At 33.1% G+C, this 62,682-nt stretch overlaps 3 protein-coding genes, 1 long non-coding RNA gene and 2 pseudogenes across 4 annotated transcripts; 4 read left to right on the forward strand and 2 right to left on the reverse strand.

Moving 5' to 3' along the window:
• The first annotated feature begins 1,183 nt into the window (after positions 1–1,183).
• LOC128180684 (uncharacterized) lies at positions 1,184–4,002 on the forward strand (annotated as a pseudogene).
• A 3,853-nt stretch (positions 4,003–7,855) lies between these two features.
• LOC128179498 (uncharacterized) lies at positions 7,856–13,018 on the reverse strand (annotated as a pseudogene).
• Positions 13,019–21,982: 8,964 nt separating this feature from the next.
• On the forward strand, positions 21,983–24,152 carry LOC128181935 (uncharacterized). Its single transcript, XR_008243379.1, has 2 exons — positions 21,983–22,101; positions 23,985–24,152. It is a non-coding gene; the product is annotated as an uncharacterized LOC128181935 (long non-coding RNA).
• A 7,255-nt stretch (positions 24,153–31,407) lies between these two features.
• Positions 31,408–32,490, forward strand: LOC128181934 (uncharacterized). The gene is made up of 2 exons (XM_052850517.1): positions 31,408–31,891; positions 32,368–32,490. Exons 1-2 carry the CDS (start codon positions 31,517–31,519, stop codon positions 32,473–32,475), a joined length of 483 nt encoding a protein of 160 aa, XP_052706477.1. The 5' UTR covers positions 31,408–31,516; the 3' UTR covers positions 32,476–32,490.
• A 5,577-nt stretch (positions 32,491–38,067) lies between these two features.
• On the forward strand, positions 38,068–54,773 carry LOC128179641 (DNA-directed RNA polymerase II subunit RPB2). The gene is made up of 23 exons (XM_052847143.1): positions 38,068–38,212; positions 40,397–40,626; positions 41,029–41,141; positions 43,935–44,191; positions 44,754–44,875; positions 45,098–45,262; positions 45,647–45,843; positions 46,133–46,252; positions 46,652–46,838; positions 47,303–47,446; positions 47,994–48,133; positions 48,247–48,358; positions 48,447–48,601; positions 49,865–50,063; positions 50,423–50,591; positions 50,920–51,016; positions 51,176–51,270; positions 51,590–51,711; positions 52,067–52,285; positions 52,594–52,815; positions 53,182–53,342; positions 53,643–53,838; positions 54,060–54,773. Exons 1-23 carry the CDS (start codon positions 38,194–38,196, stop codon positions 54,150–54,152), a joined length of 3,534 nt encoding a protein of 1,177 aa, XP_052703103.1. The 5' UTR covers positions 38,068–38,193; the 3' UTR covers positions 54,153–54,773.
• Positions 54,774–57,814: 3,041 nt separating this feature from the next.
• Positions 57,815–61,990, reverse strand: LOC128179642 (uncharacterized). Its single transcript, XM_052847144.1, has 3 exons — positions 61,855–61,990; positions 58,567–60,262; positions 57,815–58,000 (listed from the first exon to the last, which is right to left on the reverse strand). The coding sequence occupies exons 2-3, from the start codon at positions 60,215–60,217 to the stop codon at positions 57,903–57,905; spliced, it is 1,749 nt and encodes a 582-aa protein (XP_052703104.1). The 5' UTR covers positions 60,218–60,262; positions 61,855–61,990; the 3' UTR covers positions 57,815–57,902.
• Positions 61,991–62,682: the final 692 nt, after the last annotated feature.

Consider the following 62,682-nt stretch of genomic DNA (forward strand, 5'->3'; position numbering starts at 1 on the left):
CCTCCACATAACTTTCTACCCAGCTAAGAATTAAGCAAAATTTTATTATTCTGGGAGAGATCGTTCTACTGAAATAATGACAGAAATAAGTTGTGTTTATACATGTATGTTGCTTTCGGGATATGATTCTTATGAAAATTATATAAATCAGTTGCTTATAAGCTTATTGAAGACTACATTTTCGTCCAAGAATGATAGGTAGAATTCGTGTAATTTTCTGTGGGGAACATGTAAACGGAAATTTAAAAGTCTCTTTTATTAAATCTGAAGGGTTCTGCATAAACGAATACGCATTCAGCAATTTATATAAAAGATCGATCCGTTTTGGGTTTCTGGGTTTTGGTACATGTAAAGACCAACCCGTATAGGAAAATTAGGGATAATTGATGGTATTGACATTCCCCGTTTTCAATGTATCTAACCCCCCCCCCCCCTTCCCCCCCCCCCAAAAAAAATATAAATAAAAAATGATAATAAAATATCCAGGAATAGATATTTGTGGAATTGGGAATTGAGAAATCAGATGGTTTTGTGAATGTGGAGAAAGGGACTGGGAAACATTGGCTCACCGATCTGCGCCTGCACTGAGAACCTTAGATTAAACTCCTCGGATACCGTAACGCTTCAGTGTATTATAATCAGTTGAAATGCGAGAACAATATTATTGTATCGAATTGAATAATAAGAATTAAAATAAAATATGTAAGTATCAATATTCCTTACTTATTGGTAATAAAACTGTCATAATAAATTCCGATAGATCATGCACACTCTACAGTCACTTTTGATGGAAATATTTTAGGAACACCTTGGATGTCTTGCAAGCTCAATGTGCGATACGTCCGAGGTGTTCCGAATAAGCGCATTAGCTTAAAGATGTAAATGCATGTAGATTCTAGGCCTATTTGAGTTTTGTTGTTTTTTTTGCGCCAAACGGAACATCACCGATTGGTGCAAAAATGTGTTACTTCCTATACAATCTCAAGTCGAGTCAGAGGACTTAAACCGAAAGTTAGTCGGGCGTATTTTGCATTTCAGAAAGCGGCGTAAGGTGTCATGATAGGTCACGCAAGCCGTTTGACTCACTTAAACTTTGTGTAACTTTTTATCGTAGAATGCTACTAGACGTTTGTCGTAGAGCAAAGTATTGACAAACGTCTAGGTGACCTAGACTAGGGAAAATATGGCATTACCTGGCGGATCAAGAATATCACCAATGGTTCTACCGCTGGTTTCATATAAAGATTTGGCATTTTATGGGTTCTAACTCTTTAGAATCTCTTTATGCGGGAACAATAGATGGCTTTATTGTTATAGATAGTCCTAAATTCTCTTAATTTTAAATATTTAATATAACACGTTTAATCTTTACATGCAATGGACTCTTGACTTTAACAATAGCGAATTATTTTCACGTAAGAGAATTCATTCAAAATTTTGATTCTTCCCAAACACATTGCTATGCATTTATTTATTTCTTCCATCTGTGCAATCATTATTTGTTATGTATCAAATATAGAACATAATATTGTGCAATAGTAATCGATGTTAACATATAATTTTTTCTCAGTATACTAGATTTTTGATAGCATCAGTGTTCATAGCAGTTTTGTGTTGATGGCTGCGGTGACTTTTATGTATCAGAAAGATCCAGGTCCAAAAGCAGGTAAAAGATGGAGATAGAAAGACAGAGAAAATAAAAGTTTAGAACGATGAAATTATTCTTAAGTCTTTCATGTGAATAATACTATTTCTTTTTCAGAAAAATTTTCAAAAGAGTTCCATAAGTATGCCTTGCAGTCCCTTTAAAATAATATTTTTTTTTCTTTCTAAAATATTTAGAATTCAATTGCAACGTTCATAAACAGTATATGTATTTAATTTAAATGTTGTAGAATGTTTTCTGAGCTCAGATGACAGCACCACGACACACTGGAAATTGAGATTGAATTCAGTAATGGCCGGTCGCGTATCTCGGGTTTAAACCCCCGATCAATGAATCCGAGTTTTTTCATACCCAAGCACAACATTTTCCCGAGATTAATCAAACGCTACAGTCCGGAGCGATTTCGGCTGGACGATGGATTATCCGTTCTTCGCCAATCATAGAAATTCGTGGGGCCCCAGTAAATTGTGGTGATGAAGGACAGCTTGTAATAACATTACAGACGCCAATAAGAAGTTATAAACACCAGGTAGACGTTCAAATCGAAAGTAAGTCGGCTTGATTTGTGTTATCATTAGAATTCCTTGTGGCTAGAATTTGTGAAATGCAGACAACTACAACTATATACTATTATATCTATAAAACATATTTTTATTTTTTGTTACATTGAAGAAAACTGATTGTAAAGAAAGTTACAGTCACCAGTCATTATTAATTATCTGAAATAAATTCAAATAATATTTTTAAACCTATAATGTAAAAACAAATCTTTTGTCTAAACCATTATCTTACAATGTTGAATATATCATCATGACTGACAAATAAAAATGTAATAAATAATAAATTCAATTTATTATTTAAATATCAGCAAATTTCTTTGCTTTAGTAACATGCATTTGAAAAGGAAAAAGATCTGATTTGAAAAATAAACCTGTAACTGATTACTTTGTAGGCGATCTTCCGAATGGAAGTTGGTAAGTCAGCGGTGGACAAACAATTTGAGATCAGGTGCTCGTCAACAAGTGGATGTACACCTGCTTCAATTAATTGGATTGGAACTCTGGGAAATACAACTTTTCCTCTACATGGAATGAATTTTACTTGTATCACAACATATAACGGCGATGATGGTTGGTCTGTAGGTTGTACTGGAAGTATTCCCAAAAGTGTGGTGAGTTCCATTGACGAGATCACGTGCCGCCCTGTTCTTCAAAACCAGACAGAGGCTGACGAAGCGGAAGCTAAAATTTCAAAAGAAGTTTTAGTTTGTAACGACAGTTTAAGTATGTTTTAATAGTATTTCAATAACTTGGCCGATATTCGATACAATATTTGCATTTACAGCTAAAAATTACCAGATTTGAATATCAATCCTACTTCACGTTGTACAATATTGTAGAGTTACTATTTACTCTTAAATTAATTAGTATGCATATGCCATTATTTTCTAACTCTTACATGTAAATATTTATTGAAAAATCCCTCACATTATGATGTCAGTTTTCTTTATACTATAAATTTTTGTTATTCTAAAATTGTTTTTTTTTAATTCGTTCCAGATTTGATTTAATACTACCAAAATATAAAAAACCATACAACAAATGAAACGTCTGACCATTTCTAGATCAAGATGATTTATTTATATATTACCTTTTTAGTTCGTATTGCAATTATTAAGGGTCCATTATCAACGTTTTGATACAAGTTGTCTCGAATTGATTGTATTGTAGTATTTTTAAATTTTTCCTTCTGTTATCATATTAGGTTTTTTTCGTGCCGTCATATTGTTTACTGCGTGTTATGATATTGTTAAATTAACAAATACACCTATTAAAAACATAACATTTGCTAAACAGTAATGAAAAACACACATTAGCTAAATTTAAATTAATCACATTGCTATCAAACTTTCAGAGAAAAAAAGTAATGTTAACTGTGAATCTTGCTTGTTTTTAAAAAAGAAATTAGTATATATTGAAATCGATTTTAGATACTAGTTATATTGTTATATCATATGTTACGAACGTTTTTTGTAATATTTCTGTCGTTTATCTTTTCGTTTGTTTTTTTTTTTTTGTACAGATTGTAGTTTTGACTGATCTGGAGATAATCAGGACAGGTATTATTCAGATCCGAAATTTTGCAACATTTTCCACCGCTGTGAGGACGATAGACTCTACACAGCTCCCTGTGGTAAAGGTGCATACTTCTCTACTCAAGCCTGCGTCTGCAGCCATATTGATGACGTCATAAAGGAAATGGGCTGCGATAGGGATGGGATGCGACTTAACGTAGAAAACGTAAAAACGCTATGCACGGATGCTACTGGAAGTTAGCGCACGGGTGTATTTGCACGGTGTATATCTTGCAATTATAAGCTAAGATGTATGTATAAACACATTGACGAATTTTCGTGACAATGAATGTTTAGCGCTGAATTTTTATCGAAAAATATCCTATAAACCTGACTTTCAAGATAGGAAATACATGTAATTTAATATTCAAAGGGCGGGTTTTTAATGTACAAGAAGCAATTTTACAAGATCTTGGTTCAATTCTTTACTATTAAAGTTATAAATGTTTCTTCTTAGGAAACATTCACAGTCAATTTAAATGTCGTGTAGGAGTTGCACAAAAAATAAAAGTCACCTGTGTAATAAACCAGTAAATAAATATCATCAATCTGTTTTCACCCGTTACCCCCCCCCCCCCCCCCCCCCGTTTTAACCCGTCTAGGGCTATACTAGGTACAAATGCTTATATCAACACACATCTTACATTTTACTAGTAGAAACGTTTTCTACTTCAGTTTTTAATCAATGAAAGTATTTGAAATACAGCTTTTTATACAGCGTTCAAAAGTATGATGAACAATCGGACGCAGCAGTTTTGGCGAAAAGTATTAAATAAATGACGATGAGCACAAGTTGTGTTTGTTTGTACATGTATGTGACTTGATAATATGTTTATTATTTAAAATTATAAATACAAATAAAGATATAGGTGAAACAAAAATTGAATCGAATCAAATAAATGATAGAAATACAATCCTTAATGATGGAAAGAAAATATTTGTATATCTTTTAAGCGGGATTAATAAATCATTTTTATAAATCGATATTTGTTATATCTTCGTTAAAAATAGTCGGTTTGTTTTCAAAGGTTTTTAACGAACCTTTAATTTTATGTAAAAAAAATGCCTTCCTTTTATTATTAAGATACTTTATCTAAATAACTTGTTGATGTGTGGTTATGCTGAGGATTTTTGTTAGCTAAAAAAAAATGAAAATTTAAACTCAGATATTCATTTCATACCACGGTTTTAACATGTGCGGTCTTATATATCAGCGATATCAACTTACAATATCAAGTTTTACGTGTGGAATTGGATTACAAACTTCAATATTGTTTGAAACGCACTATTTCATTGTCTAAACGAGAGAAAAACAATCAATGTGACTGCAAACCAAGTTTTCTTTTGTGTGAATAGTATTTATAATCCATTTGTCAACCCTAAATTGATTAACACAATCCATCCATAGAAATCTTGAAAACTTTAGGAGGCGTTATCCGTACAATAGGGGTACCCTATATGCAATAATCTGCGAGAGAATGAGAAGGTTCATTAGCTCGTATTTAAAAAAAAATCAAAATCCAAGAAATATGCACAGCTCTGATATGTGTACAATTGATCTGCAAAAGAACAACTTCCTATCTTGAAAACTGTAGGAGGAGTTATCCGTACAATAGGGTATCCTTTTGGCAGCCGCCTGCTCTTAATGATAGGACATATTATGAAAAATAATACATTTAATAATTAGATATCTAAAATCGTTTACATGTATACACGTTTAAAAAAGTTCACGATTATATAAAACGTTTTGTAGTTTCTTAAGCGTAAACTGTCTCACCCAGTTTAATCTGGTATTATATTTATGCAGCAATTTAATTTATTTCTTTATTGTATTTGAATAGATACAGCCTTTTTATATCGGAAAATATTACCTTTAAAAAGACTGATGAAAATAAGAATATATCTAACCATCTGTCCTCGATTGATATGCTTTAACCAGGTGTATAAAGATTGATATTTATCATATCAAAAACTATTATCGTATACAAATATCATATTATGTTAAATTAGTTCTGTTTTTGTTCTTGATGCTTTTTGTCAGTACTCTATATGCCGCTTACAATAATTTGTATTATGTTTAAGTATCTAAAAAACATAAAAGAGGGAAAAAATTCTACAATATATAAATAAGTGACATAGAAAAGAATTGTGAAGTTTTAAGAGAGACTATCACATGTCTATTTATTTACAGGCATTTTAATGTACTTACAATTTTTTTTCAGATAAGCATAATTCAGTTGTTATATCAATTTAAGGAGGCTGAGTGATCACCATGTTAATATCATACCTTTTTTTTATTTTCAGATATGCTAAATATGTTGTTTAGTTATGAACTGTCAATTGATAAAGTTAAATCATATACTAAAGCTTTAACATTTTAACATTTTGCTATATCTTTATGCAGAACTCTTTTATCTTAGACAATGAATTTATTCTAAAATGGCCACGATCTTCCAGCTCTCTTTATAAAAGGCTACATATATTTTCCAAAGAAAATGAAACATAAAATAACATTTCATCATTAATTAAATAGTAAAAAAAACAAACAAATAAATGTTCAAAAAGTGATGTGAAAATCACAAGAAATGTTCAAACCTTTTAGTATATAGAACAGTGTATACATAGAAAACATAAAAAAAACACATTAGATATATTCACGATTTTTAAAGCAAAAACATCTTCAGAATTTTTTTTTACGCCTTTCAATCTAGAGTTTTTTCATATCAGTGAAACGTTTTATTAACATTCATCATTCATTTAAAGTTAATCCTTGCTCAACATTCAGATCTAAATAAAGGTAGAATGTACAAAAATTTATGATGAAGAGTTCATTCATAAGTTGGATAACTTTATAATGAATATACATTAGAGTCTCTTTCCGCAAATTCTAAAACAAAAAAAAATATGTTTCTGCCCATATGATACAAAATCTAAATTTAGGCAATTTTATAAGCATGGAGTGATGATGAAACAAGTAGTTATTACCTTAAAAATAGATTTTACTTTTGTTTTTGCATAATTTGATGCCAAATACTGAATTTCTATCGTCCTTTATCCAACATAAACATGGTTTAAACAAATATGCAAAATGAAAATAAAGGAACAGATGATGACAACAGTAGATGCGGGGAATTAAAGTAAAAAAGTTGAATACTGTTCGTAAAAATCATTGTTCACCATATGTGTACACCAGCATCGCTATCCCTACAATCCCTATGATAGTCGAAGACCTTTTACCAGGTCAAAGTTTTTTGATAAACAGGTTATGTACATCTCATATTGCATTGTTAAGAAGGCTGGAGGGTCAACAAATTCACCGTCAGATATTCTTAAGATTTTCAGATATGATTTGTTTTACCTTACTAATTATTTAGTAAAGGAAAAATCTAGATATTTTATTACTAAAATTTGGGTTCTGTTACATATTTTTTTATATAAATCTCTTTCTTTAAAGGAGATCAATATAGTCTAGAAATGGCCACGACCAGCGAGCCGTCTTGTTCGGTCACAATGAAATTATGCAATTTTACGCAACTATTCCAAAAAAAATAGCAATAAATATACAGGACAATGCATTATAAGCGAGTACAAACAGATTATACTATGCACTTAAAACAATGAATAAAATTGCAAAATCTAAAACAAAATGAGTATAACTACACGTCGGTTTATTCTTCAAAATTAAAAATAATAATTTTTAATTATATACATGTACATGTACATGGAAATTGAATGGTCTATTTTTGGGGATAGCATATCATTATTCATATGTATAACATGGGGTTAAAATGATGAGATTCTAAAACAAACGAACGTTGATAACAAATAAATAGCAATGTATAAACAATCACCGGGGCTTGGACTTTGTTGGCTTAATCAAATCATGTAAAGCCCACAGGGCTTCTCAGAGATATTATCCACTGTAGATCCGCGAAGGCAACTTATTGGCATAAGGAAAAGTCTTTTAAAGTGTCATCTTACATACAACGATCTTCTTAAAAGTGTCTCAGAGGAACGGCTCACGCAAGATCTTGTTTCAAAATTTAAGAAAGAAGGATAAAAAGAAAGACAAGAAGCAGCAAAAGAAGAAGAAGAAATAATGAACCGCCTGCTTGTACGTCGGTAACTGTTTTTTGTCTGTCATCAACTGTTGAATGTCTGTCAGTAATTGTTGATTGTTTGTCAGTAACTGTTGATTGTCTGTCAGTAACTGTTGATTATCTGTCAGTAACTGTTGATTGTCTGTCAGTAACTGTTGTTTGTCTGTCAGTAACTGTTCTTTGGCCGTCTTTGACTCTTCCCATCTAAGATGGTACATTTGCTTATCCTTTCTTTCATCCTCCAGCTCAACATAACATTTGGTAAGTTCACTCTGCATTGAATTATGATCAAGCTGCAGCATAGCATTCTGTTGCCGAACTTCATCTGAAATATTCCGTAAGTCTCTATATCGTGTATCCAGCTCATTAACTCTTCTTATAGTCCGAGTGTTTGAATCTCCTAAAAGCTGTGTTATGTTGGCCAAGGACCTTTGTATTTCTCTTAACCATCCCACATCCCTTCGTAGACGTTCTAAGGTGACTCTTAGCTCCTGATTTTCGAAAAATGTCTGTCCTTTATTATAAAATAATAACAATAAATCAGTATTTTACTTTAAGTTAATGTTTTGTATATAATTGCATATTGGTGTAATAAGAACTTTAATTTACAACTAGTTTCCAGGAGGCACAAACAAAAGATTTTCAAATAGTTAAACAAATTATGAACCTTTTTTTAAATTCAATTTATATCAGGTTATTTCATATTACCAGTGAACTAATATTTTATTTTAATTACTTTTTATTGAATGGTTACTATCGTTGCTAGTAAATCTTTTAAGTTGTTTAAAATCACAACTCTAAAATATCAGTGTAAACTACATGTTCTTGCTATAAATTATGATTTGTAATCTTAACACCAATCATGAACGCCTCAATTTACCAAAAAATATTTTTCTAGAAGCTTCATTTTGCTTGTAGTATCATTTGCATGTAAGTTGATGCAAATAAAAGTTAAATTGTTTAATTATTATATATGCATGCAAAATACCTAGAGTCTTGCGAGGGGACTCAACCAGCTCATTACCTTCGAAGTTCAAAAGAAACTGGGCGAATTCTTGCACTGTGGGAGCACGACCTGCAAAATGAAAGTTTTATTACATCACCATATGATATTCCAAGTTTTGATTTTACACCCTTTTTTCCTTAATAGTTTCCCTTCTAAAGTCCATTAAAAAAAATGGATTTGTTTTAATAACATTATCTATTTAAAATTCCAAACAAGTATTACTTGTGTTATATGACATACATTAGAGCCAGTTATGTATTGTAGAAAATCATAGAAAACAGTATTGAAACATCGTTTGATTTTTAAAAGAACTAGTTTTTTCATCAAATGACTAGTAAAATCAAGAATGCTATTGTAAGCATTCTGTTTCATAACTGTGTCCGTAGTCAATAACAAAAGTCGCATAACATTGCAATTACTGTATGATATACTTTCCACAATTTAGTTTGTTGAAAATATAAAGTTTATTTCATTCTACATCGCTTGCATTTGCAAAAATGAAATTGAAAGTAAGTGAAATTCGTATTCCATCTCTATACTTTTTGTACTCTTGTACCCAATGTTGTTTATCAACTTAAATCAATTTAATTATTATTGTCTATTAATATTGATGTACTGTTATTAATTATTATATTGTCATGTTGTTGAAAATAAAAAAAAGTAATCAATGAATATCTGTTTTGGCAAAAATAAACTTAATTAAAATTATGTTATTATTATAACCTTTTATAATAGAAGGGGGTTCATGTATTGAAAAAAAAAACTTGATAAGCTGTGTGGCAACGCACTTTTAAAAAATTACGCAGTTTTCGAAGTGCGTTAAATTTGAGATCAAGTTAACCCACTTTGAACTTTTTTCAAAGTGCGTTTTGAATGTATATCAACTCCTTTTAGTATCAAGACACTAAGTTCACTTTGAAAAATATGTATAAATCGCAAACTGTGAAATTGAACTTCTTATTTGTTGATAGTATAATGATGTGTTGACACTAGTGAGTCTTATTTACCCTCTTTGATAAAGTGGGGTGGTGGTTAAGCAAAGATACAGGTAAATTACTAGTACATCATTTACAGTAAAAAAGTGTCCCGTAACCCTTATTTTCCTTCCAAAACATATTTAATACTCAGCAACTTGGAGTAAACGTTTAAAATCGGAAAAAGAAGTAAGCCTTGATTTAAATTAAATACAGTGATATTGCAAAAACGAGCTGGCCAAAAATAATTTCTCCAATGGTATATTAAAATTTTTTACGTGTTTCAACATAAACCCTCTTTTTAAATTCTAATATCAATTATAAAAACATAAATTGCATGTACATACTGAAACTTTAAATTATTATAAACTTAAAAGAGAACTACAGTGTGGGTACATTTGCTCGCATAGCCAAATGTACCGGATAAGAAGTCAATTTATTGCATAAACTAAAAAGGAAAATGCAGTTGCTAAGCAATGCAGTTTATGTTATATTGGAATAATTTAAATATCCCGAGTTGTTCTGTATGTGTAAATTGTCAAACTACGTAGGCTTGTGAGAAAAGAAAATATTCTAATCGAGAAATCGCTTATCAAGTTAGCTGATAATGGATTAGTTTCTTTTAAAATATATCCCATTAAAGTGTAATATACCTCTGCTATCAATTTTACCATTTATTTCTTTTAAAAAAAATCGTTTTGATTTTCATCAAAGTCAATACCAAGATATTCCAATGAAACACAGTTAAAGCGATAAAGAGCTGCAAGATTTCTCCAAAATTGATAATGTGTGTAATCCTGATTTGAAAAAAAATTAAACATAGTGATTACATAAACCAAAGTTTTACCTTCAGAGCATAAAATAAAATAAAAAATGCCTATGAAAATAAAATACAGTTACACACACTGTCAAATCAGCTTTCAAAACATAGTAAAGCGCTGCTTTTTAGTTCAGAATGGCACTTTGTTGTATAGGTTTGTAATAAATGCCGCTTTAATCAGCCATTACATGTATCATACTAGTTCCTAATTTTTCAGAAAAGTTTTCTGTTTTATTTTTTAATTTTGAAAATAATTAATGGATCCATATGTTTTAAAATGTTAAAAATATAAACCAGAGCATTTTGTTATAACACAAAAAGGGGATCAAATGAAGGATATTCCAGTAGTTGGTATATTCTCAATAAAATGTGATAATGTTCTGTTTAATTTTGTTTTCCAATATCTAATCTTTCAGAATAGTAAAACCTCATTCAGTTTTCAACAGCAGAAATCTTAGTTTCAAATGATGATGAATAAATCTAGAGTTTGCAATTGTTTCAGTATGTTTTTCCCAAGTATAATAATGTTATTTATTTACTTTTGTGAACTAGATATGAAGAGAGAAATAAAAAAATACTTTCTAAAGATTCTCTGCCCTAAAACATCAAACACGTATAGTTTACGTACTGCACTACTTCATATAATTTAAAAAATAAAAACGACAATGCATTGGGGGATGTGAGAAAGGGGGGGGGGGGGGTATATAGATATTACCTTATAAAAATTTGATCAATACAATAAGTTTTGTGTATTTTTTTGCAAAACTTTTCTAACCCCCCACCCCGGTAAAAGTGAATTTAAATAAATGTCACCTTCCTGCATAAAATAGGACCAAGTACCGCCCCTGTTGCTACATGCCTTAAAAATTGTGAGTTATCTGAGACAAAGTGAGAATATTTCTACAGCAGTTATCTCTCTTATCAGAGGGACATTCCACCTTAAGCTAAACAAGGTAAAAACAATCATTTATTGTATATAAAATAATCGATTATTTTGACTAAACCCTGAACATTTTTTTTTTCAAAGTGCGTTAATATCGACGATATCAACGTACTTTGAAAAAATGATATTTTTTTTTCAAAAGGCGTTGACTTGGTCCCAAAATCAACACACTTTAAAAAACATTTCAAAGAGCGTTGTTTTTAAAGTGCGTTGTAACAAAGCATATCAACATGAACCAAGTAATTCTGCAGAAAATAAAAACTTTGTAAATAAAAAAATTAATTGTATTTTGTTTAAAGTAAAAACACAACTTTCTAATAAATCATAGAGAGGTTAAGGTTGAGAGACAGTCTGAGATCATAAATTGATGGAAATTAAAAGTGCATTAGATTTTATGAAAGAAGCAGATAAAATCGGGAAACAAATCAAAATTCTTTTTTATCTCAATGTTGATATACTCACTGCATTAACTTACCGAGTTGTCTATAGAATAGATCGCGGACCAACTTTTGATCCTGTTCAAGGATGTGATTGAAAACGGCATGCATAAAATTCATTTGCTGAGGAGCAACGTTTTCCCAACCTAAAAAAATCATTTAAGTAGTGAATGTAACTTGCTTCCTTTTTCGTCATGTGTATCACAGAACTTTAGTTTTATTACCCCTTTTTCAGTTAACTTTGTTATACTTAAATTAAGTAAGTATATTTTTTAATTCAAGTTACATTTCTGCATTTAAAATTTAAACTGAACAAATATAAAGTTGCCTAAAGTAATTAGTTTCATTAAATAATTCAATATTTGTTTGTACGCGCTATTTCATTTACAAAATCTTAGCAAATACTGTAATTCCACATTTATTGGTAATTACTTTATCTAGACGTTAACTTCAAATTAACAAGATCGCAGCGACTTGTTTTGGGGAATCAATCACCATACTAGCACGTAAATAAAAGTTACAAAACGAACCTGGAAGACTTGCTGCGACTGTTATAGGGATTGGAAGAGTACCTCCTGTATGCTCTCTTATTGTGCGGTAGGGGTGAGGAAAAGTATAGATATGCTGCAGCAGGTGATACACATGCTCTGCATTTACTGGAGGATAACCTGAAATATCAGACCATTCAGCTTATTTCTCAAATATTGATAAGTTAAATGAAAGATGGTTATGCTAAGATTTCATGCTGGTTCTTACATATTATAACTTAGATAACTACAATTTTAACAAATACCATTTTTTATTAGTAAATCGTATTTTTTAATATAAATTTAAAAATCAAATATACCTGTCAGTATTGTGATGATACTGGTAATGATATTTATCATTTCCTCATCAACTCCTTGTTGAAACTGCTGAGAAACCCCAGAGGCTAACATGATAAAAAGGATTTTTTAATACAGTAAGAATCAGTAATTTTAGCCAATGATATTACTATGGTATTTCTGTCAGTAAAAAGTCCATAATAGTGCAATTCAGAAATCAGGTATAGACGCGGTTGAAATGGATCTATTTTTTAGTTTAAATTGAAAAAAAAATTCCGGTTTCTGATTCATCAAAATATTGAAAAAATATTCGAATCCTAGTATCTGTCAATTATCTGCTGTGTTAGGAATTTGATCAATAATATATGCTAGCTCCTTTACAATTGTACAACTCGGCATAAAAATAATTAACAAAACTTAATCTAAAATGACTATATTTTTGGCGGAATAGTGGCGAAGGTAAATATATTTTCCTTGTTCATCAAATGTATTGTAAAATTTGGGACGACATTAATTTTCATAAATATGTTTATTTTGAAAATTAAAAAAATAAATAAATATTACTCTCCATGACATATTCTATCGCAAAATATATTAACGATTTTTAATAAGATGACATTTACGCGGACTCGAAGATTTACATTATGCACTCAATGAGACCACATTCCAAGCTCTACATTTTATTGTTTGCAGCCAAATAAATGTTCCAGTTTAAAAAAAAATACAAAAAAAAAATTATAAATTAAACCAAACTAAATGTGGATTTGCATGCTAGGGGATAATGAAAATCAAAGGATTCTATGTCCCTACAGGTAGATTATCTTGAGTCCGTATCTTATCGGGGCTTTCCAACAGGTTCTCTGTCAGAATGGTACACAGACTCAAGCTGTCTGTAAGGTCAGCTTTACTATTTAACCCTGTGATCAGTGTTAACGCACGTAGTCCCAGTAAACAATTGTGTTTTGAAAAAATCAATGACCTGATTTGATGGATTTTTAGGTAAGGATAAATAGAAAGGAAAAAATAAATCAAAATCAAGTAGAATATCGTGAAAATATAACATTTGAAGGCGTATTAGTAAGTGGGTAAAAAGGCCGTTTTTCACCTAGTCTCGTTCAACCAGACACTCGGCTGTCTCCGTAAATCTCTGCTCGTCGGAGATATACGGAAACAGCCGAGCGTCTGGTTGAACGAGACTATTGTTCACCATTCCCCAAACAGAAAGTTGGGTTTTCCAAGGTAAATGATCGATCTCAAATCGAATCGTACAGATTTTTAAGTCCTTGGAAATGATCTTTGAATAGATATGTTATAGGGATGATCCACATTTATTGCAGTTTTTAGCTGGTTGTCTTTCAATGCGATTTTCATTCAATAAAGGATTACGAGACAACAATGTGGCATGTGACCTGATTAATATTACCGACTGGTTTAATCATGAATGAGTTGCAATGCATTGTGGGTTACTATAAAAGATAAAAAAAAATTACACATATACAGTGAATACACATTGTCGTCACACTGTCACATGTTCATGGGTATACAGTAAAGGGAGGCATTAATGATTACTGAATTAACATTTATAAACACTCTTTCTCCTCAAAACAGTACGTTAATAGTATTTATTCAGACATTATATACAGCCCACAATATGTATCTGTAATCCATACACAATCATATATTTATAAACATATTAAAAATTATACCTCTGATCTATCTGTGGAATGTCATGTTTTACTCCGTAAAAGTAATAATATAAATTTACAAGTTGTCTTATCGTAATAATATCATGCAATATTTTACAATTGAACAGGGTTTCACAAACCCACAAAACCTAGACGTCGATGGGCTGAGATCGCCCCCCCCCCCCAAAAAAAAAATAGTAAAAAGATTCTTTGCGACTGTTATATATGTACGAAATCCAGCTTCGATAAAACTGGAATGAGTGACAAAGTTGCCCTTGCTCATATTTCCGGCTGGGAGATTCACTTAAAATATTTTTTAATTTTTCATCGAAGAATTTCGGATTTCCATTTTCATATTCTAGTCTTAGATTTATTTATTAGTACTGAATTATTAAGGAAAAGCAGACCTAGTTTCATACTCCACAGCTACATGCATCATATCAAACGTCGGAACCGGGGAGGGGGGCTTACCCTACCCCCCCCCCCCAACACTTTTTTTTCCTCAAAGATAAGCATATTAGTATAATGTGAAGCATAGTATTTTCCATTTCATAATTAACTGTTTTAATATGGTAAAAAATAACCTGAACGGTAGCAGTCTAAAACTACTTCAATATTAAAATTTTACATCTTACTTTAACAATGCACTTCGGTTACCCACCCCAATCCCCAACCCCTGGATGATGATTTTGAGGATTGGCGAACTTTTTTAGGGGGGGGGGGGGGTCAAGATTTGGCGACCCCCCCTCCCACACACACACACACCCACTTTAATTTGCTTCCGACGCCTCTGTATATTTAAAAGAGTATGTCAGTTGGTTTACTGCTTTAATACAATAATTTTGAATTTATAGAACAGATCTATCTTTGTGGGGTTTCTGGGTTTTGGTACATGTAAAGACAATTGGGGATAATTGATGGTATTGACATTCCCGTTTTTAATGTATCTAACAACCCCCCCCCCCCCCCCTTAAATAAAATTTTTAAAAATTAATAATAAAAAAAATATCCAGGATAAATATTTGTGGAATTGGGAATTGAGAAATCAGATGGTTTTGTGAATGTGTCCGCCTTTCTCCCACCGATCTGCGTCTGTACTCAGATATCGTAACGCTTCAGTTTATTATAATCAATTGAAATGCGAGATTTATTTTTGTATCTTTATTGTATCGAATTGAACAATAAGAATTGAAATAAAATATATAGGTATCAATATTACTTACTTATAGGTGATAAAGCTGTCATAATAAATTCCGTAGATCCAAGTTTCAACCTCTGAAGTCTCAACTTCACTGGTGTTAAGCCGATATGCGTACCATTTGGTACGCATATCATAAGATGGCGACAACCTCTGCAGGTTCGTAAGTTTACACAACTCTTTTTATTTATTCAGATCGTATTTCAGCGGGTAAAACATCAGTGTTTGAAGGGCTAGCGAGTCTTCACGTGTAGCAACCTATAAAATAATCCAAAACTGCATATTAATTGATATTTTCTTCATTAATGAAAATCCCGATGATATGCGTACCTACAAAAACAGATATACGTACCATAAAACAAATAAGAATTTCTGGATATGCGTACCACCGGTAAGATATACGTACCACTCATATACAAACTGATTTGGGGGGGGGGGGGGGTTTCAAGGGAATTGTATATTTATAACTTATTTAACTGTATTTCGTTAAAAAAATTAAAACAACTTGTTAAATGAAAACTAGAAATGAAAAAAAATATCTAAGAAAGAAATGCAGGTGCTTTAGATTGCCTGATATATAATCATCAGATTACCAAAATCTCACTTTAAGTCTAAATTCAACATTCAAGTCCAAATGATACAGATATTTAGAGTCCTTCAATTTCTTTATAAAAAAAATATTCAAAGTATGAAAAATGATTTTTTTTATTAATACAGTCAAACTTCGCAATTTCGAACTAGATGGGGCTGTTCATAACTTCGAGATATTCGAGTATTCGAGATTTTGAGGGTACGATACTTCAAAAAATGAGTGGTTGTTAATTACAAATCACTTCGACACATCCATTGTATTCGAGATATCGGTGTTCAAAATATCGAAGTTTAACTGTATAAAATTACGAACGAATGAAACAAAAAAGAATATTTTGTTCAAAAATTTACCATTTAATGTTGAATTCTGTTTAGATGATAAAGCATGAAACAAATAATACTCGGCGTATTTATCATTTTAAAACAATTGACATTGAACAGATAGGATAATTTCTTGACAATTATTTGAATATATTATCTACTTACTAGGGATTCATCCATTATTGTATCTGAATTCTCTGCATGGGAAAAAAATGCCAGAATCGAGGTTCAGTATTAAACGTATATCAAAACCGATTGAACCGACCGACCGAAAACAAGAGATCAATTTATAAGATATATTGACAATTTGAATGTTTATTTACCCGCTATTATGAAGTGATGATATATGTCCAAGTTCTCAACATACTGACGCTCTGGGAATAATGATACTAAAACAATATCACCCCTGCGAATGTTATTGTCATTTAAATTTAAGACCACGTGGTTTTATTTGACCCTTTCAATTTCGCAGTAAAAATCGTGCCTCGTGTCTATAGTCTAGTTCATAGAATCTATAGGTACTTTTATAGTCAAATATTAAATCTAGAGGTTTATTGATTTTAAACTTTATCTTTATTAATTGGTGAATAAAATGTGTTCTAGAAATAAATGTGACAATACAAAAAATAATTTTTGTCAGCTGTTGCAACAATTAACATGCTAAGTAGATATCCCCCCTAAGGATTAATTTTCGATCCGCGCCTGACCTAGTAATAGCATCAATAGTGAAACAGACTATACAATTTTATGCAGAATGTTCCTTGAAAATGACTCGATATACTAGGTTTTTATGCAAAACAGACATCCATTATTTTTTTAAAAACATGGTATTGCACACCACAAGCATCAAACATGGATATGATTTTATTAAGCCACGCAATGTTTATATTTTCAACCACTCAACACGTGGTTGAACACGAACGATAACTCTGTTCTGAATATTATCGTTTAATATAAAAAAAACCTAAATGGTGAAATAAGACGAACTTATGAAAAGAATTTCATGTTTTAAAATAAACAAAAGTAGGATACGATATGAAAAACGACCAGAACTTACGTATTTTGAGAATATAATCCGAACACTTATACTTCCGCTCGAAATTTCACAGGAACTGAACAAATCTCGGTGAAGTCTCGTGAACTTTCATTCGAGCACCTCTGGATTTATTACATACTTAGCAACGATAAAGAAAAAATTCCGAACACATTCGCAGGGGTGAATATAATACAAATGCATTCAACGTATCATAACCGCACAGTTCAGTGAAAATAAAAAAACACAAAATGTAAAAGGAAAGTAGCTGGTACCCATATCTTCAAAATATGGTACGTATATCCAAAAACATAAACATGCCGTAGGTACGCATATCATCGGGATTTTCATTCACGACGAAAATATCAATTAATATGCAGTTTTGGATTATTTCATCGGTTGCTACACGAGAAGACTCACTAACCCTTCAAACACTGATGTTTTACCCGCTGAAATACGATCTTAATAAATAAAAAGAGTTGTGTAAACTTACGAACCTGCAGAGGTTGTCGCCATCTTATGATATGCGTACCAAATGGTACGCATATCGGCTTAACACCAGTGCACTGGTGTTAAGCCGATATGCGTACCATTTGGTACGCATATCATAAGATGGCGACAACCTCTGCAGGTTCGTAAGTTTACACAACTCTTTTTATTTATTCAGATCGTATTTCAGCGGGTAAAACATCAGTGTTTGAAGGGCTAGCGAGTCTTCACGTGTAGCAACCTATAAAATAATCCAAAACTGCATATTAATTGATATTTTCTTCATTAATGAAAATCCCGATGATATGCGTACCTACAAAAACAGATATACGTACCATAAAACAAATAAGAATTTCTGGATATGCGTACCACCGGTAAGATATACGTACCACTCATATACAAACTGATTTGGGGGGGGGGGTTTCAAGGGAATTGTATATTTATAACTTATTTAACTGTATTTCGTTAAAAAAATTAAAACAACTTGTTAAATGAAAACTAGAAATGAAAAAAAATATCTAAGAAAGAAATGCAGGTGCTTTAGATTGCCTGATATATAATCATCAGATTACCAAAATCTCACTTTAAGTCTAAATTCAACATTCAAGTCCAAATGATACAGATATTTAGAGTCCTTCAATTTCTTTATAAAAAAAATATTCAAAGTATGAAAAATGATTTTTTTTATTAATACAGTCAAACTTCGCAATTTCGAACTAGATGGGGCTGTTCATAACTTCGAGATATTCGAGTATTCGAGATTTTGAGGGTACGATACTTCAAAAAATGAGTGGTTGTTAATTACAAATCACTTCGACACATCCATTGTATTCGAGATATCGGTGTTCAAAATATCGAAGTTTAACTGTATAAAATTACGAACGAATGAAACAAAAAAGAATATTTTGTTCAAAAATTTACCATTTAATGTTGAATTCTGTTTAGATGATAAAGCATGAAACAAATAATACTCGGCGTATTTATCATTTTAAAACAATTGACATTGAACAGATAGGATAATTTCTTGACAATTATTTGAATATATTATCTACTTACTAGGGATTCATCCATTATTGTATCTGAATTCTCTGCATGGGAAAAAAATGCCAGAATCGAGGTTCAGTATTAAACGTATATCAAAACCGATTGAACCGACCGACCGAAAACAAGAGATCAATTTATAAGATATATTGACAATTTGAATGTTTATTTACCCGCTATTATGAAGTGATGATATATGTCCAAGTTCTCAACATACTGACGCTCTGGGAATAATGATACTAAAACAATATCACCCCTGCGAATGTTATTGTCATTTAAATTTAAGACCACGTGGTTTTATTTGACCCTTTCAATTTCGCAGTAAAAATCGTGCCTCGTGTCTATAGTCTAGTTCATAGAATCTATAGGTACTTTTATAGTCAAATATTAAATCTAGAGGTTTATTGATTTTAAACTTTATCTTTATTAATTGGTGAATAAAATGTGTTCTAGAAATAAATGTGACAATACAAAAAATAATTTTTGTCAGCTGTTGCAACAATTAACATGCTAAGTAGATATCCCCCCTAAGGATTAATTTTCGATCCGCGCCTGACCTAGTAATAGCATCAATAGTGAAACAGACTATACAATTTTATGCAGAATGTTCCTTGAAAATGACTCGATATACTAGGTTTTTATGCAAAACAGACATCCATTATTTTTTTAAAAACATGGTATTGCACACCACAAGCATCAAACATGGATATGATTTTATTAAGCCACGCAATGTTTATATTTTCAACCACTCAACACGTGGTTGAACACGAACGATAACTCTGTTCTGAATATTATCGTTTAATATAAAAAAAACCTAAATGGTGAAATAAGACGAACTTATGAAAAGAATTTCATGTTTTAAAATAAACAAAAGTAGGATACGATATGAAAAACGACCAGAACTTACGTATTTTGAGAATATAATCCGAACACTTATACTTCCGCTCGAAATTTCACAGGAACTGAACAAATCTCGGTGAAGTCTCGTGAACTTTCATTCGAGCACCTCTGGATTTATTACATACTTAGCAACGATAAAGAAAAAATTCCGAACACATTCGCAGGGGTGAATATAATACAAATGCATTCAACGTATCATAACCGCACAGTTCAGTGAAAATAAAAAAACACAAAATGTAAAAGGAAAGTAGCTGGTACCCATATCTTCAAAATATGGTACGTATATCCAAAAACATAAACATGCCGTAGGTACGCATATCATCGGGATTTTCATTCACGACGAAAATATCAATTAATATGCAGTTTTGGATTATTTCATCGGTTGCTACACGAGAAGACTCACTAACCCTTCAAACACTGATGTTTTACCCGCTGAAATACGATCTTAATAAATAAAAAGAGTTGTGTAAACTTACGAACCTGCAGAGGTTGTCGCCATCTTATGATATGCGTACCAAATGGTACGCATATCGGCTTAACACCAGTGAACTTACAAGACCTTGGTCTGCGAGTATTGGGAGTCGGACTGTCCTATTATAATCAATTGAAATGCGAGATTTATTTTTGTATCTTTATTGTATCGAATTGAACAATAAGAATTGAAATAAAATATATAGGGATCAATATTACTTACTTATAGGTAATAAAGCTGTAATAATTAAATTCCGTAGATCAAATGTATACTTTAACTGGTAGAGTCTATTACTTAACCCAGTCAGGCAGTTCGGGAAAACGAAATCCGGTACGGTTTTTTTTGTTATACAACAAACTGTGATATCGAGCCCGATTACGATTTTGCAGAAGAAATGGTAGTCTGGTACCCGCCCCCGCCACTGCGTTTTCACTTCGTTTTGGGGTCAGGTAAAGGCCGACGCCATTTTAAAATGGCGACCTCCATGTCGGAATAAACTTATAAAGGGATGTTTTACAGTGGTTATAAGAAATCGTCAATTTCACCTATTCGCACGGCAAGACAAGCACCTCTGAAGTGTGAGAAACGTTCATAGGATTATTCTGCTTCATCAGATATACATTAGGTAAGCGTATTCTTCTTTTTATGGATTTTTGTGATATTTTTATTTATTGTTTACGAACCCCTAAATTATAAATCGGTCTGTAGCTTCTAAATAAACGATATCAAGATTGGTAACTGTAGACAAGCACTGATTACAATTTAAGAGTAAAAATCAGCAAGCATCGAGCATTTTGTGAAAAATATGGAAAGTGACATAAAAACAATAATGATAAAAACACATATAAAGATGATCAGAATGAAGATTGTATTAAAAATATTTGGGTAATTTTTTTTTATTCGTGCTGTTACTATGGAAACCACGTGCTTTTAGACTGACTGAATTGTACTTCATTTTAACATGAAAATTTTTGTATAAACAAATACAATATTATGTTAAATCATCTTAAAACTCTATCAATAATTTTTTATACTACAAAACACTTTGCTGTAATTTAAACATCATTAAGAATTTACATTTACTTCATCCTTTGATATTTATACCCGTTTTATCTTGTTAATTTTGCATGCAAACACCAGTCAATTCAGTGCACTTTTATAAAATTCTACAACCATGTCAAGGTTAACTAACACTACATATTTATATTATGACATTTGTTCTAGAAGAATCAATTAAAAAATCTTTAGGCAAGTCACCCGTTTATAAATAAATACTGATTTTATACACCTGGAAACTTGCAAGTTTTACTCTAATTACCTCCCTTTGATATGACTCTCTTACGAAAGGAGGTAAAAACGGTATTTTGTTTACATTATTTACATCCAATATTTCTACGGAGCTGAAGTGAGACGACTATGGATTTTAGTTTTTGGATTATAGAAGTGTTTATTTAGTTCATTATCATGGTAAGTGACAACTTTTACTAGTTTCTTATTTTCTACTGGCAAACATTTCTTTCACGGGAGAAATAGTGGATGCTGTAGATCTTCGTGAAAATTCGGATTAACATGTCAATGCACACAACATTATAAATAAAAGTTTAAACATGACAAAGAAAATGTATACGTGATTGCTAATTGTACATAGTGTTTGTGCATCAAGGACAATAAACTTTTAATGAAAAATGTATTAACATACATGTATAGACTATATGGTAGCTACATGTATGCAAATCCATGTTTAAATGTATCTTGTGTGAATAATTGACCAGTCTTCTTATTATTCTATATGTTGGTAATTAATGTTGTATTCACATAAAATCAACTATTTGTACCATATTGCTAGAAAAAGTCAAGATTTTACACATATATTAAATGACTTATAACAGTAAAATATTTTACTGTATGAGTTTTCAAGACAGTTTAATTAAATAGGGGATGGAAAGGTGTATGAACTAGAACTGTCCTAATGGGACTAATACCCCCGCTAGGCTAATTTCAAATGGGACAAATAATTGAATTGAATAATAAAGGTTTGGAACACATACAAACATTTTTTTCTAGAATTGTAAAAAAAAAAAAAAAAATTAGTTAACAAAGAAAAATTAAAATCAAAATTGTCAGAATTTCACTGTAAATACATATCTATAACAGTAATACATTTACAAATGTATGTATTTGATGATATATTTTTTAAATTTAATTAATGTAAAGAAAAACCAACAAAATGACAATAACCCCTCCCTTTGCAGTGAATAGAAATACCGGTAGCCAAGCAATGCTCTTCTGTTGATAAAACTTTCAATATCTTTCTAATAAGAGTCTTGACAGATGCAATTAGTTGTTTCAAATTTTCCTCACTTTCTCCTATGGCACAATGGAACTCCATATCAGAAAATTGATCCCATAGGACTATGATTTTCTTTGATGAACTTGTTAAATTTAATAAACTCCCAAAACATTACCATAATTACCATACTATGTAAAAATATGTAAAAAAAGAAAATTTAATATTACAAACAATTTTAAAATTGCCAAAACACTACAATCATATCAGTAATTTTGAATTTCATTTAAATTAATGCCCAATAGGGTCACTTCATCAATTTACTTGACAAATAAATTTAAACAACCTCTAAAAATAGTTTAACTTCTTTATTAATAATTATATTATTCATTTCCTTATAATGATAGACCTTTTGGTTTACATGAAACAGTTTTAAAATAGCCCCAAAACCATCACCCACTTTACAGATTATCAATTTCCCCTAAACACATGCTCCATCTGAACCATGGCTCAGATAATGTCTCCCTTGGGACAAATGAATTCAGCCACACTTGTCTTTGATGTTCTTATTAGCTCCTAAGAATTTATCATTGACAAACAAAAACTTTGCATTGTCAGTTGATAGAGAACTTATAAAAAATAAAATGTTTTCATTAATTAAGACATAAAGACAAAAAACTCCATCTGGATGTATTTATATAAATATATTTTAGAGTGTTTTCTATTAATTAATTAATAAAATCTGTAAGGAATACCTCCCTTACTTTTCAACATTAGTGTACAATATATAGAATAAGGAAAATGAAAACTGTCATAAAATCTTGTCTGATCTTAAAAAAAATTGCAGGTGCACATCTTCAGATGGTGTTCAACATATGTACAAATTTTCAAACTGTTCCATGCAGTAATAAAAAATTCTATAGGGGGGACAAAGTTGCATCTACAGACAGACGGACAGACGGAGAGACGGACAGACAGACAGACGGACAGGGTGAAACCAATATACCCCCCTAAACTTCGTTTGCGGGGGTATAATTATAACAGGTTCTTTGTTTTATTACAGATAACTTAGTGAGTTGTAAACAGAAAATGTGTCACATGCAAGCCAAATGAATCAACTTAAATGAGGATGGACACTAAAATCTACCATGTCTACACAAAAATTAAAATATTCATACCAGACAGATGACAGAGACAATGCTTGAAATATTTAAATTTCGCAAAAGAAGAGGGTGAAAGTGCAATTGAAAAAAACCCCAGACCAACAAATACTATAGTTGACAAGGGATGATTTTCTTTAGCAGAATTTCTTTCATCCTTGAAGATAAACAGCTATGTTAACCACTTTGTTCCACAGAAAAGAAGAGCTGGCTTTCAACTAAAACTGAAAATCTTATCAAATAGAATTCAAAATTATATATAATTATATATAGGGATATTTGGGTTAAATACAATGGTACAAACAAGTATTTTCTGAACTATTTCAAAGTAAATGTGTGCCTGACTTATACTCTGTCTATTTTTGAAAATAAGATGTGTTCATATGTCAATGCTGATGCATAATGATTTATTACCACTTGATCATTTGAGTTGTTAAATTATTTTCAGTGAAAATTATTACAATTAATGATGGTAAAAATTAAAGTGGATATTCATAAGATTGTTTTATTTGTGTTTACTTTACACTGTTAATAAAGAATAAAATCCATGTTAGATAGAGCATTCAGCAAGTTCTGCAGTAAAAGCAGTAATACAGGTTTATGTCAAGCTATTTGAACTGACCTGATGACATTCACAAAACCAAGACTAGATAGGAAATAAATTCATGCATAAGAATATAAACCAACAATTCACATATTGATATTAAGGCTACTGTACTATCTATATCAGCTGACTGTCAAAATATTTCTCTGAATTTTTGCAGACCAATTCAATTTTATGTAAAATAATTGATTATTAGATTTTGAAGAAAAAATATTTCCCCATCTTAATGACAAAAAGTTTAATTACTGATCGAGTAGGGAGATGGACAGAACACTTTTTAAAAGTGGCTTAGTAGATCAATTCTCAAAGTAAGCATATACATATATTGTTGAGACAATTTTTCTTATGTGAAATTCCTGCATGCATGGGTGCTGGGAGGGGGCGGATATGACCAATTTAACTGAAATAATTATTGTCATTTATTTGTTATAGTTACATCCAAATATGATTCGGGCTGATATCAGTGAAAGATAGAAACTATTGGTGACTGTGTTCAACTATAAAATAATATGATAATCAGATGAACATCTAAATTGGATATTTCGCCTTCTGAGGAATAAGTTACCTCCTTGATTTCTTTTTCTGACCTTCACTTTTTAAATAACATCTCTGCACATACTTTTTCATGCAGCAATGTTTTTTCTTAAATATACATATTGAAAAATGAATTATGATGGACTTCCACCCCCCCCCCCCCCCCAATAATCTTATTGGTGTTTGATTTTATCAGAACAACTTGAAATCTCTTAGACATGTTAGAGTAGACTGGAGATTCAGTATTACATTTAGAGATGAAGAGCATATCTTTCTTCTAAGCTGAGGTCATTTTAAATAATTACGCGCCCTTCAGAGAGCTTTATAGGTGATAGACTTTTAGTGTAAACTGTTTCAAATAAAAAGAAAAAACCTCGAATATTTTTGTAAGAATTTTACATTTAAAGCCCTCTTTCTAAACATTTATATATGATATCTTATTTATGAAGTGGAAAACAAAAATATCCAGAAAACTGCATTGAAATCATAAGAAATCTAAACATTTAGAAAGCTTTTATTTCAAATCACACTTATTATTAAAAGTTGGCTAATTTTAAGTACAAAAAGGTCAGGAAAGATGCAACTTAAACAAAATATATATTATATATATATTTATTTTATATATTCATTCTGACCATCATTATAGTACTTATATAATGAAAAGCAATATTGGTATATGATGTTATTGTTCACATTTTTTGTCAAGAATATCTAAGTCATTTTTCATTATGTTGAGAATTGCACTTTAAGTACAAAAAGGTCAAATAAAATGAACTCAGAGGGTAAAACCTGACCTCCTTCCCTTGTTTTTTCTTGGTGCATAATATTTTAAATGATTGTTTTGTATACAGATTTTCACTAAATTTATGATTCAACCACATTGAGGAGTAAAATACCTCATTTATAAATGAAATAAGTATTTTAACTTATATTTGCCCTTACGTCCGTGTGTCCATGTTTTCTAATTTTAGATGAAAATGATTGATCTTTAAAATGTCATTTTAAAAAAAACCTTTATAAAATAGAAAATTTGACTTATTGTGCATCTTGAACCAGGGAATATTTTAAAAATAAGGTACAATATGATCTATTCAATTTAATAATACTTGGTTTTTATGTTACCTTTACCCCTTTGTAAAAGCTTAAAATGCAAATTTGATATACTTTTAAACCTTGTACAACTTTCCCCCCTCAAAGTTGCCTATGGATTTTATTTTGCATATTTATAGTACAGATGATCACTAACAGAAATACATAATTCATTTTTCCAGCAGTGGTTGTAGATTTTGCATATAAAGTGATAAAGATGTGCAATTTTTGAAAATTGATAAGCGTCTAAATGCATGTTCTCCTCCTGTTGTCATGGCAACAATTACAATGAAATATTTTAAAATTTTATTTTTTCCTAAAAATGGGAAAACTCAATCTTATAATAAATACAAAAAGCAAAATACTATATAATATCATGTAAAGGAATAATTTACGTAGATGTTTAGCTAAAATCATTGTTTTATTTTCAAAGATTTGTGCACCCGTAACTAAGGAAATAAATTTCCTTGGATACCAGTCCCATAGTATGACAAAAATCATTGTTTATCAGGGATTTTGTGTGAAGTAGATTAAATTCAATAATATACAAGCAGCTTTTCAAAAAATAATTTTTCCACTTTCCATGGAATGCTTGATGCTAGTTGATTTTTACTCTTAACTGTTTAAGGTAATTATCCATACGTCACAAAACAACGTCTGACGTAATTCACGCGTTATTACGTCTTGTCCGTGCCCGATCTAATTGAGAGCTAGCGTTAAAAGGTGTAATTTAACGAGGCCGGGTCTAATTTGTTCTGAAATCAATTGATTCAAAACAAAGCTATTCAAAATACAGACAACTTCAATCAATTAGGCCTATCAATCAGCGAAATGAAAACTTGACTGCCAATGGGTTGTGTCGATTGCGTACTCGTTTTGAAAATAGGGCCTATAGACCTCTTACTGTTTTCCTGCATAAACATCAATGCATTATAAGGTTGAATTTAATCCAAATATTTGAACATTAATCCCCGAAAGTCCATAAACACCCAAAATGAAATCCTGACAGAGATCTATTCCAGTGCATAAGGGAGATAAATACACAAGGGGGAATAATTTGACCGATATCATCTTTATCCTTTTCGCTTAGCAACGAGCATATATATATTTTCCACACAAAAAATGTTTTTAGAATTAAAACCATACGCTGAAGAAAAGTTATTTCATTTTAAGAACAGTCTTTAAAACCATTAAAAAAAGGTTGAATAGAGGTTTGTCTTAAAAGCATATCAGGTAGTTAGCGTTATCCACGCGTGTGACTGCAATTTCTAAATACCGATCTCGATCCATTATACTTAAAGATTCCAAAAGAAACCATCTTTTGCGATTTAAATAATACAGATTAATCAACAGTTTGTTTAAATCATGTTTTCTATTTAACAATAAACTAAACATATTTTTTTTGAGTTATGAAATAATAAACCTATGCACAATTTTATTTTTACGGATCTTTTTTCAAAATATATATTTTAATGTTTTTTACCAAAAATACGCCCATTGTGATCCTGAAAAGGCCGGTCCTTTGGGTAATTTTATTTCCAATTGATTAAGGACGTTAGGGGGTAAATAATATCAATATTTCAGAGAATTCTGTACGTAAATAAAATTACAAGAGCTTAAATTCGCTTTGAAAATTTAAATCATTTTATCTCATTTGTTAGCAGATTTATCTATATTTTAATAAATAAGCAAGTGAACAAAAAATTATTTGTTTTGAAATGATAATTCCTTCATTTTACATAGGATACAAGTCAAAAAATGATTTTGTGAAAGTAAAATTTCAGGCTTAGGCTTAGATTCATTATGTATGGAAAAAAGCGCCGTTTTCCGCAATCGGTTCTATTTTTAGCCACGGCCATAGCTTTAATGATACCGATGGACCAGCCGGGACGGTGTAAAAGTAGTCCGGGACATATGTCCCGGACATATGTCCCGCGATGTCCCAGTTTCGTATTTCGCGTATAACTTATTTTCCAGTTATTTTTTTCAAAACCCATTAATCAGATATCAAAAAGCGTCTTTATTTTAGTCGATTGTATTATTTCTGCTACATATAAAACACTAATAAGTTTAAAATCGCCAATTTTCCTTCGCCAAAAGTGTAAATGTAGTCCCGAGAAATCGATTATGTTTTTCGATTTCCGGTTTATGTTTTTCCTTTCTACATTATATAAACATATTTCTAAATAATTTTTCTTGTCGTTGTCTCTTTATTATTTGTTTATGGTATAAATCTTAATTATTTGTCACTTTTTAACATTAAAAGCAGTTATTTACGCTTTTCCCCGCGGGACATTGCAGTTTACTTTACAACTGAAAAGATATAGTACAATTGGAAACCCAGCAAAGTAACATGTAAGAATTCCGAACAAAATTCATGTTTATCAATAATTTCATATCATATGGAGATGAATTGTAAAATATTTATTTTTAAAAAAAATATTAGTATTATGTTCGATCACCTCAATATTAGAAAATGCGTTCAATCATTATGGATTCCGGCAGCAATTACCGTCTCAAAATCATTTAACAATTATTTGGTTAATTTAATTTTTGTTACAATAATTATAGTTTCAGTATTAGAATTAAGATTCTTGATCATGATATAATAATGTGATGTGCAATTATATGCGCGGACATTGAAAATGTATTGGATTATTTTGAAAATGTCCCACCATTACGCAATTTAAAATGTGTGCGCAACCTAATTGCATCTGGTATGACCACAATTGGGCTAAAATTTTAATAAGTATTGTCTTATCATTAATTTTTCTCCATGAATTACCTTGTCATGATATACCTGGGTCCGCATCGTAACGAGGATGCACTATCTGAAGTATCGCAAATAGGTGGAGTTTATATAGATTATTTATTATTTTAAAATTTAAAGTTTTCCTTGAAAAAGCATGAAACCGATCCCAGCTAACAAGATTAAGAATAAGCGCACATTCACTATTCATTGAAACAGGTAGATATTGTAAACCAATTATCCCAAAGGAAAAACGTTTATGCTATGCTTGTAAATTATTAGTCGAAAATGAAAAACATTTTGTACTTTACTGTCCTGTGTATGACGATCTTCGATTTCATTATTGTGATATTTTCAGTGATAAATTTTACTGTGGTATTGATCCCATAAAAGAAATTGTTTCCATGTGATTATAATACTACAAAACGTCTATGTATCTACTTGGATAAATGGTTTAAGCAGAGAAAACAGTTCCAGGGACTATATATGAAGTATCGTATAAAACTGTCTTGCATGCTGTAGCCTTTATGTTACAATTTTCTTTTGTCTCTCATTTGATTTCATTTTGACTGTATGCCAACATGGTGATTTCAATAAACCATTGAATTGAATTATATACATGTACCGGCTAACATCATTTACTGATCCGTGATGCGGAAATGTATACACAACCCCTGCTGGGTTTTCGGTTTTACTTTTTCTTATCTGTTTCTTATGAACTGCAATGTCCCGCGAAGAAATGCGTAAACAATTTCATTAGGGATTGAGAATAACTTAATAATTATGTTTATATTGTAAATCAATGTTTGATATTTAAATACAGTATATAAACTTATAGAATTATGTTTATTTAATGTAAAAACAAAGGCAAAACAAAAACCGGAAATCGAAAAACATAGTCGATTTCTCGGGACTACATTTACACTTTTGGCGAAGGAAAATTGGCGATTTTTAACTTATTAGTGTTTTATATGTAGCAGAAATAATACAATCGACTAAAATAAAGATGCTTTTTGATATCTGATTAATGGGTTTTGAAAAAAAATAACTGGAAAATAAGTTATACGCGAAATACGAAACTGGGACATCGCGGGACATATGTCTACTACTTTTACACCGTCCCGGACCAGCCAACTGAGTAAAATTTGATAAGAACATATGCTCATATACATGTTTGAAAAATATGAAAAAAATCTGTACGCATTTTATTTATCAAGTGGGGTATGGACCTTTACCTTAACACACATTTTTAGCTCGAATTTCCTAGTCATCTAATCGTTCGTTATTACAGTGAAATAACGAGCATTACACCATGTTAATTGTGATATATTGTTGTCGAGATTGATTACAGCTTATGTTTTATTATTATTTAGTCCTTTAACTGTTTTGTTTTTAACAAAATCCATTTCATTTCAACTTGTTTAAGAAGCCGTGTGTATTGGATAATACCATAACGGTCAGTCATCTAATGTGATAAAAAAGGGTTGTATTGACTGATTCATTTAAAATACATGTGGATCAGCTTTATGGCCTTCATTAGATGGTTTGATACTTTCATCAATGAACCATGCCTTTTTCATGCAGTTGTGCTTTTACACATAGTTCTGACAGTATTGTCATTCACATCTAATGTGATAAAAAGGGGTTGTATTGACTGATTCATTTGAAATAAATGTGGATTAGCTTTATGACCTTCATTAGATGGTTTGATACTTTCATCAATGGCCCATGCCTTTTTGCGCAGTTGTGTTTTTACTCATAGTCTTGCCATTTATTATATGTATGTATACATGTTCTAATGAAAATGAAATATTTCATCAATGTCTACATTGGTTTTATACTCTATAGGTCAAAATATCTTCCTTTTTAACCCTCTTTCATTGTTCACAAGTAAATATGTATAACAAAGTATATTTATTTACATTATTTTTAGGTTTTATTCATTTATAAAATGGAGGATGTTTTAAAACACAAGCTAGCTTTGCTAATGTTTAATAAACAATTTGATGAGGAATATTTTTTTCTGAAACTAAAACAAATTGACTGTTTAAAGGCAATTCAGGAAAAAGACACAGTGGCAATCCTTCCAACAGCTAGGATATGGCAAATCCCTAATATTTGAGCTACTTCCACATTTTTCGAAGTGTGTTTGTGATATCAAATCTATTGTCATTATCATTGCACCTCTAAATGCTATAATTGAACAAGAATTGAGCAAATTAGGTTCATATGTCTGTCAGGTTTCAAAAACTGAACCTGTGAAGTTTACTGGTATTACTCATTTCATTGGACACCCAGAGGATATCCTGTTTCATGCTGAAAGTTTGGGCAGAATAGGAAAAACAGTTGGAAAAGTTTTTGTGGTTGTCGACGAGTCCCATTGTATTTTGGACTGGGGAGAAGACTTTAGACCTGACTTTAGACTTATATGTGAGCTAAGGCCTCATCTTCCTAAGGGAATGAAGATGCTTGCAATAACAGCAACAGCAAGTAAGCATTCACAAAAAGAAATTGCAAGTCTGCTAGGAATGAAGGACTACAACGAATTAAATACAACCCCTGTACTAAATGACAATGTAAAACTCGCTGTCCAAGAAAGGATTCCATCTACAGGTGGGTGCAATACAGTGCAGGAGGCTTACAATTTTGTGTTCAAACCACTGTTGCTTCAACTGTATTCTGAAGAGGAGGATTTTCCCTTAACAGTGGTTTACTGCAAACTTCAGTGGTGTGGATATGCAATAGAACTTGCGAAAAGACTCTTAGGTCCAGTCTACAGATCAAGCTGTGCAAATGCAAGAGTAGTGCAGTATCATGCCCAGCAGCCACATGATGTAAGTATATTCACATAATTCATACATGCATTTATATACATGTACCCGGTACATTCAAGTATATCATCATTAACACCTGTTTACAGTTATAGATTTTAAATACTACAGAATATAATCTAATTTTTGAATTCATATGATTAATATCCTCAACATTTTCAGCTTAACACATCAATAGTTAATACACTATCCAAAAGTGATTCACCCATTAGACTAGTATTTGCAACAATTGCACTAGGAATGGGTTGTGATCTTAGACACATCAAAAGAATCATACATGCAGGCCCGCCCAGTTCACTTGAAGGTATACATTAAATTTAAGGATCATGATATTGTAATATTAATCATCTTCTGAATGATAACAAACACAGTATTCAAATTCAAATTAATTTTATGCAATAAAAATGTGATTATTACATCATAAAAAAATTATAATTCAACACACATGACACAGAAACTTTATCTATATGGTTTAACAGTTTACACACAAGAAGTCGGCCGTGCTGGGAGGGATGGCTCAAAAGCAGAAGCAATTCTCTGTTATAATGGAACAGATCTTGCTCAACGACATGTTGACAGATCTGTGAAAGAATACTGCAAAGAAAGAAAATCCTGCAGGAGAGCATTTATCTCATCCTACTTTGATTCTACGGTGTCAGTTCCAGACCAGGATTGCTGCGATGTTTGTGATACTTCGAATTCCTGTTCACAAGTCTTAAAGTCTAGATATGATTTGAAAATACCAACACTAACCAAAAGACAGCAACTGTTCGACATTTTAAATGCCTATAGGTTAAGTGACATGTCAGGGGATTGTCAAAATCATTTGAATGAACATGTTATTCATATCATCACTGATACATTTGAATATGTTGAAACAGTTGAACAAATTTCAAAGTATTTCAAGCAACCAGAAAACATTGCTCAATCAGTTCATGCTATTAAAAGTCACGTATTGTCTATGTTATAAAACTTATCATCTAAATGTATGATTCGCTTCTAATAAAAAGGATAAATGATTTTATCGTCTCTAAGTTTGGTCCAAACTGGAACAACATATAAATGTACCATATGTTCGGTTTAGATTGATTAAAGAAAATAATCATTACAAGTGAAATCTGCTATTCTACCAAATTTCAACAAATTCTACTCAATATATGTACTTAAGAAAACAAGGAATATAAAAAAAAATCTTCAAAGATAAGAGCTCACACATAAACAGAACTGAAAGTAAAAAATGTTATTGATTTCTTAACAAGTCTATGTTCCCTCAATCACAAAGAAGGTACATTTTCCTTTGACTTCATTGAGAGAAAAAGCAAAAAATTACATTGTTTGCTTGCTATTTAAATTTAAATTTAGTTAACATGAAGGTACATGTACATATAAATGTCAACTCTTGTATGTAATCAAACACATACATGTTAAAGCGTAAATTGAACTGCTAAACAACTTGAATTCATTTCCCAGATTCAAACTGCATTTTTGTCTTGTGATGATTTATCCAGGCTACGTAGCCCTCTTCATTTAATGTACTGTGTGTCGGTGCCATTATGGTGGAAAACTGATCATAACTTCTGCCAATCTGGCTGGTAAATGGAGCAGCTTCTTTCATTTCACCAATAAGTTTCAGTTCATCCTCATGAGCAGACTTCTTTTTGTGCTTGTTTGCTCTGACAAGAACACCACTGCATTTATCATACTGAGCAGCAATCTGAGCTTGACCTGCCAAAGCTCGTGATTTTTTCACAACTGATCCTTCCAGGTTATTTGGCCCCGTTGCCTTAAAAAGCTTCTTAATTCTCCTGATGAGATGCTCCATCTCTAAGTCTGCTGGTATATGGGAATCTACTTTCCCAGCAGTATTTACAAATAACCCATACACTGCCTTGTGTGCAGTTTGTAAGCTGTAAGATGATTGCTGGTGGCATAAAAATCTCAACATCTCCAATGCATATTTGCTGCGGCTGTTGTGTGCTTTAAATACCTGCATCATGTACTTAAAAATTGTCATCAATCTATCTCTGTCAGGTACCTTGATAATATCAAGAAATTCCAGGTAAAGTAAGCCTAATTGGAGAACTGTATGTCCGTAGTGCTTCACTCTGTCAAATTCAATTTTCTGCACCTTCTTCTTCTGTTTTTGCTGGACAAATATTACAACTGTTGATCCGTTGGGCAATTTCAGTTGTAATGGTGTGGAAACAATCTCTTCATGCTCCTGAGTAGTAACAGTGTTGGCATCAGAATCCCTGGCCCACACATACTCATCAATAAATTTGTCCATAGTATCTTGAACCCATTTTTCTATTTCTTCAGCAGGAACACCATTTGGTATATTTTTTGTTGGCTCTCCATCCAAAGTTTCTAGGCCAAAGAAATTGCACAACGCCTCTACTATGTACGCTCGGAGAAAACTGATGAAAAAGTCCTTGTCATGGTCATAGTGGTGTTGCACTTCCTAAGACCTTCTTAACAGTTTTCCTGGAGAGCTTGATTCTGGCCGCATTCATTGTGCCTTTGTCAAAAGACTTCTCATTATAAAGTGTATTAAAGATCAACAAAAGAAAATTCATTGCAGTGTGCCAAAGTTCAAAAGTGATGGGATATAAGTGGCTGTAGCGACCTTTATCTGTCAGACATCCAGCCCTCAAACTTTTGGCCCCTGAAAATCTTTCTCTAGTCAACTGGTCACCTCCTATTGGTATTTGAGCTATGGGTTCTCCAGCAGCTTCATAAATCTCACTGACTTTATCTTCATAATGGTCCAGTATTTGCACCACATCTGCATACTTCTGCTCATTAAGTGGCAACACTTGGAGTGGGACAACAAGATTTTGTTTACTTAGTTCTTGGTTGTATTCTCCAAGAATGTGTGGGATGGAAGATTTTCAAATAGAAATTTCAAGTTGGGTAAAAAGTCTCTTGCAACCTGAGAAATGAGAAATCTATAATCATTCTTAATTCTTCTCTCATCTTCAGCTGTTGGAAGAAAAGCTGTCATTGGCAGATATTGAGGATCCCCTTGTGGGGTATCTGGCAGCTAGATCATCAAATGACTTTGTCTGCATGATAATGGCCGATGCAAACCAATTAAACATTGTGCCATGTTGTTTACTTCGCTCGTGTTTTACTCCTACTTTAATATTACAGTTATCACCAATAATTCTGAAAGTATTGTTGCTTTGGACCCCTTTGACAACTTCATTCATGTGGTGGTTCCCTATATCTTCCATGACAGAAAGAGCTCCTGCATATGAAGTTGTAACTCCAAGAACCTGAAGACGGTCAAATACCTAATGTGAAATACAAGAGTAAATTTTAATAAAACATGTGATTCATTTTCATTAAATCCTTGAAAGAGTTAAAGATGATGTAATGACTAAATACTGCATGAACCATGGAGCATGTCTGCAAATTAGAGAGATTGTAGTGTTCTTAAATTTTTTAGTGATATTTAATTGATATACTAGTACCCAGCAGTATATCTTGAACTTATATTTGAATGGTCATCTATAAATTCATTTACTTTAAAAATTGATTTTTACTTCCATATTACAACATATCAGATAGATATTGTAAATTTACTATTCAACTATGTATTTCCTTACCAACTCTTAAGTAGAGTTTGTTTCAAATATGGGTAATAAAACTGATTTTGACTCCTTCATTGTACCAAATTACTTTGAAGTAAACAGGTGACAACATTACCATATCACTGAAATGCAGCAGTAAATACAACATACATCCCAAGAGACATGGCACTATTGCACAAAACCATACTTTTTCATGTTCTTCCATCAATACTACAAACAATGTCTTTTACATTTTAAGATACCTCTTAAACAGAATGTAGGCTGCTGTAAACCAATTACTACTCTAACCTAATAAAAAAAACTAACATCACAATCTAACATCATAATCTTCCTTTTTTAAGATTTAATACACACCTTTTCATGAGCATGCTCATCCATTAAAACAATGGATAAAGTTTTCTGCAGTCTTGACAACTCGTGGAACCTTACTGCCATTAGGCTACTGTAAATAAATGAAAGTTTAGGAATTAAACCTTCCAGGTACTCTGTGGAACTGCATACTTCCATCTTTGTGGTAGGGACTGACACTGCTAGAAGACATTTCAGCAGGAAAGGCTGTTTCTCCATTAGTTCTGAAAACAGTTCCTTAAAAGAAAAGTCTCTGAGACTATGGTAGTCTTTTGGAAACAGATAACTTAATTTTGATCGAACACATTTAGATGCCGCAGATTTTTCTATGTCAAATAGAAATCTGTTTTGTACCGCCAATTTCAGAGCTGGAATATTAAATATACAATCAACTATAGTGGTAGCATCAGAGTGTAGTACTGAGGTAAGTAACTGTGCACGGTCATCTGTACTTATACTTTCTACTTCAAGCCTAGACCTTAACATGTCTTGGATTGGCGATTTCTCTTGGTTCTTAAATATGTTTCCTGGATTTAAGCTTGCCCAAAAACTGGTAGATGTCCTATGTTAATTTTGAAAAAGACAAGAAAAAAATTTACAAATTAGGATTATATATAGATGAAATGTTTTTTAACATGTTTATCTTCAGAAATTAGGAATTTAAAAAATTTAATTTACTTTTTGTTCTTGATGGGTAATGCTGGTAATGTTTGCGTTTCCACATGTGTTTCTGTGGAAACACACACACTTTCTGTCTGGGTGCAGACTGATCTCGATGCTACCCCACCTTCAAACAGGGATTTCACTTTCCTGTACCTACTGCGGCACATTTCTCTTAAAAATTTAATTATCAATTTGGGTATAAAAACATATTAAATATGCTATTGAGCTATTATCAGTAAATGGCAAACAAATCAAATGAAAACCTGCATTTCAAATAACAAAGAATTTTACCAGTTCTATTTGTTCCACAATGTTTGTTTAACTTAACAGCACAGTTTTCCCAAAATAAATTTGACCCTTCATTGGGAACCCCACCAGCTTGGTTAAGGAAAGTTTCTAGGAACACCTTTTCCTCTAAAGTTCATACTTTCCTTTTATTTTCAAGGGACTATAAAACAATAGCAGAAATTTTTAAAACAAATTTTTCATTAATAAGTATCATAAATTTCTCTATAATTATATGTTTCGTTATATGTGTAAAATGTTCCATATGAGCAGTCACGATGATCATGATGCACCTAAAACAATAAGCTAAAGTTTTAAAATCCTACACAAACTTCCTGTTTCTTCGATGGTTGCAGAGGAGTATCTTTGGTAGGGGAACTCATATCACTACCCCTCTTCTTTCTGGGAACCGCTGTATAAGAGTGAAAGGAGGGTATTCTTTCATCTCATTCCCTGAAAGATATTTTACCTTTTATAAATATGAAAATTACAAGTATACCCTTGAATTCAACTCGTGTCAACAAGGTGTAAATAACCCTGATTCATATTTTTCATAATCTGCTTGTAGGCTAATATGAACAAAATCAAGAAAAAAAGTTACAATATTATGACAAAAGACTTCAAGTTATTCAAATCATTTATTAATTTATATGAAATTATAACAATTTAGATATATGCTACAAACATTTAAAAAAAGAGTAAATTCGAATTTATTTGAAAGCAATTCAAAAGTCGTAAGTACGTTTCCTAATCAAAACATTAAGTTTTTTGAAAGAATATGATCTGAATTAGCATTTCTACACATCTGCACATTTATTCCAAACGAAATCTTATCAAATAATGTATTAAATTATTGACATAGAGGAAATTCGAGCTATTTCATATGTATTTTCAGTCATGCAAGCGTGGCCCTGCCGATTTTTCGGTGATTTCTGTTAGTGTATAGCTAAGGTAAACTTGTCAACTTATTTAGAAAGTTAAGCCATCCTTGGTTAAATAATTATAGATCGATATTTGATTCGGGGGGTATGTAAACATTGCAAAAAAACTGGGATAAATAAATAAAAGGGCTCTGACATATTTAAAAAACTACATTTTTTGATACAACTGATTCTCGTTTACACTCGGTAATGGTTGGTTTAATTAATTTTCATAGTCATAAGAAGATATTCCCGATTTTTTCTTCGGTGGTAAATTCCTACCTCTTTCCAGATGTGGAGGACGCCATTTTAAAATGGCGTCGGCCTTTACCTGACCCCAAAACTAAGTGAAAACGCAGTGGCGGGTACCAGACTACAAAAGCAGCAGAGAGATAGGAGGGAATAAATGTCTGAGGTCTAAATCGAGATGAATCGGTGTTAAGATTTTGTAATCGAAAAGTGAAATCAGTTGCTACTGATTTAGAGAACGATAATGTATAATCAAGAAGAAGGTAGTGTATATCAAAACGATTGAAATTTGCAATTCAAGCAAAAATAAAATATATATTTGTTTTGATATCAACTTCCGGTTGAGACATTCCGCGTCAATCGACAAATATTACACGGCGTTCTCTGTTGCATAAGATGATATTTTTTACATGATGAATGAACGATTTGATTAAAGAGATATGAGTAATGGTCAATTGCAGAACACAGAAAGATTGGTTCTTTGTCAAACGTTATAAACAATTTAGTGTTTTCATAATGTTTACAACACTGAATTGGCTATATTGTCAGCATTTTCATGCATTTGCGTTTTCACTCAGTTTCCTATTAAGATATTTACGTAAATTGTTGAGGAAAATTAAGATGACAACTATGTACTGTTTGTTATTGATATTATGGCCAGTATTAAATTGGGAGACTAAAGTTGTTTCTGAATATGAAGAATGTGAATTAGTAAACTGAGATAACGAACTTAAACCAAAAGTATATTGTTTTTATGAAAAATGTGCATAGGTTTTAGACATTTTTGAAACAAAACGTTGAAAAATAAGATTAATATATAGAAAATATACATACCTGTTAACCTTTCAAAGCTGCTATGTGGGAGAATCTCCCCCTTACCAACTTGGCTAAGGGGGAGATTTTGCGTAAACGACGTTTTTTCATGTGAAATGCACATATATATAAAAAATACTGTTAGATACCTTATTTTACCATTGTAATTAATGCATTTCCAATCATTTTAAATTTTATTATTTCTATGACTACCAGTGTGCAATTACAACTTGTGTTGCTGTACATGTTCAGAAAACTAGTATTTTGTTTGCATGGTACAATAGAAGAAGTCAATAGTGCCACTTTTTATATTAAGTCTTCTTATTGTTCAGTATTGAACCATCACTGCATGCTGACATCTAGGGTAAACACAGAAAATTTATTTTGCGTATTTTGAATTTGCAATGAAACCCAATTAAGAAAATACCAGTAAATAATATTCATTAAAATTATTTTTTGCCTTATATATAGGATAGATTTTTAATTCACAAAACAACATGTATTTTTCCAGTATCTTTAAAAATGATCTCTGTTGTAATGTCTATAGCATCCCTGTAATTCATAGTAACGGTACTATAAACTTTAAAAACCTTTGTGAAATGCTTTTACACTTTTTCCTCGAGCTTCACTTTTATCGGTAGCTTGTATAAACACTCAGTATTCCAAACTCCCTTTGATTTTTACCGACTGTGCTGGCCAGACAGAATTAGTCACGACTCACTGCACGTGGCTTGGATGCTTTACCTGTGCACCTGTTAAGTGACACCACTGGCTGTGTATTGTTTTCTTTGGTGTTACAGAGTAAAATCAAGATGTTTTAAGCTTAAAGGCCTATGCATAACTAAATACGTAACTGATTTAAGTCAAAACCGGAAGTAATCGTAAAAAGTAAACTGGACTATAACATGTTATACTATGATCACGGTAGACAGTACTTGGATTGATTTTGATATATTCAAGCTACACAGCAGCTTTTGAGCTCAAAATCAGAGAAAAACCCGCAGTGGTTGTTGAAATTTGCATGTAAAGATTCAAAATTTTTTGGGGGGGGGGGGGGTATGGGGGAGACAAATATGATTGCGGGAGAAATTTGTCTCCCGCGCGGGAGATAGGTTGGATGCGGGAGATCTTAGATTTTTAGGCCGTTTTGCGGGAGTCTCCCGCGCAATGCGGGAGGGTTAACAGGTATGAATATATTGGCCAGCTGTAAAACATTGGCAAAATCTCGCACGACAGTTGCCAACTGCCTCCTAAAACTTCTCTTTTAATATTGTTTTTATGACGTAAACTCATGAAAATATAATATTTTGAATGTTTTGGTAATTGGTTTTAGCTGTTTATATTTCGATATATTGTTTACTAGAAAGATAAACTGATGTTAATTGGGAATACTTTACAATAGGGACCGCGAGATTTTAATCAGTTGCCAATCTCTGTTATTTATTTCTCTGATCTTCCCTGTGCATATTTTTTCTTCCATTTATGTCATGACTATAATCAGATTTGTATGTGTCTTAAAATTGTTAACACTATTAACAAATTTATCCAATGCTAATCCTTGTGTAATATATAAAAGTTATTTATGGCATTAAAGAAAGATTTCTGATTGCTCATTCTGCTTATCCCCTCCACAGAGATGGTATATGAGGCGGACGATGACGGAGATGAAATCACCGCCGACCTTTGGCAGGAAGCATGTTGGATCGTCATCAGCTCATACTTTGATGAGAAAGGTCTGGTGCGGCAACAGTTGGACTCGTTCGACGAGTTTATTCAGATGTCGGTACAGAGAATTGTAGAGGACTCCCCACAAATCGACTTGCAAGCGGAGGCACAACATACATCAGGGATTGTTGAAACACCAGTAAGCATAACTTTCTCTTTTAAACTGAGGTTAAAAAGATCCTACATAGAATCATAGTTGCAGCTAATGCTGTAGGTTATAATATACATGTAAATTATGGTTAACTATTGATATGAGGTATAATCTGACAGTGTGTCAGTCATGTCAGTATCTCATATTTCAGAGAGTATGTTGGTGGGATGATTTAAAAATATTTTATTCATTTGAAAACTATTGTAAAAAGAGTTAAAAGAAATTAATTTCTTTCTTTTCTTTTATAAAACACTAGATTGTCTGAATTTATAGCTCATAGACACAAAATATATATACTATTGCTCAACAGATATTATTAGGTTTTCATGGTCCTATGTTCCAGAGTTTGTATGAATTAAAACCTACTTATCTGTACAATTTTCATTGTAGCCAAGATACTTGTTGAAATTTGAACAAATTTACCTGTCCAAGCCCACGCATTGGGAAAAAGACGGAGCTCCCAGTCCCATGATGCCAAACGAGGCCAGACTCCGAAATCTCACGTAAATCTCTTATAGTATTTATATACATGTACTTATTATCTCATATATGTAAGACTCCAAAATCTGATGGTCATATCAAAGTTTGAGGTTCTACACATAAGTATCATAACCTGCCATGTCGAAGTCCAATATTGTCAGAATTATTTTGTGATGTCACATTATTGGTGACGCCGCTACTTTAAAGTCCCATTGCACTTTAAATATATAACTAGCATTCAGATACATTTACAAATTGAGTGTACATTTATGGAGAGAAGAGGTAAATTAATGTTACTACACAGGTGGGTGGGGATATAGGAGGGCGGTTGGAGAGGAAGTAATTTTTAAAGAGGATAATTAGTTTAACGATGAACAGTATAGGATTAAAAAGGTTATTTAAAGATACAGTGGATGTATTGGAGATGGGAATTCATCTTATTTTGAGAATAGCATAGTCAACATGTAAGAATTTGGTTTGGTTGTTTTTCCACTTCATGCAAACGTTAATCACAGTCTGCAAGTTTTAGAAGCCTTTCATCCCTTCGTGCAACTTGTTGCGAGGGGGATATAGCATCACTGCTGTGCATGTCTGTGTGTGTGTATGTATATATGAACGTATGCATGTATGTGTGTCAGCTCTTATGCAATACTCTCAGAATGCTTGTTTCATATTAATAATAGCTGAATGTATACTACTATGGTTGACATATGACAAGCAACTAGAATGGTCCATCAGAACAGACTACAGATCGCTAGATCTTCAGCTATGTTTCAAAATGTATACGGATCGTTTATGTATGCTTGTATTAAAATGAATGTCATTAAATGAATCTAAATTATTAAACTTTAAAGCATATGTGTTGAGTTTCTGCTAGGAATAGGAATACTGTGCAACCACATAAATGTAACCCCTCCCCCATTTTTTACACCACAAAGCTTGGGGATTGGGATAAAATAAATAATTATGAATTCAAAGTGGTTTTAAGAAATACTTGTGTCATATTTATTTTGATCTGATAAATTTACATGTATTTTCCTAAATAATGCATTTTTCCCTACAACAAGTCATGTCACAAAGGGATGCTCCGCTTAGCGGTGCCCTTGTAATAAATTAGTAGCTAAAGATTTGGATTTTACTGATAATGTTCTCCTCTGTATGTAAAATAATTATACCCCCGCTCCGAAGGAGAGGGGGTATACTGTTTTACCCTTGTGTGTCTGTCTGTCTGTCCGTCTGTCTGTTCGTCCGTAACAAAAATTTCTGTCGCATTTATCTCAGCAACTATTTATCGCAGATGCTTGAAATTTTAACACAGTGTTTGTTAAGGCATGCCATATCGTGGGATATATTTTTGTACCAATCGGACGTCAACTTCCTGTTAAATAACGACTTTGCTTATTTTTTAACCAAAATTTTCAAACAAATTTTCGTCAAAGATTTCTCAGCAACTGTTTATCGCAGATGCCTGAATTTTTTACACAGTATTTGTATAGGCATGCCATATCGTGGGATATATTTTTGTACCAATCAGACGTCAACTTCCTGTTAAATGATGACTTTGTTTATTTTTAGCAAAAATTTTCAAACAAATTTCCGTCAAAGAATTCTCAGCAACTGTTTATCGCAGATGGTTGAAATTTTTACACAGTATTTGTATAGGCAATATCGTGGGATGTATTTTTGTACCAATCAGACGTCAACTTCCTGTTAAATAACGACTTTGCTTATTTTTTGCCAAAATTTTCAAACAAATTTCCGTCAAATAATTCTCAGCAACTATTTATTGCAGATGCTTGAAATTTTAACACACTACTTGTGTAGGCATGCCATATTGTGGGATATATTTTTGTATCAATCGGACGTCAACTTCCTGTTAAATGACGACTTTGCTTATTTTTTAACCAAAATTTTCAAACAAATTTTCGTCAAAGATTTCTCAGCAACTATTTATCGCAGATGCTTGAAATTTTTACACAATATTTGTATAGGCATGCCATATCGTAAGATATATTTCTGTACCAATCGGGTGTCAACTTTCTGTTAAATGATGTCTTTGTTTATTTTTAGCCAAAATTTTCAAACAAATTTTCCTCAAAGATTTCTCAGCAGCTATTTATCGCAGATGCTTGAAATGTTAACACACTATTTGTTTTGGCATGCCATATCGTGGGATATATTTTTGTATCAATCAGACGTCAACTTCCTGTTAAATAATGACTTTGTTTATTTTTTGCCAAAATTTTCAAACAAATTTCGTCAAAGATTTCTCAGCAGCTATTTATCGCAGATGGTTGAAATTTTTACACAGTGTTTGTTAAGGCATGCCATATCGTGGGATATATTTTTATACCAATCGGACGTCATCTTCCTGTTAAAAGAGTACTTTGTTTATTTAAGCCAAAATTTTCAAACAAATTTTCCTCAAAGATTTCTCAGCAGCTATTTATCGCAGATGCTTGAAATTTTAACACACTATTTGTTTAGGCATGCCATATTGTGGGATATATTTCTGTACCAATTGGATGCCAGCTTTCTGTTAAATGTCGACTTTGCTTATTTTGCATATTCACATCAGAGCGGGGGTATCACTAGTGAGCATTGGCTCACAGATATCTTGTTTTTTCACAAATACTCGGCTCCCCTTGTATACATGTTTAGAATATAATAACAGAGAATCAAATTTTGCAGTAATGGGCTCAAGGACCCCTGTATATTTAAAATATGATAGTAGAGCATTGGACTTTACAGATACTCAGCTTTCCTTGTATACAAATGTATTTAAAATGTGAAAAAAAGGGAATTGGATTTTACAGATACTCAGCTCCTCTATATGTGGACATCACAAAGACAGTGGTAAAAGAAGGCGAGGACCCAGTTGAAACGCAGCATCAAAAGACCTTCATTGGAAAAATACCCATCATGCTTCGGTCGACATACTGTTTATTATACAACCTAATGGACCGTGATTTGACAGAGTTAAACGAGTGCCCTCTGGACCCTGGAGGGTATTTCATTATAAACGGGTCCGAGAAAGTTCTCATTGCGCAGGAGAAGATGGCTACAAATACAGGTAAAGATTAAGAAAGCCATGTGATTTTTTTGGCTTAAACTTTAATAATTTAATTATGGTTGTAACGCGGCATTTGATTGGATAGAAAAATTTAGTTAAATTTGTATAACCTGGTTTGCACGTCACAAGACACGTCACAATGCATCAACGTACTAATTCACTTGACGTTACGTTTGAATTTTGAACAGATTTATATCATTTTTAAAAGTAAAACGGACTCAATTTGTACAGCAAATTCCAGAAAATTAAATTATAAGGAATGAACTCAATATCTACCCAAGTTATACTCGTATAACCTGGGTTGGAGCAATTTACGCTTTTTTATAATCCGCTTCGCGGATTATAAAGCGTAAATTGCCCCAACCCAGGTTATACGAGTATAACTTGGGTAGACATTGAGTTCATTTCTTAATTATCTTGTATAGGTCTTAGTATTTTGATTGCATGCAGATGTAAAGTAAGAAATAAGGTACACCTTTAATTAAGTTTTGTAATATTGTGTTCAAATAAGAATTTTTGAAAAGTATGATTTTAACATAATAAGCCATTTCATTTCTTGCAGTTTATGTCTTTCAACAAAAGGACTCTAAATATGCCTTCAAAACAGAGATCAGGTCATGTCTGGAGCATTCCTCAAGACCGACCAGTACCCTGTGGGTCAACATGATGGCCAGAGGGGGAGGGGTGAGTAGTCTATAAGTTGGAAAGGCGGGTAGAGTATCAAGGGGGGGGGGGGGATAAGATTTGTGCCTGTAGAGTGTATGTATTGAGATGGTGGGTTATTTAGAATAACAATCAGGGGAGGGGGGTGTAAGTTGTGTCTGAGTTATCGTAAAAATACGTCACTGTTGATTTTTATATGCATTATGACTGTATTTAAGGTCAGGAATTGACCTCGTTTTACAGGGAGCCAAGAAGAGCGCCATCGGACAGAGGATCATCGGCATTCTTCCATACATCAAGCAGGAGATCCCCATCATCATTGTGTTCAGAGCCCTCGGCTTCGTGTCAGACAGAGACATCTTGGAGCACATCATTTACGATTTTGATGATCCAGAAATGATGGAAATGGTAAAAGATTATTCATTTATATATTTTGTTGTTTTTGAAAGGGGAAAAAAAGGATGTTTGGGGAAATTACATTTATTCATAAAAAAAAAAAAAACAAGATAGAAGGAAGGGGAGAAATAAGCATGCAAGAAAGAAATTAACTTCATTATATTACCACTAATTGTATGGAGGATTATGATGGCAATTCAAAAAAAAAATTATAATAATTTAATTTTCGGAATTTAGAACGACAAAGACCATAGCTTTTATCTCTTTCTTTTTCATTACATATTGAATTGTGGGGGGGGGGGGGGGTATTTATGTTTGTGTGTGTGTGTGTCACATTATATTTTTTTTTTATGTGTTTGTGTCACATTATATTATTTTATTTTAACTTTTTTTCAGGTGAAACCCTCTCTTGATGAAGCCTTTGTGATTCAGGAGCAAAATGTGGCCTTGAACTTTATTGGGTCAAGAGGGGCTCGGCCAGGCGTGACCAAGGAGAAGCGAATCAAATATGCCAGGGAGATCCTGCAGAAGGAAATGCTGCCTCACGTGGGAGTGAGTGATTTCTGTGAGACCAAGAAGGCTTACTTCTTAGGGTAAGACACAACGCCCTTTTGGGTAAAGTCTTAAGAGGGTAGGGGGGTGTAAATGAATTACAGAATGAAAAGACAAATGAAAGGGTTAATTTCTTTTATTGGACATTCAAATATCAACGATCCTTGTTTTTATTGAATGAGGTTTTTAAGACAAAGTAAGTAGACACTGTGTAAAAGACAACAATATCAATGAATTACAAAATCAAACGGGAATTACATTTAGGGTTGTAGCAGATGTTCTAAGGTTTATTCTCGTCAATGTAATCTTGTCTGTACGACACATGTATAGATACATGGTGCATCGATTACTACTGGCTGCTATTGGTCGAAGAGAAGTGGACGACAGAGATCATTATGGCAACAAGCGCCTGGATTTAGCTGGTCCTCTCTTGGCCTTCTTATTCAGAGGGTAAGATATGACTGAGTCTATCTTGTCTATGTCATGCATATATCTGTGTCTTCAAAATTGTAATTCATTTGTACAAGAATTGTTAAGATTTTATAGGCCAAAATGAAAAGATAGGTAGCTGTAAAGAACAAATTGGGATTTATAGTATTAATTAGAATTTTTATTTCAAGATATTTACATGGAAAAGGAAACAACTTTAATCAACTAAAAAAAAATTTAAGCATCATGTTTGAACATGCCCCAAAAAATTGATAAATACAGAGATGTTTGGATGGTACATAAGAAGCAAAAATTGAAGAAAAAATGGCCGTATTATCTTTCCAGGTCCAAGTCATACAGTGTTAAATAATGTAAGTTGTGGTTCTTTGCTAAGTGAGAAGTTGTTGTTAATGTTCCTAGGTTATTCCGTAACTTGATGAAGGAGGTACGGCTGTATGCCCAGAAGTTCATTGACCGAGGGAAAGACTTCAACCTGGAGCTGGCCATCAAGACCAGGATCATCACAGACGGACTCAAGTACTCCCTGGCCACAGGCAACTGGGGGGACCAGAAAAAGGCCCATCAGGCCAGGGCAGGGGTGTCACAGGTAGGGGCTGATGGACAGGTGAAAAGAATGGGGATGGAGAGGTAAACAGGTAAGGGGGGGGGGGGGGGGTTAAGACAGAAGAATGTTCTTGTAAATGTGTTTAGCTAATAGAGATGAAGAGACATGTGAGAAGTGAAAGAGTTTTAGGACTGGAGAAACATTGCACATAAATGAAGGGGACTGATTTTGATAAAAGTGTATTTACATTGTAATATACAGTCAAATTGTTCAGTTTATGATTAAGGTATTTGATAATATGGAATAATTTGTTTTCCTCATGTTTGAAAAATTGCCATTTACATGTAATATTGTCAAAGTTTGCAAACGGATACATTCTTAAACCAATCTTTTGCCACGATTTTTAAATTGCTGACTACAAATGAATGAACCTTTCTTGTAATGTAGTGATGTCTTGTTTGTATCATGGAAAGAAATCTTCTTAACGAGGAAATGCTTCATTTCAGGTGTTGAACAGGTTGACATTTGCTTCAACACTATCACATCTAAGAAGATTGAACTCACCGATAGGTCGGGACGGAAAGCTCGCTCGACCGCGTCAGCTTCACAACACTCAGTGGGGCATGATATGTCCGGCAGAAACCCCAGAGGTAAGAGGTCTGGTAAAGAATGAAGATATATCAGTGGTTTTAAATAATAAGGATATTATTTTTTGTGATACTGTAGAAGCACATATTTTCTTTGGATTAAAATTTTGCTGTTTTTAAGGCCTATAAAAAAAATTGTGTGTTTAGGGTAACACTGATGAAAAAATTAGGTTAGGTAGGTAGGGATTTTTTTTTATTTTATCATATTTTTTTTCTGCTTGAATCCTAAGAATGTTTGTTTGTGTCATATTTAAAAACGGATTTTTTAATAGAAATAATATAAAATTCACAATCAGATAAAAACAGACATCTAAAAATGGTAGGATCGGGGCATTTTTAGGTTAGGTCGGGTTACCCTAAACACACAACCTTTTTTTTTTTAGGCCTAAACCAAAATTATCATTGATTTCAAATTTTATATCTTTGTTGTAATTTTAAACTTTCAAGTGTGATGTTTTGATGATTCAATTCAATAGAAAATGTTCTTTGTGTTTGAGCTTTACTTTCACTATTGTGTAGGTTTACTTTCACTTTCCTATGTATTATGTAGGGAAGTGCTGTAGGGCTGGTGAAGAACTTGGCCCTGATGGCCTATATATCTGTCGGTTCTCAGCCATCCCCCATTCTGGAGTTCTTGGAGGAGTGGAGCATGGAAAACCTAGAGGAGGTGTCCCCGTCAGCCATTCAAGAGTATGTCTCGGTTGACCTCAAACATCACCCCCTCACCCCACCCCCACATAGTGAAATGAAATTGCCTAGATATGTTTTGTTGTTGATTTAAAGTATGGTTTCTCTTTTTGTAGTGCCACAAAAATATTTGTGAATGGTTGTTGGGTAGGAATTCATCGAGACCCTGAACAGCTTATGAACACTCTCCGTAAACTGCGACGTGAAATGGACATCATTGTCTCAGAGGTACGTCATAGAATTTAAGACAGATGAAAAAACTGTAAACATTTTGAATATACATGAAAATTTTGTGCGTATAATTGTTTTTTCTAAGGTGTCAATGATCAGAGATATAAGAGACAGAGAAATTCGTATCTATACCGATGCTGGCAGAATTTGCCGTCCACTGCTGATTGTAGAAAACCAGAAACTGCTACTGAAACAGAGTCACATTAAACAGTTAAAGCAGCGAGAATACAACAACTACAGGTGGGCTTTATTCAGGTGTTCTTGTCCCACCTGTGTGCATGCCTTCATCAGCACATTGAAGCTGCATCCAGACTTCTTTAAAATTTATATTAGATGGGGGAGGTTCACTATTGTATACAGGTTATTTTCGCCCCATGTAATTTTTTGCCCTTCTAAACTTGCTTACAGCTTTGCCCCATACAGGGTCGTGCTTAAAGAGAAATAATTTGAGATGTTTGAATTTGCCCTGAATACACCCACTAACAACAAGGACGAAAGGGGCAAAAAATAAACAGGGGCGAATATTTTCCTGTATACAGTATTTGATTATGTGATAATCTAGTTTTTATAGATGAATGATGTTCTCTAAGAAAATTTACAATATGATTTTGTGGTACTAAATGACACCTGATAAAATGTTCTAGACGCAGACGGTAATGTTGTCATTGGTGTTCTTCATGTCAAGCCTATCCACTTGCAGGTTGTTGACTATGAACAAAACATTGAAGGGGCTATTGTCTAACATGTAGCTCTTTTATATAGTAATTTATCTCCTTGTCATCTACTGCCATTAAGTCCCTACATTGTTTTTGTTCCATTTTATATTCTGATATTGAGTTGCTGTTATGTTTTGTTGAAATATAAGCTATATTTGGGCGAGGGTAAGAAAACGTGACAGAAGACGAGCCTTCATCACGTTTTTGATCTGAGCCCAAGTATCGCTTATATTTCAAGACAGTTATCTTGTATTTTGTTTATCCTGCAACATAATTTCACATTTTGCGGCTCAAACCAATTTTATTCGACAAATGTCTCTGCATATCTGCAATTGAAAACATGATGCCATGGCATAAACAAAGCAAGAAAGATGAAGTAACAATGCATTTGAACATCTGTTAAATGCATGAGACTATATTGGGGCATTGACCAAATATAACTGTGGTTTATTTGGGTTACCTTTATTATGTCAATGCAAGGGGTAGTTGCAGGATAAATACTGAATTTTTACTCCTAGTATCACTTTGTTATATACTGAGTTGTTGATTTGCTTTGCACTTGGTTATATAGAGTCCTTGAATTGTTTTTTCAGTGTTATAAACTGAGTTCTAGTAATGTTTGGCTTCGTTCCATATCGTATACTGACATTTTGTCCCTGCACATCCTCTATCATGTGTAATACTGAATCCTGTATGTTTTGTTTGGTATTATATACTATTATGAGTCCCTGTATCACTTTGTTTCATGTTACATGAAGTGATTGTATGGTTCTGTTCTGTGTCACAGTTGGCAGGACTTGGTAGCCAGTGGGGTGGTGGAATACATTGACCCCCTGGAGGAGGAATCCATCATGCTGGCCATGACCCCAGACGACCTCTCAGACAAGGACGTCCAGTACTGCTCCACCTATACCCACTGTGAGATCCACCCTGCCATGATCCTGGGTGTGTGTGCCTCCATCATTCCATTCCCCGATCATAACCAGGTAATCTCCCCTGTAGTTAAGAGTGTCAGTTTTGACTTCTTTATTAGTTTTATTATGAGGATATAAGGTGGGCGTTGATTTTTTTGGCTGCAAAAGAAGGTAATTTTAATAAACCTGAGATGTTTGTAAAAACTTGGAAGGCATGTCTATGTGTTAGAGAAGTTTAGAGGCATAGTGTGTGAAATAGTTTTCTGCAAAATATTTATTAGAGGAAAACAAAATTTTCATGTACCGATAAGTGTGTTATTGGTTTAATTTGTCTGTGCATACTGTACAAAGCTAGAATGTAGTTCACACTGTTAATTGTAATGCTTCTCCTAATACACATTTACTCATCTCTTTTCCGTTCACTCTTTCAGTCACCCCGTAACACCTACCAGTCTGCTATGGGTAAACAAGCTATGGGGGTGTACATCACCAACTTCCACGTGCGTATGGACACCCTGGCGCACGGCCTGCTCTACCCACAGAAACCCCTTGTCACCACCCGCTCCATGGAGTACCTGCGATTCAGGGAGCTCCCCGCAGGTCAGCTTTCACTCGATTATCCCTTCTCCTTCCTCAGTTATGTTATTGACTGAATCTGAGTTGTCAACATGGGTTGCCTGATTATCCTGTCCATTTTGTTATTTGATTGTTTTTGTCGATTATTTGTTAAGCAAATTTGATATATATCAGTATAGATAAACTTTTGTTGGATCATCCCGTCCATGTTCACTGTTATTTTATAGGATACTTTGATGTTTGCTGAGTTATGGGGTCTCCTGTGTGGATATCTGTTATTTCTGTATTGATTATTTGATCGGCTAATTATTGTGAATTGAGTGTGTACTGTATGTATGTGTCTGATTTACAGGTATTAACTCGATTGTGGCCATCGCGTCCTACACAGGATACAACCAGGAAGATTCGGTGATCATCAATGCTTCAGCCATCGAGAGGGGCTTCTTCAGGTCAGGGTTATTTACATGTAATGATAAAACTCAACAAGAAAATGAATCGTAAACCGCAATGAATGGACTTTAGTGAACAATTTGCAGATGAATGTATGTACTGTATTCTTTTTAACATTTTGAAGTGCCGTTTTCTCATCAGTGGCAATGCTTTTGTAGGTCCTTTTTCTTCCGATCTTACAAAGACTCGGAATCGAAGAAAGGATTGGACCAAGAGGAAATATTTGAGAAACCAACTCGAGAGAATGTCCAAGGTATGGCCTTTATCACGATGTCTCGGGTAACATACAGATGGTACAATAGTATCTTGTGTCATAAAAAATGGTTAAAGCTGCTTAAAAGGATCAAATGTTAATGTTGTTACCAAGATAGCAAAACTAAGTTTGCCCATCTCCAAACTTGATTATGTTTGCCCTATGTTTGATTTTAAACATATTGAGTATTTTATATTACTAAGTATTAAATTAATTGATGCCAATATCAAGCAATTTTCTGAGAAATGTCTGTGATTTATTGATGAAAAAATCATATGTATTGATATTTGAGCTTGCTAACTGGTGGTCTCTGTTGTAGGCATGAGACAGGCTGTGTATGATAAACTGGACGAGGACGGAATTATCTCCCCTGGAATCAGAGTGTCGGGAGACGACGTACTGATTGGGAAGACTCTCACACTCCCTGCCAACGAAGATGAGGTGAATGTCAGAACAATATAGACGGTGAAGCGTTGGAAGCATGCATGTACTGGGTTTTGCATTGATATTATCTTTTGACTGAATGTTAAAATATAACCCTTGCTAAATGCAAATAAGTTGTTAACTGGGGAAATATATTCGGGCATGCATGCATTGGAAAGGATAATTTACAGAATATTTAAAACAGACACTCTGCTCAATTAAAAAGATTAAATGTTGTATAGCACACATCTTGATATCACAACAAAACTTGAATAGTATGAAGAACAAATATTTTGTAATGGCATTTTCACATATGAAATTGAAGTTTAATGAAATAACACCTGACCCATTGGACATTTTCTCTCTCACACAGCTGGAGGGTACCACCAAAAGGTTCACCAAGCGTGACGCGAGCGTGTTCATGCGGCGGAGCGAGACAGGAATTATTGACCAGGTGATGATTACGCTGAACCAAGAGGGCTACAAGTTCTGTAAGATCCGCGTCAGGACCGTCAAGACGCCGCAGATCGGCGACAAGTTCGCTAGTCGCCACGGACAGAAAGGAACCTGTGGTATCACCTACAGACAGGAGGTACTGTGCCAGGGGATCATTGTAGTTCTCCATTCACAGTATAACAAGGGGAAGGGTTTGGAGATATAATGTGAAAGTGAATGATTTTGGTATGGTTAATTTCTGAGATGTTTAACAATGTGAATAGATCCTAAGATCTACAGTTATAAAATTAATGAGACAAAATTTCTTGGAGAGTTTATCATTTGGCCGTTTTGAAAGATTCTTGATGACTTCAAATCTGAGAACTTGAAAAAATGTTACCATTTAAAAAATACCAGTATATACAAGTAACAATGTTATAACACGACCTTAAACTGTGATTACAGGACATGCCCTTTACCTGTGAGGGGATCACCCCAGACATCATTATCAACCCCCACGCTGTCCCCAGTCGTATGACCATCGGTCACTTGATCGAATGTCTCCAGGGAAAAGTGGCCGCCAACAAGGGCGAGATTGGAGATGCCACACCCTTTAATGACGCCGTCAACGTACAGAAAGTCTCCAACCTGCTCCATCAGTACGGATATCATCAGCGTGGAAACGAGGTGTGTGTGGTGTAATCAGCAAATATTGCTTATCATATTAATCATTATGCAGAAATCAGTATGTTTTGTAAAAGCTGATAATTAATCAAAATAAACTGGCTAATATTATTTAGCTCTTTTTTTTTCTTAAAGAAATATGTTAAATTATTTTTTCAAAGATATTTTTTTTCAAAGATATTCAAGTATTTGTTTTAGATGTGTTTTATTTATTTAAAACCAAGTCAAATTACATAGGTTAACTTTAAGTTTTGAAAAATATACTATTTTTTTTTAATATTTCAATAAGCATCTTAAATATTTGAGCTCATATGTTTTGAATAATTTTGATAGAACATTTGTAACTGAATAAGTTTTCCTTCACATTAGGTGCTGTTCAATGGATTCACGGGCAGGAAGCTGAACGCCCAGATTTTCCTGGGCCCCACCTACTACCAGCGTCTGAAGCATATGGTGGACGACAAAATCCACTCTAGAGCCAGAGGGCCTCTACAGATCCTCAACCGACAGCCCATGGAGGGCAGGGCTAGGTACCGGAGGAGGGGAAAGGGGGAGCCAGATAGGGGGGATGAACAGACCAGACAAAAAATAGAGAAAGGAAAAATAATGGGGCTTGACAAGAAAAATAGAGAATTTCTTTTTCCAATTTCTAAATAAGTGTGAAATAGAAATGATCAAACTTAACATAAAGTTCTTCGATAGTTTTAATTAATGTATATTGACAGTTTTCTATTCAATTAAAAATATTGTGTCTCTGTCTCTCTCTCTCTCTCTCTGACTTCTCTATTTTGGAAATCAGTAAAACATGGTATTTTCCTATATTTTTACAGAGATGGTGGTTTACGTTTCGGTGAGATGGAGCGAGATTGTCAGATAGCTCACGGTGCTGCCCAGTTCCTGCGAGAGCGTCTCTTTGAGGCGTCGGATCCGTACAGAGTCCACGTGTGCAACTTCTGCGGCCTCATAGCCATAGCCAACCTCCGCAACCAGACCTTTGAATGCAGAGGCTGCAAAAACAAGACACAGGTAACTGACACTAAGTAGAGCTAAGACCATAATGATTAAGTGGTCAGCAATGTTTTATTTAGGCTTTTAAAAAGAGAATGTTCTTAGACTCTGTTTTTGTAGCCAAAACTGAATTTCATGTACTGGCATAATTGGTATAAGTACACTGAGAATGAAGTGTGCCACGTTATTTAATTGATGACTAGTTGTCTTGATTAAAGTTGATGCAATATTTATTGCAGATCTCCCAGATCCGTATTCCATACGCCTGCAAGCTCCTCTTCCAGGAGTTGATGTCCATGAGCATTGCTCCACGTATGATGGTCATGGGATGAAATGACAGCGGTGTTATATGACAACCATCGATTGAAAGGACAGACGTTGTACAAGATAATGTTTCAACATGTATAGACAGTTCCAGTTTGGATCATTACGCACAAGTACATAGTGAATGCTTCAGAGCTATTAAGTGAGATCATTGTTGGCAGGTGAACGTCAAGGTCTTTTATGATCTGCTTGGATAATAATTTGCTTGTCAAATGTATAGGGTAAAGAGAAACCCCCAAAAAGTCACTGTATACTGATACAATTGTACCTGAAGAAGCTGTTCAAAAATGACTGTTTGTTCAAGCACAAATACAAGTACTAGAATGATAGTTAAAAAATGGTCTGATTTTTGACCTAGAATAAAAATCTTGTATTCATGGCTCAAAACCATTGCAAAATATCATGTACATATTTTATGTGTTGTCAACAACAATCATAATGGTCATATATTCATCTCATCGCCGTGGATACAACATTTCACAAAAAAGACTCCATACTGTTCCAAATCAAAGCAGTGGGAATTCATTGGCCGCATGTTGTGAAATAAGTAATTTGTTTGCATTTCATTAAAATGTTTGGAACTGATGAGTTCTTATTGAAATATTTTTAATAAAAAATCATTAAATGATTACATGTGTTTTTTTACTGTGAGCTAACCTTTTCGAGTGTAACTGTGTAACCTATCATAGTGTCTTTCCATAGTGTAGCTACCTTATTTGATATAGGTTGAGAGAACAATTATGGTCGTTATACAATATACAAGTATTAAAACATGTTGAAGTTGGTTGACTTGCTAAACTTTGGTCTGGATGAGGTAATTAACAAGTGGAGAAGTTTGTTCATTGTTGTCCAAGTATTTCGCAATGACATGCTTGCATGTACACATTTTAAAGGGGTACATTTTCCGTGCTTATTGTCGAGAGAATCCTGCCAAAAAGAATCCCATAATGTAATCGTTCATGAACAATTGACTTTAAGGTAGGTCACTACGTCTAGACTTTTACTTTTTAAACCATGTCAAGACGGGGATTTTAATATGTTTTGTTAAATTGTTTGTATCAGTCAGTTTGGTTGAATATTGTAGATTCCTGATAAGCGGGAGGAATTAATATCCATGTTAAATCGTGAGAAGCAACCCTCACGGATTTTAAAATCTTGCTTTTATTTTTCAAATCGTATTGAACTATACAAAATTAAAACAAAAAATTGATGCTTGCGATTTTATATTCTCGCATTTTGATTCAAAACAATGGAATTGCGGAATTAAGTACTTGCGTATGATAAGAAATATACAGTATCATCATCATAGCTCAGTGGTTAAAGTATAAAGCTTGTGAACCGCAAATCTGCATGGAGCTTTTGTTCATATTTACTGATTTTTTTTGGAAAATCAAGTTTTCTACCAGTATCCTAAATTGCACATTCCTTGTGCATCATCCTATCCTTCATAATCCAGTATACCTAACCTTCCAATGATTTGACAAACAATTTCAAGGTGTAGTGAGCCACTTTAAAAGTCGGAATTACCTTCCTTTTAAATTGATTTGCATTGTGACTATCATATAAATTGAGGTATTTGACATCTTAATGCAGTCAAGGTTTCTATTAACTGAGGTACGTGTTTTAATCAAAAACTGTATATTTACTGGTATTTACTTATTATCTGAACTGACAGACAAGAAGCAGCAAAGAAGAGTTTGAATTATTATGATTACCACTGCACTAGCTATTGTATATGTGACATTATTTTACCAAAGCAAATTATTGCTTTGATATGGTTTACCGGTAGATATAATCAATGTACTATTTTAAGTTTGGTTCTTTTTAAAGCCAACTACGTATATGTAATTGACGCAACCAATGTTTTTAGCAAACTAATTTCATTTGTAGAAATGATAATGTTCATCATGATATTAAACTGTTATAAAAACCTTTTTATTCATACAAAACTGTTTCACATACAAGATGTCTGGTTCACCACACTTTTATTACATGTATGCAATGCTGCTGCACGTAGGACATGCAAATAATTGGGTTACCATTCATTGAATTAGTACATACATATTTTTATGTAATATTAGCTAATGAAAAATGATACCAAAATAGTCTGAATAAAATATATGGTGAAAGAAGGTTGCAACTAGGTCTTGACTTTAAAAACTATTAAAATACCTTCTTCAACAGAAACTTTTCAGATACAAAATATGACAGTTGCATACAAACTTTAAAAATAAAAATGATAAAAAAATTTTTTTACAACAAACACCTAACAATACAATAATTTCTAGTCTTCCATTCATCATGAAACAATTATGACACATTATAGCACTTGCACTCAATTAGGGTAAAAAAAAATACCAAAACTGAAGCATCTTAAATAGCAAAACTAAAAAATATTCCAACTTGTCTTTCAATAAGTGAGCAACAGACACAATAAGGGCTAAACTGCAAAAAAAAGTCTTTAAAATTAAAAAAAAAAAAAATGTTCATTTTGTCGAAATAATCATATAGTCAGTAATGTATTAGATATAAGCAACAAACAAATATATATATATATCACAATTTAACACCATCTTTTGATCATAATTATGGCTTATAAATTGGAAATTTGGAACATTGTTATCCACAAATGTAATTCAAAACTCCCTGCATTACAACATTTAATTAATTAAAAATCATCATGGTAATAAACTATATATATTTGTTAGAGCAGGTTTCATCAGTTATTGACAAGATCAAATAAAATGCTCTTTCTATTAATTCGAAACCCAAAAAAGCATCGACCATCAAATGATCAATGATATAATATGCTATCAAACTTGTACACAAGGAATATTATATTCAAAAAATGAAAAATGGCAAAACCAATTGAGGCCATAATAGTATTTGCATCAATCTATTACATTAATGTCAGCTGGAGTATTGACCTCAAAATTCCATTTGATACCAGATAAAAAATATAAAAATATGTATCTCAATGATACTATAGCTGATTAACCAAAAACATTTTTTTTTGTTTTTTTAACTTTAAAGTAACAGTTAATCCAATTTCTCAACTTTTAAAGATGGAAACCATGGGATATATACAAAAATTCTTTTTATTTTGATCATGCTAATCCGGGTGACTCGAGATCATCCTTCAAAGCAAAAAAAGTCAACTAAAACTCAACATTCAACAATGATTATCTGTGTACAGGTATAAATTGTGCAGAGATCTTCAAGGTAAAAGAATCAAAGCAGTTTCCCAGCCAGGGAAAAAGTAGATACGATCAACAAACTTTTCAGAGAGGATGATATTTTGTATAAAATTTATTCTAAGACTGCTGAATATACCGGTATAATATATAGTTAATACCGGTATTAGTTATTGCAAAAACATTTGATTCTGCATTGGAACTACAAATTAAGGTATATTTAAAATATGCATCATAAAATTACTTACATTTACTCCTTTATAATACTATATTAAGATTATTCTATGTAAATCAACATTTCAAGATTTAATTAATGTTAAAGATAGCTTTGCTGCCTTGAATGTAACCAGCTTTTTAAACATGCTGTAATCAAGATAATGAGCCTTAATATTCTTTCATTACCATCCCTACAATCTACAAAAAAAACGCTTCAAAAATCAGCAGCCAAAACTTCATTGTTCTTACGACTGTGTTAGTCTCCATATATTCATAATTAAGTCCAAACCCCGATCCTTCTTAATCTAGTGAAGCTGTTTGACCTTTCACCTTTAACCTCTCCTTCTGTTAAGCATCTTCCTTTTTCTTTTCTTTAGTTTCCTCTTTCTTCTTCTTCTTTTTCTTCTTCTTTTTCTTTTTATCAGCATCGGGATCTATTGTGGGCTCTGAAAGTGTTAACATGTAAATTCATAACTTTCATTGATGATGAAGCGCCAGCTAGGGCCCGTGTCGTGAAAATCGGGGAATTTCAGCGACATATTTGGAAAAAATTCATCACAGATATAAAAACTTATAACATTGTAGATTCCACTTCATTATGTGATTGACTTTAAAATGACAAGTGGGAAAGTAAAACAATTTCAATATTAATAAGAAAAAAACTTCTACTGCCATAGATTCTCAAATATGCTGTCTTTGGAAAACATTTAATTTATAATAGAGAAGAGTTGCAAATAAAACAATATCTTTATTGCTATTACATTACTGGATCATCATTATAGTAACATACTGAATTGTATTTGTTACAAATATAAATGTATTGGTTCCAAAGTAACGCCACATAAGTTAAGGCACAGCAACATTAAATATCGTTATTAACTTTCTTGCCTTGTTGAAAAGGGGAATAATTCAATTTTGGTTAAAGTTAAAATATGAAAAATGGAGTTATTCCCCTTTGCCAATTACTATATTTGCCTGAGAACCAATACATTATTTTGTTGTTTGGACTTACTTCCCAGGTACTCCTGTCTGTTAATGTGGCGACTAACAACCACGTGGCTGTTGGAGGATGAATAAACAAAGACTGTGTGGTTGTCAATGCTGTAACTGACACATCTAGGTGACTGGATCAAATTTTGCTGCACCTGGAAAATTTCCAAGTAATGGCCATCTACATCAATCATCACTATGGACTTGGAGTTATCATCATATACCAGGATGTTAGACAATCCATCCACGCATATACTTCTTGGTTTGAATCCTGGTTCTTTTGGAGGGCCATTGAAAGAAAAGCGGTACTCTCCTCCACCATTGGTTACCACTACCGAGCTGCTGTTCCGATCGTGATTGGAGACCACCACATCCTGATTATGGTTTTCAGTGACAAACAGAGGGGTGGTATAGTGTTCGCACTCGATGAAGTGCTTCTCCTTTCCGTCGCTGCTGTAACGGACCACCATAGCCCGGTTAATGTTATGGATTATCATTCCAACCAAAATGTCGTCGCTTTCAAAAGAGCAGAAGACACTCAGGGTCTCCCAACTTTCCTTACTATTGATCAGAGTTGATGGCTTATCTTTCTTGTCTTTCAACAATTTTCTAATATTGGATTTCTTGTCAATGTAGATGAGATCTCCATCCTTGGTGACGGCATGGACCCCACATTCTTTATCAAGCTTATCTTTAACATCAGACAGCTTTTTTCCTGTCTGGTCAATCAGTACAAGATTTACTTTATCACTGATCCAAAACTCTGTGGCTGATTTACAGGACATATGGCATGCAGATTTTACACCAGTGACAGGAACCGTCTTCAAATGTTTAACCACCCTCAAACGTTCCAGCGTGAATCTGTATTCTGGCTTTCGGATTCCAGTCTCCTCAACTGTGATTTCCCCGAGTAATTTGAGTACGTCTTCTTTCGTTACTTCTGTGTTGAAGGTCATCTCTGGAAGCTCTTTACAGCTCTCGGGAATGTCGGGTACTTTGTCTAGGGGGTGGTCCTTCAGAAAAAGCAAGAATTCTGCAGGTTTATTGGCAGAATGCTCATATCTGTAGACCAGCTCTCTCAGGTAATCAATGTGCTCTTGCAAATCTATGCATTGCTGGTTTAGTTGACCAATAATCTTATTTTCCAGTCTCTTGAGTCGCTTAGGACATTTCTTCTTTACACATTTATCAATATACTTCTTCAGCCTCTCTGCCTTATCTCTCATTTTCTCTTTCAATTCTGCAATTTGCGCCTCGCATTCAGGAATATCTGGCTCAATTCCAGCCAATATGGCCCGGTTGTACGGCAACACCTCTGATCGGAGCTGTGCAATCTTTGGCTTGAACTCCTCTTTATATTTCTTATAAGCTTCAAATACTTCCATCATAGCATGCATCTCATGATCTTTTTTCTTTTCCTTCCAACACTCATCGCAAAAGGGCTCATCACAAGTGTCGCACCACAACTTGCACGCCAACTCTGGGTGTTTCTCACAATATTCGTCCTTGATAAAGTATCCATTCCTTTCCCTGTAGAGGATAACAAAGTGATTGGCATTGTCCAGGTCTACCATGTGTACGCCCTTATGGACAGAACACAGGTCCTTCCCACATGTCTCGCAGAAGAAGACGCAGTCCGCCCCACAATCCTTGCAAACTCTAGCAGCATACATCTCTAAGTCTTGTAGAAATAATAATGCAGTTTGCAAATATGGACTCTACAAAAATATAAAATTCCACATAATTATATGACAAGAACTTATAAATTCTATATGGTTAAACCATTGACCATTATTTATATAAGTATTGATTTGACCTTCACCTTGATCAATATTATTAAAACCTATTTAAGGCATTTCTCCTTGGCGTTAACCTTTGTGGTGAGTTTTAGATTACTGTTCCTAACTTGAAAGTTTTTAAAACTTGAAATTGGATAAAATACAAGGAATGCGATCCAAGAAGTGAATCACAGTGTTATTTCTGATCACTTTTAAAAGATAATTATAATTTTCATACTATAAAAATATGCTGTATTAGTGACCCGAGTAGCTTTATGTACTAGCTAGTACACAGAGAATGGGAAGTCTCCATCAATTAATCTTTGGTCTAATTTGAAAATTGAGCTAAAGAGATATATATACGTTTGTGCATGTTTAAAAAAAGACCTTGGTATTACTTTAAAAAAAAAATGGAATGCAATGTTCAGTATATAGATTCTAATAATAACCATAAAAAAAGAGTTATTTGTAACGGAATGGAATAGGAATACTTCACATTTTTCCCCCTTAGATGATCATTCTCCTAAAGATCACCCCACACTCTTTCCATGACAGGAGTTTACCTGTCAGTTCCAGGGGTTTGCATAGCACCAAATTTAACGGGGAGAAATAATATGATGGACCAGACCAGGATTCTAACCGGGCCCCCTGAATCTCTAGTCAGGTGCTCTACCAACTGAGCTATCTGGTGCCAATATTAGAAATGGTATGGCCTTAGCTGTAGTCATTTAAATGTTAACATCACTCAACTCGATCAGTCCTCAACTCAAATTGTTGCAATGAAAATTGCATTAATTTGATATCAAAACTCATACTTGAGGCCGAGTATTGACTTGAGGAAAGTTGGTGACAGCGGGGCCTAGCTGACCGTCACATAATAATATGGTGGTTTGAAATAGCCTTTCCTTCTACAAGACTGTAAAAAAGACTCAGTCTGACTAATATATATAATTAAACCTGCATGTAATTGTGGTAAAGAATTAACTGTACATGTAATATTAATTGATTTCCACTTTCTGACATCTAGAGGCATGGTCAGCAGGCTTCTGACTTCTGCCTTAGAAAGTGTACAATATATAGACTTCTTTTGATTTTAACATTTTAAATTAACAAAACATATAAATTACTTTTACTTCCATATGCAAAAAAATAAAACCAAAGAATAAATGTCTGTAAATAATGGTGTAGCAGAAAAAAAACATCTTAATTCTGGCAATCATAAACAAAAGATTAGCAAAAGTTAGTAAAGTTATGATAAGGAATTAAGGATCAATTTACCCCCCCCCCCCCCCCCCACACACACAATTGAAACAATGCAGTAAACAATATATTTCAAATCCTTCTTGGGAATTCTGTTTTAAAGGCATCTTATAATTGAAAAAAAATATTTCTTAATTATTTTTTTTCACTGCATTATAAGCCCTGCTTCAAAACGAAAGTAGAAAATATATTTTACAGTTTATGTATTTCTTACAGTATATTCGACAAAACTTTATTTATCGTACAAAGACATCCAAAAAATCTTTACTTACATCCTATCTTTATCATCTCTAAAACGGCATAACTGAAGATTTGCTTTCTTGACGAGACTACCGAGGCCTTTGGTTTTTTGGCTTCGGGTGACGTCGATTGACGGTACAGGGAGGCAACTCATACCCGGAAAAATCGATAACTCGTATATGGTAGCGTATTGGTGTCTAAATCTTCCCACTAAATTTAGAAAGTTTTCAGCAGAAAACTTTTATTTTCAGTTGGTATCCAATTTCAATTTGGATTTTTTACCTTAAGTTTATAATTTACAATTATCTTGAAATTTCCAACTTCATACTTGACCTTCTTCAATATACATATCTTTAAAAATTAAATTTAAAATAAATGTTAGAACTTCCAGCATTTTAAGTACAAACGCCAACTTTAAAACTGACAATTTGGAAGGAAAATGCCTCAAATTGATAAACACAATTTTGCATGTACTTTGTAAACAATTTACATCATATTTTTAAAAAAAAAATTTTTTTAATTAACTTCACTTTAAGGGCAAACAGTTCAATGTCACCGGAAAGAAAAGTTCATAATTTGTGTCTATTCAATATCTTTTTATAAAGAAACATGGAAGTTTTTATTTCTCAAAAAGATTGCTTCTGACCTGAGAGTGTGTCATGTTCTTGACCTAATTAAGGTCATTTGGGCAAGATTAGGTCACTGTCCCAGAAAACCTTCATAATTTGTGTCTGCTCTACCATTCTTATGAAGAACAGTGGAAGTTCCTACTTTTGCAAATATTGCTTTTGACATGAAAGTGAGTCATGAGTTTGACCCAAGGACATTTGGCAAGTTCAAGGTCATAGTCTAGTCCTAGA

This window comes from Crassostrea angulata, chromosome 4 (assembly GCF_025612915.1).
Source record: "Crassostrea angulata isolate pt1a10 chromosome 4, ASM2561291v2, whole genome shotgun sequence".
Taxonomy (NCBI): Eukaryota; Metazoa; Mollusca; class Bivalvia; order Ostreida; family Ostreidae; genus Magallana; species Magallana angulata.

Bases quoted from the DNA above. Each gene is read 5' to 3' on its own strand.
- LOC128181934 (XM_052850517.1), top strand. From the start codon at position 31,517: ATGAAGATGCTTGCAATAACAGCAACAGCAAGTAAGCATTCACAAAAA. The intron at 31,892-32,367 runs GTAAGTATATTC...ATGGTTTAACAG, and splicing joins ATGCCCAGCAGCCACATGAT to TTTACACACAAGAAGTCGGC.
- LOC128179641 (XM_052847143.1), top strand. The intron at 50,592-50,919 runs GTCAGCTTTCAC...TCTGATTTACAG, and splicing joins ATTCAGGGAGCTCCCCGCAG to GTATTAACTCGATTGTGGCC. The intron at 51,271-51,589 runs GTATGGCCTTTA...TCTCTGTTGTAG, and splicing joins AACTCGAGAGAATGTCCAAG to GCATGAGACAGGCTGTGTAT.
- LOC128179642 (XM_052847144.1), bottom strand. From the start codon at position 60,217: ATGTATGCTGCTAGAGTTTGCAAGGATTGTGGGGCGGACTGCGTCTTC. The intron at 58,001-58,566 runs GTAAGTCCAAAC...TAACACTTTCAG, and splicing joins CAGACAGGAGTACCTGGGAA to AGCCCACAATAGATCCCGAT.